The sequence below is a fragment of the Salvelinus sp. IW2-2015 genome, linkage group LG5 (assembly GCF_002910315.2).
Source record: "Salvelinus sp. IW2-2015 linkage group LG5, ASM291031v2, whole genome shotgun sequence".
In the NCBI taxonomy this organism is placed as follows: Eukaryota; Metazoa; Chordata; class Actinopteri; order Salmoniformes; family Salmonidae; genus Salvelinus; species Salvelinus sp. IW2-2015.
In genome coordinates, this window is record NC_036844.1 from 7,296,505 (window position 1) to 7,358,753 (window position 62,249).

Below are 62,249 nucleotides of genomic sequence, written 5' to 3' on the forward strand. Positions count from 1 at the left end.
GTGCTATCGTCCTCCATCAGCACCGGCCTGTACCCTACCTGCCCTAAGCTCTCTCCTGGCCCCTTACACTAAGCCTGAATGTGTCCTGCTAGGTGACCTAAATTGGGACATTCTTAAACCACCTGACCAAGTCCTAAAGCAATGGGACTCCCTAAATCTTTCTCAGATTATTACCAATCCCAACAGGCATGACTCTAAACACCCAGAAAAGGCTACTCTCCTCGATGTTATCCTCACAAATAATCCTGATATCAGTCTGGTGTTTTCTGTAATGACCTTTGTGATCACTGTTTCACAGCCTGTGTTCGTATTGGCTGCTCAGTGAAATGGCCTGTCCTGATTTGTCGTAGACGCTTGCTAAAGAACTTTAATGAGCAAGCCTTCCTTCATGAACTGGCCTCTGTAAAATGGTATAAAATCAGCTTGATCCCCTCTGTCGAAGACGCTTGGACCTTCGTTTTTGATATTTTCAGTGGTATTGTTAACAAACACGCCCCCATAAAGAAAATTAGAATTAAAACAGGTGCAGCCCCTGGTTCGACTGTAATCTTGCAGAGTTACTCCACCTCAAGAATTGCATTTGGCGAAAGGCTCGTCACACACATACTCAGGCTGACTGGCTATCGTTCAGGCAAATGAGAAATAAGTGCACTCAGGCTATCCGGAAGGCCAAAGTTAGTTACTTTAAGGAGCAGTTCTCTCTCTGTGGGTCTAACCCCAAGAAGTTCTGGAAAACGGTTAAAGACCTGGAGAATAAACTTTCCTCCTCACAGCTGCTCATGTCCCTTAATGTTGATGATGTGGTTGTTCCTGACAAGAAGCACATGGCTGAGTTCTTTAATCACCACTTCATTAAGTCAGAATTCCTATTTGACTCAGCCATGCCTCCTTGCCCGTYCAACACTTCCTCATCTCCCACCCCTTCTAATGCGACTATCCCCGATGCTTCKCCSTCTTTTTCMCCTGCCCCGCTACAAAGTTTCTCCCTACAGGCAGTCACTGAGTCCAAGGTGCTAAAGGAGCTCCTTAAACTTGACCCCCAAAAAACATCTGGGTCAGATGGTTTAGACCCTTTCTTCTTTAAGGTTGCTGCCCCTATCATCGCCAAGCCCATCTCCAACCTTTTTAACCTGTCTATCCTTTCTTGGGAGGTTCCCATTGCTTGTAAGGCAGCCACAGTTCGTCCTTTATTTAAAGGGGGAGATCAAGCTGATCCTAACTGTTATAGGCCTATTTCTACTTTGCCCTGTTAATCAAAATTGTGGGAAAAACTTGTCAATAATCAACTGACCGGGTTTCTTGATGTCTATAGTATTCTCTCGGGTATGCAATCTGGTTTCCGCTCAGGTTATGGATGTGTCACTGCAACCTTAAAAGGTCCTCAATGATGTCACCATTGTTCTCGATTCTAAGCAATATCGTGCTGCTATTTTTATTGACTTGACCAAAGCTTTTTATATACGGTAGACAATTCCATTCTTATGGGCCGGCTAAGGAGTATTGGTGTCTCTGAGGGGTCTTTGGCCTGGTTTACCAACTACCTCTCTCAAAGAGTGCAGTGTATAAAGTCAGAAAATCTGCTGTCTCAGCCACTGCCTGTCACCAAGGGAGTATCCCAAGGCTCGATCCTAGGCCCCATGCTCTTCTCAATTCACATCAACAACATAGCTCAGGCAGTAGGAAGCGCTCTCATCCATTTACATGAAGATGATACAGTCTTATACTCAGCTGGCCCCTCCCTGGATTTTGTGTTAAATGCTCTACAACCAAGCTTTTTTAGTGTCCAACAAGTTTTCTCTRCCCTTAACCTTGTTCTGAACACCTCCAAAACAAAGGTCATGTGGTTTGGTAAGAAGAATGCCCCTCTYCCCACAGGTGTTATTACTACCTCTGAGGGTTTAGAGCTTGAGGTAGTCAACTCATACAAGTACTTGGGAGTATGGYTAGACGGTGYACTGTCCTTCTCTCAGCACATATCAAAGCTGCAGGCTAAAATTACATCTAGACTTGGTTTCCTCTATCGTAATCATTCCTCTTTCACCCCAGCTGCCAAACTAACCCTGATTCAGATGACCATCCTACCCATGCTAGATTACGGAGACAAAATGTATAGATCGGCAGGTAACGGTGCTCTCGAGCRGCTTGATGTTCTTTACCATTCAGCCATCAGATTTGCCACCAATGCTCCTTATAGGACGCATCACTAAACTCTATATTCCTCTGTAAACTGCTCATCTCTGTATACCTGTCGCAAGACCCACTGACTAATGCTTATTTATAAAACCCTCTTAGGCCTCACTCCCCCCGATCTGAGATGTCTACTGCAGCCCTCATCCTCTACATACAATACCCGTTTCTGTCAGTCACATTCTGTTAAATGTCCCGAAAGCACACACATCACTGGGTCACTCCTCTTTTCAGCTCACTGCAGCTAGCGACTGGAACGACGAGCTGCAACAAACACTCAAACTGGACAGTTTTATTTCAATCTCTTCCTTAAACGACTCAATCATGGACACTCTTACTGACAGTTGTGGCTGCTTCTCATGCTGTATTGTTGTCTCTACCTTCTTGTCCTTTGTGCTGTTGTCTGTGCCCAATAATGTTTATACCATGTTTTGTGCTGCTACCATGTTGGGTTGCTACCATGGTGTTGTTATGTTGTGTTGCTCCCATGGTGTGTTGTCATGTGTTTCTTCCTTGCTGTGTTGTTGTCTTCGGTCTCTCTTTATGTAGTGTTGTGTTGTCTCTCTTGTTGTGATGTGTGTTTTGTCCTATATTATATTGTATTTTAATTTTAGTTTTTTTTTATCCCAGGCCCCCGTCCCTGCAGGAGGCCTTTTGCCTTCTGATAGGCCGTCATTGAAAATAAGAATTTGTTCTTAACTGACTTGCCTAGTTAAATGAATTAAATAAAAGTGCAATTTGTAAATAGAGGCTTTTCCTTGTTCTGCCACCAACGTACCCTCATGCTGCAATGTTTGTAAACACAGAAAGGGGTCTCAGCAAAGCACAATCAACCTGGACCAGCCTTTGACTGACTACCTGACCTCATGATAACTTTGACTGACATTATTATCAATAGGCAAACATTGCATAAAGCTGTTATGGCCATGAGAAGTAGTGAAACACCCACAGAGCTCGATGAGGAAGGTCGTAGGCAGGTCAAAGGAAAACATAGCAAAACACATGCAGCCAACCTGAACCAGTCTTTACTACTGACCTAACTACCTGATTAAGGCCTCTGAACAAATAGGTTATTGATCAGGCCAGCCTACTCGATGGCGCTACAACTAAACATCAGTACTGATTACAGGATTCATCTGATGGAGTGACAGATCATTGAGGGCAGGGGTAATAGATTACAGGAATACATGGAATGGAGGTGACAGATCATTGTTCAATATCAATCACATCCTCCAGAATGTATTTGTTGAGAGGCCTTGAACAGGTAGTCAGTTGTAAAGACTGGTTCAGGTTGGCTGCCTGTGCTTTGCTGTTTTATTCAGAAGAAAACTGCTTTGTCCGAGATGTTTTAGAGGCAATTGTGGCTCTGATCAATCATAAGGAAATGGCATTTCTTTCTACAACAGCACCTTTCTAATGAAAAACATGTAGAGGGTGGCAATGATTTACTCTTTGAATAATGTAGGATGTAGGCTTCTGTACTGTACATCCACGAGTGAAAAAACATTTGTAGCCTACCAAGTTTTACTTTATCGACTTACACTGTGTGAGTGAATACAATAGATACTGTATATTGTGTCCAAATCTAGCATATGGCACAAAAAAAAGGCCAATTAAATTTGCACTGTTACTTGTAATCAATTGATTTATTTTAGATGTACACTTTACAGGTAAGACGGATACATTCTCATTATTTACATAAACAAAGTGTTACTACATCACGTCAGTTACAGAAACAGGAATATAATTCACACTAAATAGGCTATGAGCACTGTCATGGTCTAAACAGCTGTTACCTTTCCCACTGTGGGAACCACAGCTCCACCCAATGATCCCCCACATGACCGGGGAATGAACTCAGTCCTACGAGATGAATGACTGTTACCAACACATTCATGGTCCCCTTTTTCTAGTGAAAGGTTATAACGCTCGGTGTCAGAGGGATTCTTTAAAGCGAAGTGGGCGTACAGCCTTTATTGCGATGCAGACGTCAGGGCTTTCATACTAGCGGAGCAGAGTAGAGCAAGTATGAAGTCGTCAAGGAAGTAAATTTGTATTCATACAGGTCGTACCGCTCCCACCTACTGTCAACCAATCATGTCAGTGCAGAGCTACACAAATCATTTAATGGAGCTTCATTAGGCCTCTGCATGCCTCTGGATTAAACCGCAATTGCGTCACACTCCATACGAAGCCTCCGACCACATTTTCGGATCAAGCTTAAAATTGGCCATTGCTATTAAATATATTTCTGCATCCGTTACAAGAGACATAGATGACGAAATTGTCTAAATATTATTTAATATTGTTAGGTTCGGAACGGAGTAAAAACTCACGGATGACTAGAAAAAGCTCAAACTGAGTTTAATCACCCCATTGGGTCATACATCCGCAAAGACAATATACAAGTCACACAAGCACATCTTTACACCTCACGACTAGGCGGAGTCACCTCCTTGCATGCCTAAGATAACCAATCGTTCTTTGGTGTTAGGCAGATACACAGTAGGTTCCTCTTACTGGTATTGTCATGGCCCTGCCTCGGTCCAGGACCCTCATGGGCGTGAAATGTGTGTGTGTGTGTGTGTGTGTGAGATAGGACTGTAATCCCAGCATGGTCTTCTCTCTTCATCTGTTGACTTGGAGTTGAGTTCCACATCCCTCATGGTCCAGGTTCCTTAGCAACTGGTCTGCCTTTTCCAAGAACTGATACCAGACTGTTTCCCTTCACCTCCCTCCTTAGCAACATTCATATTCGACACTAATATATTTGAACAGAATATTACTTTGCTGTACTTCCCTTTTCTCACCCAGTAACTTTCCATATCACTCAGTAACTTTCTGCACACCAAGTTCCTCTTTACCCTTCCTTGACCCCAGACACTTACATTTCTTATAGATGTAAAGTTATCACTAAGTTCTGGCACGGTAACATGAATAAGTACATTTCAAGCTAGAATCCAACAAGATTAATTGAATAAATCCAAGGAGGACACATTAATTCTCTCAGAAACCCRTCCCCTCTTTCACTGCCTCTCTGTATTAACAACAATCTGATAGGGTTTTGTATGACTAAAACAGGCTTTTATGAGTGTCCCATGAAAACAATCTTGCTATTAGAAGATGCCATTCAAATTCAATGACTGTTCAAGCTGCTAGGCTTTTCAGCATGGCCAGTCCAGGCTGACTGCACAGAGCTTTCAGCGCTAGCCTGCTGCTGGCGTTCCCGGACAAAGTTGGATTGTTTTAGCAGCTCACCCATCTCCTATGTAGGCTCACATGACACACAAATCCCAACATGGAAATATTATTTCTCTGTGGGGTTTGTTTTTCCGAGGGTTACATTTTTTTTATTAACAGATCGACTGACACAATTGACTCAAGTGAGGAGTTTTCCAAAGGGATCATTTCCGGTCATCTGACGAAGACGTTCTGAAACATCTCATAACTTGAGATAGTCTTTTTAAATAAGGGGCAGTTTCCGGACACAGGGTTAGCCTAGTCGTGGACTTAAGAGCAAGATCAATGGATAATCATCATTAAATCGATTTTTAGTCCAGGATTATGTCTAATCCGTCTGGGAAACCGACCCTGAATGTATTTGAGTTAATGGGATTGACAGACATATTCCAAACACAACAGGATGCTCTTTTCAGGAGGATTAACCAACATGAGTGACTGTTGAGCTCTCAAGTGTATAATGAGAAAACATTTATTGGGGATACACTCCAAACCAGTCTTTTAAATGCCATAGGAGTAACAAGAGAGCATTGATATAAACAACAAAGCTTAAACAGGGAACATACATTCAGGTCTAAAATGATTGGCACCCTTCATAAAGATGAGCAAAAAAGATTAGAAAATAAATAATACAAATACTGAGCTATATTGTAGGCTCAAAACAATGTGTAACGTATTATTTTATACTAACACAATTGCTCAGTTATTTCCAATGCCTTTCAATACCTCACCTTGCGTGGATAACACATTAAGCGTTTTTCAAAAATGTTTTATAGGATTGGAGAACACATTGGGAGGGATCTAAGACCATTCCTCCATACAGAATCTTTGCAAATCTTTGATATCCTTCATCTGCACCCTCAGGTTTTCAATCGGGTACAAGTCCGGARACTGAGATGTCCATTCCAAAATGTCGATTCTTTTCACCTGACCATATGTAACAGATGTTAATCGTACTCTCCTTGCGTTGTGTTTAGTTCAAATAAACCACCCCAGCCAGTGGTCCCAGTTGARCRTTATTTATTATCTGTTGTTCAATAGGAAACAGGGCAGGGCTTAATGATGTTGATGGCTGTCGATGGTAAAATCCCTTGCATCACATTTTCATACTGGGGATAAACAAAATGCAATACAAAATATAACGTGTAAATACCTGTGATTCAAATAGGAAACAGCACGTTAGTTGTGCAAGGCTTAATGATGTCGATGGTAAAATCTGTCGCAGAAAACAACTGCCAGCGGTGAGCTTCTGTGAGCATTACATCAGTGCATGCTAGCTAACACACTTATTATATACAATCATATACCAAAGCACATCCCAGAAAGCCCCTCAATCCCTAACAGGTACCATATAACCACACATGAATAAATCAAAAATGTACAGCAAACTTGTACACATTGTAAAATATAAAAATAGAATACATTCAGAACGTGACCTACCCCTTGCGTCACATTTTCATACTGGGGAGACCTGACGTTCGCGATCTCCCCCTATCTGCAAGCGGGGCCAATAACAACATGTCATCGGAATTGAACCAACCAATAAGAGTGCTTGAACATTAAATACACATTTCTTTAGGAGGCAAGTGGAACCATAACCAACCCTGTTACACATAGCACCGGATCCAATCCAAGTGTCAGTGCCTTTAGCAAACATTTGTTGGATGACATGAAAAATGAGCTCCTTGGCAACACAACCCAGTGGTGGGTTTGGCTCAAAAGAAAGATGCCTGTGCAGAACCCAATACTTACTGTAAAATATGGTGGTGGATCTTTCATCGTATGGGGCTATTTTGTTTCCACTGGTCCTGGGGCCCTTGTTAAGGCCAACTGCATCATTAAAGTTACTCAGGGCCTCATTTATACAGGTGAGTTCGCACACACACAAAATATAGACTCTAAACCCACTTTTCCCGCAAAGGAATGTATTTATCAATTTTCAACTTGATGTGATATTTGCGTGGAGACACGCACACTCTCAGACCATGCGTACGCACAACTTCTAGTTGGTCAACTGTACTGGAAGCAAACACTTATTTTGGGGTAAATGGAGGTGTTTGATGCACAGGAATTMTAATAAGTGGTAGGTTAATAAAAAAACAGATGCATTTGCTGTTGGTAAGGAGATCGCATAGCAGCATATCTCCTAATATATTTATTYTACCTTTACTAGGCCAATATWTTAGGCCTAAATCATAATCATATTGCTGGACTTGTCTCTCCTTTTCTGACAACTGGTTTATTCCCACTACACAACAAATATTAGGYTACCATTTATCCATCGCTCACTCAAAAGCCAACCATGCTCGAAAGTAAATAGACTGGTAGCCCATTTCAAATATTTGAAAGTATGGGTAGGCTACAGTATTGCTGTGGAATAGGAGAGCGACGTCATAGCCTATTTAATAGGGATGTGCATCTTTCCCTGTCAAGATGATTCGACACGTATCTAGATACATGGGCTCTGATACGATACAGGAACGAACCCTTTCAGTTTGAAACGATTCGGTGCGATTTGGTTCGATGCTATACAATTCAATGCGCTAACATTTGTTGCATAGGCATTCATTTCCATTCTGTTGGAGCTGCATCCCCCCCTCCCCATGACATAGCCAATGAATATAGTGCACAACATTGGATTTCACCCCAGTCTCATACTCAAATGGTTTAGACCGTTTGGAAGTTTTGATGGACTCTGAGTGAGCTTCKCTTCTTCTCCCRCTTCGACCATACAGTGCGGGTAGCAAAAGGGATTGCTGTCCTCGTTATGAAATTATSAACTTGACCCTGTATATATAWWAAAAAAAAGACTATATATAGTGGGGTAAGTTGAACGAAAGCGGTAAGTTGAGCCACCCTTGTTTCTAGGAAACMATACACAAAATGTATAATTTGACCAAATATTAAGGTAGAGATCATCATTTAATCGAGTCTGTGAAGGAAGRAACCACATGGAAAAAGTGGTTGGGAACGAAAGATAGACATGGTTTAAAAAGGTAGTGTTAATATTTCATTCAGTACAGAGTAAGTTGTGCCAAGAGACCCCTTTTTTTGGACAAGCTATGTCTTCAAAACTAACATTGACATGAATTCTGATTATTTCCAGGGATACACAACATCCTGAAATATATGTAGATGTCTTTGTTAGAAATAATACCATATTTCTCGTACAAAAGGGCTCAACTTACCCCACTTTCCCTACTGATTGTTTCAAGCAAAACTATCAAAACTATTGCTGATGGTGAACCTGAACAATCAAAATAAAATCTAATGTAAGACCTGATCAGCATGTACAGTGCCTTGCGGAAAGTGTTCATACCCCTTGACTTAGTCCCTATTTTATTGTGTTACAGCCTGAATTCAAAATGGATGACAGTTTTTTCTAACCCATCTACACACAATACCTCATGATGACAAAGGGAACGTTTTTTTTTTTAGAAAGTTTTGCAAATGTATTGAAAACGAAATACAGAAATAGCTCATTTACATAAGTATTCACACCCCTTTGCTAYGCCACTCCAAATTGAGCTCAGGTACATCCAATTTCCTTTGATCATCCTTAAGACGTCACCTGTGGCCAATTGTTTGGACCCGATTTAGAAAGAAACACACCTGTCTATATAAGGTCGCACAGTTGAMAGTGAATGTCAGAGCAGAAACTATACCATGAACTCTGTAGATCTCAGAGAATTGTGATGAGGCATATATCTGGGGAAGGGTATAAACCAATTACTAGAGTGTTGAAAGTTTCGAAGGGCACAGTGGTCTCCATCATCGGGAAAAATATGGAACTACCCAGACTCCCTAGAGCTGGCCGTCGAACCAAACTGAGCAACCGGGCAAGAAGGACCTTGGTCAGGGAGGTGCCCAAAAACCCAATGATCACTGACAGAACAACTGAGTTCTTTGGCTGAGACGGGAGAACCTGCCAGAAGGACAAGTCTCTACAGCACTTCACCAATCTGGACTTTATGGGCGAGGGGCCAGCCAGAAGCCACTCCTGAGAACAAGGCACATGACAGCACACTTGGAGTTTGTAAAAAGGCAAGTGAAAGACTTAAAATATTCTGTGGTCTGATGAGACCAAAATGTTACTCTTTGGCCTGAATGCAAGGCGCTACGYCTGGAGAAAACCAGGCACAGCTCATCAACCGTCTAACACCATCCCTACCGTGAAGCATGGTGGTGGCAGCATCATGCTATGGGGATGCTTTTCAGCAGCAGGGACTGGGAGACATATAAGGATAGAGGGAACAACRAATGGAGCCAAATACARGCAAATCCTTGATGAGAACCAGCTTCAAACTGCAAACGACCTTAGATTGGGGTGAAGATTTATGTCCAAACAGGACAATGACCCCAACAATACAGCCAAAGCAAAGCTGTATTGGCTTCAGAACAACAATGTGAAAGTCCTTGAGTAGCCCAGCCAAAGCCCAGACTTGAATCGCTTTGAAAATCTGTGGAAAGACTTGAAGATTGCGCTTCATCACTGCTCCCCATCTTATTTAACAGAGCTTAAGAGAATCTGCAAGGAAGAAATGGGAGAAAATCCCTAAATCCAGATGTGCAAAGCTGATACAGACATACCCAAGACGACTCAAAGCTGTGATCGCCACCAAAGGTGTTTCTACAAAGTATTGACCTAGGGGTGTGACTGCTTATGTAAATTAGATTTCTAAAAACATGTTTTCACTTTGTCATTATGGAGTATTGTGTGCAGATGGGCGCATTTTTTAAAATTATTGCATCCATTTTGAATTCAGGCAGAAACAAATAAAAGGTGGAATAAGTCAAGGGGTATGAATACTCTCTAAAGGCACTCTACATACTGCAGCTTGAACTATAACGTAGTCCTAATCAAAATATGTTGTAAACAAATTATGTATAGCCTGAAGAGTTGTCTCCAGCAGTAGCTTAGGCTACTTTTATTACGGTAAAACACAATTTCAACAGCGCATTTCATAAAAAATKAACTAATAAAGCCTAATGTTGCACAAACCATTTTACAAACAGTTGAATGTTGAAGGTGTCACACAGATGTTCCAGATCAGCGCAGTTTGACTAGGCTATTGATATTGCCTGGGGTAGTTTCCGCATGCAAAATGACTTGTAGATCAATGACTGTCGACACAATTACATGCTTAGTTCGAYACTGAAGGASAAGAGCAGTTGTCACAAAATATGASGTTTGGGGTTCCTCAGACAGACGCACTTATATCTTAAACATTTGAACCGGGAATTGATGCCTAAATCGGTGAATCGTTACATCCCTACTATTTATTCTCAGAGCCTATACCAAGGCTGGTACACAATCATGTATTGATAAACAAAATATTGAACAACAATGTGTCCGTTGCATGTCGGCTGTAGCATTTACTTGTTTGAAAGGACAATTCATCTTTGTGTGTTTGGCACTCGCTACAGGCATCATGCGTTTTTTGGGGGGTTTGAAAAAGTCACTGCAAAAGATTAAAACAATCTTCCCACACCTCTAAAGAAATGTGATCACATTTCCCATTGCACTTTCTTTTAGAAACTACCACGGCCCAGTTCCAACATCTCCAAATTGCGGAGCAAATGTGTTTGTTTTTGGTACCATAAAAAGGTGATGGAGGGCGTTTACAGGCGGGGGTTGTAACACTTGCTCACAAGCACACAAATATTGCACTGCTCTGATTTATCAATGAAAACATGTGCATATGTTCCAGCGACAGTTTGATCAATCCCACTAATTTGATGCGCACGCAAATTCTAGAATCTCCACACACGCCAGAATTTAGTGAGAAATGTACACATGGTTGATAAATGAGGCCCCAGGACATTTTAGACAAAGACCCGGTTGCCTCTGCCAGGGCAGTCTTTTTTTAAATATACAGTGTATTATGCTAATCTTTATCAAGGGTGCCAATCATCTTGAACCTGACTGTATACATAATACACTAAAACAAACATTATTGACTTGATTAAATCTACTGCCRCCACCCACAGTCTCTTGTATACTACAACAAAACATAATAACGACAGGCACAAGACTACAGATGGAAAACTCGATAAAAACAAAACAAAAAACCCATTTCATGAGACACATTTCAGCCCTTAAGTTCTTAGAAACATCTCATAGCCCCCGTGCTTTGACCAACTGATACTGTGATGACGAGGGTGTGACCCCCGAACCCTCCTCCTCAGCGGTTACCTCCCTTGCGTTCCCCTCAGCGYCGACCACCACCGCCGTCCTCTTCAGATCCTCATAGCGTCGTTGTCTCTCGGCCGTGGCGGCACAGGCCGCCGCCACCTCATCGGACTCAAAGTCATAGYCCCGTTGGAGCTCTGGAGCGTTCAGGACCTCCCGCTGGGCCGTCTCCTCCCGCTGGGTCCGGTCCCGAGCCGCCAGTCTTTGCTGCTGCAGCCTCCGTGCCCACGCCAGGTCCTCCGACCAGAGGGGGCGCTCTGACGGACACAGGTGGAGCCCCACCTGGAAAGACCTCACCGCCTGTGGATAGGACGAAGACTTCCTTTCTGTTAACATCATTTTAAGTCAATAAAAGTAACACAACACAAATGACTGGTAATGACAGAAACATTTCATGGGGAAGATGAATGGCTTTGAAAGCAAATGTTTCAAGTAGGGTTGGGCAATGCCAACCTTTGTCTTATCGTGATTATTTACCCATAAAACATCATGATATACGATGCTATCGACCTTATTGGCCACCCTCCAAAATAAGTAATACATAATTGCTAAAATGACAGTTGGGCTATAGCGCGGATGAATCATGACGAAAGATGTTGAAAGCCTGGGCCGAGGCTAAGTGCAGGCAACGGACAATATTCCTTTCTGGTGGAGGAGCAGAACAGTTTTTTGTTGTGCCTGTGTCGGTCTGTGTGTGGAGCACATGATGGAGCAGTGACTGTCTGAGGAGGAACGCGCTGTCTTAGTGAGCTAGGATATAGGCCTACTTCATGAGCTGGATAGAAGCAGTCTACCGTCTTCAGAACTGGATAATAAATGCTTAATTTGCCTCAAAATAATAGAAAAATAAATAATATTGTTTCTCTCTCTCATAAAGCTGTGATTGAGAAAAACCTATGCCTAAACTTAGACTATAGACCTTCATTCTTGTTATTTCTGAAAGCCACCACGACAACACCTTCGTAGGATAGAATATTTGCGAAATAAGCTACTGTTAATAACTTTAGCTCGTCTTAAAGCTTTTATGATTGGCCTAGTGGAGGATAGGTTATTGGCCATTTGGTTTTCAACCTCGCATGGAGGGATTTTCTCAACTCGCACGGATCACGTCTTTCTTAATAAGCTTAAACTTGATTAAACTTGTCATGTGATTTTTCTATAAGCCTACACTCTTGATAGGCCAAATGTTTCTCTCCCATTATGGAGAGAAGGGAATATAGGCCATGTTTGTTTTTAAACAGCTAGACGAGATAGTGTCCGTTATATATATATATATATATATATATATATATATATATATATATATATATAAAAACATTGCTTATAATTTTTAGGATATAGCCTAATGCCCATGCATCTGACAAAAAGAGAGAGAGAGAGATCAACAATACTTTGACTGGATATTGTTCACTGCTTTGGTGGAATTCTCAGCTGTGTCTGGTCTACATTCCTCCGTTGCATTCTCTAGGCTATATAACATATTATTGAAATAGGCTATAGCAATTATGAACAGGCAAATTACTCGTAATGTCACGTGTGTGCTGCCCTGCGAGACGTCGCAAGACATGCCTGGTGCCAGTCATGTTCAATTAAGCTAAACCATCGTCTGTCACATTACGATGTCGTCACCATCGACAATGGCTGTCGAGCATCGCCGATAGACGATACGATCGTAAAAATCGGTCAACTCTAGAGGTCAAGCATTGACGTGACAATTGAAGAATCTTAATGAGTAAAAAAAAAAAAAAAAAGCTTTGGTTGTCACTAGGGGTCCTGTTTCTATGTACATTGCTGGTGAATGGCCATCTGTCCCTTTCACTGGGAATGGGGTGCAGGTGTCTTGAAATAGGAATCAAGGATATTTTTTTAAGGGAAAGTCTCTAACATACCTTTATATTTTCAAAAGGGCTGGGAAAGATTCAGGGCTTTGAAATCTAATACCTATTTATTCAACTGTTAGAGCAGACCTAAATCAACTGATTTTAGAGTTAAAGGAGCATTGGGTGTGGTTGATCACAATGCCTGCTGAGAGGCAGCTCCACTACTATAGGGAAAGACATACGACGTTGCCGGTTCATATTGCAAATCAAAGATCACTCTACCAGACGGTRTACAGTAAATAACCGTTGTACCACATCCTGTCAAAAATGGTGCACAACTAAAAGTCAAAGGAATCACATGATTTGTGATGACGGAACTGTTAAAGTGATCCGTATGCAAGTCTGGCGTACAGTATATGCATTTCCTCTCTATCATTTCCTCTAATTTGATGATGCGACGAAGCATGAGTATGTCAACAATGTAGCTGTAGTCTATCAGTATGTCAGCTACGTCAAGCACAACACTTCTCCCCGTCACATTCGTTTCAGTATAGAGATTTACTGCGTCGTTATTCCAGTCTCCATCATTCATCTGACCAGGCAGAAGTACATCGATTTACACATTATCGTCTAACAGAGGAGAAGAAATCCTACTTCGCACAGTAACGGGGCTTAATAAGTCAAACAATCTATCACTAAGTGATGATATCTATGAGTTCGAAAATTACAGCTGATCGTGAATGAAACGAGTTGAATAGCCTACCATTAGAAATGCATTGCTGAATCCCTTTTAGCTATCTCCGACCAAACTCATTAACAACAAACTTTTTGTTATGGTGATGAATTCCAAGATGGGGGCTGGGCACCTCCTCCTCCAAGCCTAAAAGCTTTTCACAGCAGTAGATTAATGAGACAAGATATATACAACTTTATTTAATTTGATAATTAGGTAACTGTCCCATGGGTATTTCCACCAGGGAAAACCCTAGGCCCTAGTTATAGATTCCTGTTCCCATATGTTGTGAAGCCAATCTGTCATGCACTCTTCCCTTTCTCTCCTGCTCTCTCCTACTCTCTCTCTGTCTCAGTCTCCTGCTCCCTTTCTCGCTACCACTTCCCCAGTACCTTTCCTGGGCTCCATGATGAAGGCAGCATGCCACTCACACTGAGCCCCAGGATCACGTTCCATCCATGGGAAAGAAGACCTTTGCCAGTGCCTGGCCAACATAGACTCAAACGGGGAAGCATTTAATGAAAAGTAAAAAGGGAGTAAAAAAAGAAAGAAAGGAGCATAGATCATTTCCCCTCTTATATTCCTGAGGGTCCAAACAAGACCACGATGTGATTCACAGTGGTGAAGTGATTTTACAAGCCACCATTACAGGGCTGCACAACCACACCCTGACTTTTATGGTCTGTATCCGTATGTTAAATGGATGGGACTTGCAACTTTCTGCCACTCTCTAATAAAGGAAACCTCAGCTCTTTTTAGGCCAACATTCCTGAAAGAGACTGGTTTGGTTTCCCCAACTGGCACAGGTATGCAAACAAAAATACCATAAAGGCCAAGTCAAGTGAAACTGCCAAGAAGAACCAGAGTTTTGACAAATTAACTCAGGCAAGTCAAGACTCGTATGATAAATGGTTTGTATTTGAACAACTCTTTCAAAAGCATAGTTCCGTCAAGGGTGGAATTAGGTCCTCTGTGCTCCTTAGTTTATTACCACAATAATTCCSCAACCAAATGACAAAACCGTCCCTTAGTTCTAAGGGCCTGCTTTTGTTATAACCCTCTAAGAATTGGATGATTTATTATTACAGCACTATTATAGCATTATTAGAGTTAGGGGTGCAACAGTAGATGTGTTCATACTGAACCGTTCAGTATGGGGATCTAGGTTCGGTCTGCTCTGTGAACCCGAATGAATACATAAAATAACAATTCAAAAACACTAGGCCCATAGGCTATGCCTACGCTGTATTGTATGACTTGAGTAAATCTGAGCTGGGGGAAAAAAAATGTAATGCTATTCCGTTAAAACAACTAGAGCCTATGCGCACGTTGTATTCGAAATTCAAGTCTCAATTGCCACATTTCAAACATGTCCTTTTTGAGGCGCGGCCAGGAACAAGTTCTGTACGATGGCGAGTGGTGGGGTCGATAAACCAAGAGGATTTCTCCATCATCGTTTAAAATCTCCAGTTTGGGAATATGTTTGTTTCCCAGCGGATTAGAGAGAGTACGTCGCCACTGCTGGTTTAGTGAACCGTTAGACACCTAATTATAGCACGCATGCCGTTAAGAGTCAATTCCGGGCACTAGGTAAAGAGAGAGAAAAGGAAGGATAAATGGCAGAAAAAAAMCAGAGGGAAACAGACTAAGAGAACACTGAAAGGTAGATAGAAAAGCAAACATGAAAAAACAAACAGGAGACTTGAATATGTGATGCAGGAGATCACTGCGCCAGTCCATGTGCAAACATGGCACTACTCAAACAAGTYGATGCACACAATGTCCTGAAACTCGACTGAACAAGCCCCTCTTAAAATAGACAGGCACTTTCTCCTCTCCTCCTAATACCTATCCATTTTATGTATTGGAAGTGTGTATATATATTTGGCGAGCTTCAGCTCAGGCAATTTTCAACACTTCCCATTGTTGTTTTGGGTACACTTCTGACAGTTCTGTTGCCCTGGGACATTAGAGACAGAGAGATGTACACAGTGCCATTAGCCATAGGGTTTCTGAGTTGAGCAAGGTGTTTTTTTCCTCTCCTCTCTAAACAGCAGAGGAGTAGTCTAACTGTGATCCAACCAGTTTTCATACAGATACAGGGGCAATTTTAGCATGTAAATCTTGATGGGGCAAACTAAACATATATATATTTTTTAGATGCATTCCAGAAAAGCCACTACACAACACTAAACTATAGATTAATTACACTATACATGGTGACAAATGGTGCCCACAAACTGTTAGGGCCTACATAAAGCATTCCCAACAGCAGAGTCCCAACAGCAGTACCAACACCTTACCACTGCTACACCTGACTATCAGCGCAGCTTTGTCTGGCAGCAAAATGGTTCATTCAGCCTGATGTATTTCCTTTTACAAACACATAGCTGATATGGCTGTCTTGTTTAAACAAATGTTGTTTCTACTGACAATTGACATGTACAAACTACGGCATAAGGGAACGGCGAGCGGATAAGAGGCAATCCGTAATTCCGATTGAGACATTAATGAGCGAGGTAGGACAGATGTAGTCAATATAACTATATGTTCGGCACTTTTGAAATGTACAGCGACAGAATTTAGAACATGGGCCGTTCTTACAGTATTCTCCCTGCACACCAAGTTAGAATCGTATGATAAATACAGGGGGCATATAAGCAGACAATGAAAGCATTTACAATATTCAATGATTACATTTCTCTAAAACAGGCTATAGGCTACATGTGCACCACCAAGTCAGAACACTAGGTGAAATTAATAGGGGAAAGGGACCACATTATTAGGGTGAGGGACATAGGCTACTAACAGCTTAGTACACAACATACACTTAGTATTACTTTCTTAGCTACAGTGTACATATCTCCCTGGCATCTTACATCATTTATGCAGCAGCATACAATACATTTTTGGACTCACCTTGTTGTGCTGTGCTCATTTGAACAGGAAGGTGGCGCGGCGGTCCTTCAATTGTCAGTAGAAACCACATTTGTTTAACCAAGTCAGCCACATCAATGTTTTTTAATTTKAAAGGCAAGTAAGAAAGACCCAGAGTTACCTCTGCTGCAGAGGATAAGTTCACGAGAGTTACCAGCTTCAGAAAATGCAGCCCAAATAAATGCTTCAGAGTTCAAGTAACAGACACATCTACATCAACTGCGTGAATCAGGCCTTCATGGTCGAATTGATGCAAAGAAACCACTACTAAAAGGACACCAATAATAAGAAGAGACTTGCTTGGTCCAAGAAACACAAGCAATGGACATTAGACTGGTGGAAATCTGTCCTATGGTCTGATGAGTCTAAATTTGACATTTTTGGTTTCAAGTGCCATGTCTTTGTGAGACGCATGTGTTGTTCCCACCGTGAAGTATGGAGGAAGAGGTGTGATGGTGTGGGTGCTTTGCTGGTGACACTGTCAGTGATATATTTAGAATTCAAGGCACACTTAACTAGCATAGCTACCACAGAATTCTGCAGTGATACGCCATCCCATCTGGTTTGCGCTTAGTGGGACTATCATTTGTTTTTCAACATGACAATGACCCAACACACCTCCAGACTGTGTAAGGGCTATTTGACCAAGAAGGAGAGTGATGGAGTGCTGCAGCAGATGGCCTGGCCTCTACAATCACCTGACCTCAACCCAATTGAGATGGTTTGGGATGAGTTGGACCGCAGAGTGAAAGAAAAGCAGCCAACAAGTGCTCAGCATATGTGGGAACTTAAAGACTGTTGGAAAAGCATTCCATGTGAAGCTGGTTGTGAGAATGCCAAGAGTGTACAAAGCTGTCATCAAGGCAAAGGGTTGCTACTTTGAAGAATCTCAAATCTCAAATATATTTTAATTGTTTAACACTTTTTTGGTTACTACATGATTCCATGTGTGTTATTTCATAGTTTTGATGTCTTCACTATTATTCTAATGTAGAAAATAGTACAAATAAAGAAATACCCTTGAATAAGGTGTGTCCAAACTTTGACTGGTACTGTATATATATATACACATATATACACACACACACACACACACACATTTGTTTAAGCTAAAAAGGTGCCCCACCTGCCCTGAATGACGGGTCGCCACTGAGTGGAAATCATAAATTTTCACCCCCTTTGGATTTTGTTCACATTTTGTTGTATTACAAAGTGGGATTAAAAAATATTTAGTTGTGATTTTTTGTATTGATCTACACAAAATACCCCATAATGTCAAACTAAAAAGAAAATTCAATATCTCAAATATCCTCTTTGCATTAGTATTCACTCCCTTTTTTTTCAGGAAAGCGTCTTAATTCTAGAGTCAAATTTGGTTGAACAAATTACATAATAAATTACAATAGGGATTGAGATTATTTTTGAATGACTGACTACCCCTTTCTCTGGCCACCATACACACAACATCAGTCAASTACTGAATTTCAAGCACATATTCAACTATAAAGAAGAGGTTGCTTGTTGAAAGCCTCAAAGAAGGGCAATGATTGGTAGATGAGTAACAATAACAAAATCAGGCATTTAATATATCTTTAAGCATGGTCAAGTTAATAATTATGCTGTGGATGATGTATTAAACCAACTAGACACATCAAAGATACAGTCGCCCTTCTGAAATGAGCTGCAGGACAAGAAGGAAAGTGCTTAGGGATGTCACCATGAGGCCATTGGTGATTTTAAAACAGCTACAGAGTTCAATAGCTGTGATGGGAGAAAACTGAGGATGGATCAACAACATTGTAGTGACTCCACAATTGACAGAGTGAGAAAAAAAATATATACAGAATAAAAAAAATATTCCAAAACATTAATCCTGTATGCAACAACACATTAAAGTAATACTGCAAAAGGAATAAACCGTTTGGCATAAATGCAAAGCCTTATATTTTAGGGGAAATCCAACAATACATCAATGAGTAACTGCCTCCTTATTTTCAAGCATGGTGGTGGTTGCTTCATGGTATGGGTATGCTTGACATCAGCAAATACTGGGGAGTTTTTCAGGATAAAAATAAATGGTCTGGAACTAAGCACAGGCAAAATCCCACAGGAAAACCTACTTCAGTCTACTTTACACCAGACACTGGGAGACGAATGTACCTTTCAGCAGGACAATAACCTACAACACAAGGCCAAATCAACATTGGAATTGATTACCAGGAAGACAGTTGATGTTCCTGAGTGGCCAAGTTACAGTTCTGACTTAAATCTGCATGGCAAGACTTGAAAATTGCTGTCTTGCCATTATCGCCAACACCTTGACAGAGCTTGAATCATTTTGAAAAGAAGAAATGGGCAAATATTGCACAATCCAGGTGTGCAAAGCTCCTAAAGACTTACCCATGAAGACTCACAGCTGTAATCACTGCCAAAGGTGATTCTAACATGTATTAACTCAGGGGTGTGAATACATTTTCATTTTTCATTCATCTTTAAAAATTGTTATAACCGTTCTTCCACTTTGACATTAGACTATGGTGTTTAGATTACTGACAAAAAAATGATAATTAAATCCATTTTAATCCCATTTTGTAACAATAAAATGTGAAGAAATCCAAGGGGGTGAATACTTATGATACCCACTGTACAGAGAGGTTCAGGTGAGCACTGTTGGGCACTTTAAGTAATCTTCCATGCCCTGGGCACTTGGATGTGATTTAAAAGAAGAGCCACTTTATTACACAGAGAACAGTTATAAATAGGAGCTCGGGGTAATGACTGGCACATCGGTGTATGTGGGGATGACAGACGAGCTAGGGCCACTTCTCTGCAGACTCACCTCCCTACAGTGGACTGATACCTAACATGATATACAGATGCATTACACACAGTTGTTCACTTAAACCTTGCATTGATGTCAAAGGGAGAAGTGCATTATGCACTAATATATTTTGTTTTTATGCGCTTGGATCTGAAGTTAGGCTACCTAGTTGTGCATAAAACACAACTTGAATGCTTGTCACACTACAGCGCAAAACCTACCCGGGACAACCAAGCTGGCCTGGTTACACATCCTCCATAGTTGCTCAAAAGGACCATGTGAAAAGAAAATATCCAAGACAGCACAGTTTGTTTAGGGCTGGCACAATAGTATGACAAGCGTGCGGTAATACTGACCAGGTCCACCTCTCCCAGACCAAGCTGGCCACGGCCCAGTGTCTGCCAGCCCTCCCACCACAGGGGGCGCAGCTTCACAGCCATCTCTGCTGCCTGCACCGCCGGGAACACCGCTTGCAGGACGGTCAGCACCTGCAGGTCAAGGTTCAGAGTGCAATGGTCAAACAAACTGCATAAAGGCTCATAATATGTCGCACCAACATGAAAATAAATAGTGTGTGTGTGTTGTCTTGGGGTTGCGGGATTTAAAACAATTATATTTAAGAGTCATATTGGGAATATGACTGATTGGAAATGTGTCAGTCATTACCCTGAGCTGTTATTTATAACTTTTCACTGTTCCCCGTTCAATAATGCACCATTCTATACATTTTTCATAAAATTGAAATAACGACCATGACATGACATTATTGAACAGGGGACACTGAAAAGTTATAAACAAGAGCTCAGAGTAATCGCTCAGTCAGGATTGTGAAGATGGATTGTTTTTTAATAAAATGCATTTTCAGACAGTGAGACGCACACCTCCACAATCAGTGACAGAGATATCCGAGGGCTGTTTGTCAGTACAGCAGAGTCAGCAGGAAATGAGATCACAGCACTCGGCACCAAAGGATTGATCGCTATGCTTGCCTGGCCTGCGTATGTACATCCTTCTGCGTGTGTGATAGAGGAGCCAGTCCTAGTGATGTGCCTGTGGGTGATTCCTCACAAAACCAGGACAAAAAAAGACCATAATTTGGTGGATTTTCACAAGATTTCATCCAAAGCATGGTCATTTTGAGGAAGGATTTTTGACATATATTTGACATTTTTATCTAAAGGCATAATTGAGAAAWAAWTTTTTGAAGTTGAAATATTGTTGACATTTCGGCCTTACCCAGGATTCCTTTAACTCCATAATGTTTCATCTGTAAGTGCTACAAAGCAAGAATCGGTGTCATATGAAGCTTTGCTCTGTAATGAGTAGTACTTTAATTTCAACAAATAAATTACATGAATTAGTAAATATTGAAAAATATATACAGTAATTTTGAAAATCTACCATTGTTGATTAGCCAAATGCTTTATTATATTGAGCATAATATACTCTACGGGCATTTCAAAGTTTGAGAGTAGGATCTCTGCTAATTTTAAAGTTATGGCCCATTTTATACAGATTGACATAGTAGGCAATGTAATCTTGCATAGCCATACCTCCAAATCATGCTGTTGTCACGCCTCCTTTGGAGGTCCGGAGTATTTTGAATTTGTCGAAACGGCTCGCATGGCAAAATTTGATTTGATGTTACATTTGAACAACCCTCTCCCATATGGCCGTAGAAGGCGTATTGTATTGCGTGTTTGTCACCGGGTAGGACACAGAGTTGTTGCTTATGTTAGTTTGCAACATTGCAGAACACGGAAGAAAACCTGGAGGAAAAACTGAATCTTGTTTTGCCGAGCCACAAACAGGCAAGTAACGGTGCAGTATAACAGTGGTGTGCAGAACGGAACAACTTGTCACGGATGGGCTATTGCAACAGACGACCACACCTGGTTCCACTCCTATCAGCTAAAAACAAGAAGTGGCGGCTTCAGTGGGTACATGATCACTCAGCCTGGTCTCAGAGAATTTCGTATTATTCTTTACGTAAATCCAGGACACTCCATTTAGTATATGTTACGTTTCGTATGGTACGCATTAATTTGTGGATGTCCATCATCCATTTTGCACAATATGTTACAAATTACAATTTGTATCATATGTTAAGAATTTGCTAAATGTACAATATGTTGCAAATTTGCAAAACGTACAATATGTTTCCAATGTGCAACATTTTATTAATTCCAATTTGTTGTGGCTAACGTTAGCTAGCTGGCTAACATTAGTTAGGCTAAGGGTTAGGTTAGGATAGGATTAAGGTTAGGAGTTAGGTTAAAGGAATACTTTGGGATTTTGGCAATGAGGTATTTACTAGAAGATACCCATAGACACAAGTTCATCTGACTCCAGGGAAGTAGATAAAGGGCCTCACTGCCAAAATCCCACAGTATCCATTAAAAGGGTTAAGATTAGGGGAAGGGTTCGATAACACGCTAAGTAGTTGCAAAGTGGCTAAAAAGTAAACATGCAACAATTTCAAAATGTTTACTAAATCACAGTTCATATAAGGAAATCAGTCAATTGAAATTAATTCATTAGGCCATAATCTATGGATTTCTCCATTCGCTATTTAAGTGCATAGATGACATGTATTTTTCCCCCAGCCACTGTTTCGAGAAAGGTGCATGATAATTGTTCACTCAAAATCAAAAATAATATTATTTAGAATACATAAACATATATTATTATATTTAAACATATATTATTTAGAATACATAAAGAAAAGATTAAATCAAGAATAGTCTGATGGGTAACAATATTAGCCTACCACTTGTGAATTATATATTTTCTTATGAATGATGCCCAGCATAAGACAAGAAATAATGATTTTTTTTGGTGACTTTTTCTAATTATAGTCACACACCTCATGTAGCCTAACCCATACAGTGCATTCGGAAAGTATTCAGACCACTTCTCTTTTTAAACATTTTGTTACGTTACAGTCTTATTCTAAAATGGATCACATAGATTTTTTTCTCATCAATCTGCGCACAATACCCCATAACGACAAAGCGAAAAAGGTTTTTAGAAATGTTTGCACATTAAAAAATATAAAACAGAAATAACGTATATACATAAGTCTTCAAAACCTCGAAATTCAGCTCATGTGCATCCTGTTTCCATTGATCATCCTTGAGATGCTCCTACAACTTGATTGGAGTCCACCTGTGGTAAATTCAATTCATTGGACATGATTTGGAAAGGCACACACCTGTTGATATTAGGTCCCACAGTTGACAGTGCATATCAGAGCAAAAACCAAGACATGATGTTAAATGAAATGTTCATAGAGTTCCGAAACAGGATTGTGTCAAAGGAACAGATCTGGGGAAGGGTACCAAAARAAATTCTGCAGCATTGAAGGTCCCTAAGAACACAGTGGCCTCCATCATTATTAAATTGAAAAAGTTTGGAAACGCCAAGACTCTTTCTAAAGCTGGACGCCCGGCCAAACTGAGCAATCGGGGGAGAAGGGCCTTGATCAGGGAGGTGACTAAAAAACTGATGGTCACTCTGACAGAGCTCCTCTGTGGAGATGGGAAAACCTTACAGAAGAATAACCAGCTCTGCAGCACTCCACCAATCAGGTCTTTATGGTAGAATGGCCAGACGGAAGCCACTCCTCAGTAAAAGGCACGACAGCCTGCTTGGAGTTTGCCAAAAGGCACCTAAAGACTCTCAGACCATGAGAAACAAGATTATCTGGTCTAAAGAAACCTGGCACCATCCTTACAGTGAAGCTAGGTTGGAAGCATCATGGTGTGGAGATGTTTTTCAGCGGCAGGGACTGGGAAAGTAGTCTGGATTGAGGGAAAGAGGAACGGAGCAAAGAACAGAGAGATCCTTTATGAAAACCTACTCCAGAGTGCTCAGGACCTCAGACTAGGGGCGTAGGTTCACCTTCCATCAGGACAACGATCCTAAGCACACAGCCAAGACAACGCTGGAGTGGCTTCAGGACTAGTTTCTGAATGTCCTTGATTGGCCCAGCCAGAGCCCAGACTTGAACCCAATCTAACATCTCTGGAGAGACGTGCAAAATAGCTGTGCAGCAACGCTCCCCATCCAACTTGACAGAGCTTGAGAGGATCTGCAGAGAAGAATGGGAGACACTCTCCAAATACAGGTGTGCCACGCTTGTAGCATCATACACACAAGAAGACTCAAGACTGTAATTGCTGCCAAAGGTGCTTCAACAAAGTACTGACTTAAAGGTCTGAATACTTATGTAAATGTGATTTTTTTTAAATGTTTAATACATTTGCTAAAATTTCAAAAAAACTTTGGGTTTTGTCATTATGGGGTATTGTGCAGGTTGATGAGGGTAATTTAAAAAAACTTTAGAATAAGGCTGTAACGTAACAAAATGTGGAAAAAGTCAAGGRGGCTGAATAATTTCCGAATGCACTGTAGGCCTATATGTTTTGTATCACAACTAAAGTGGCCAAATAACTTCTTAAAATTAAGCACATTAATCCGCTTTACAAGGGATGTAGAGCCTAACTGGCATACATAAACAGCGAGTGAGTTTCAAGTTTGGGGAAAATAATATTCACAATAAAAATGCACCTTTGTAATAAAAACATTACATGCATAATCACTTTTGCGGTCACTTTTGACAATGTTGTTTTCCCGCTAATGGAATATTCACGCTTATAGCCTGTGTGCATTGCTGCGCTTATGTGAGGAAATAGCTTAATAGTTGATCAACATTTTAAGCTAAACTTTCTGATCTGTTGCGTCAGCCTCATTGCGTAAAACAAGTGTTTTTATGCTAGTGGATGTATTAATTTGAGATCAATCGCATCCCACAACTGTCCCAAACTATGTTTGGAATATTTATTTCTCGCACAGAATAGGTCAACTTTTGTAGTATTGGAGATAGTAGATGGACATAGGCTCATGCTTTTGCTGTTCGTTAGGCCTACTCATCTTGTTGGCTGACGAAAAGTAATTGTGGACAGTTCTTCCGATATCTTCAATACGCAACTCGGAATTGGATGAGGACTCGCGCAGTTGCGTCCCGGATGTGTCTGTCTTCACTTGTAGCCTGTGAGAAAGACCCGATCACGTGATGGAGAGCCATGTGAGTGAGAGGTGCTTCAGAGCAAGCAGCATTCTAGGAGAAGGGAATTATCATTATTATATTCAGCCAAGGGCACAATGGCCACTGGCCGCAAAAGGCATGGATTTTTTTTTTTGGGGGGGGGGGGCATTACGGCCAAACAAAGGTGATGTCGCCGGGAAATTCAAGGCATTATCAAGTGCTTGTCAAATTTTGAATGAGAGACTGATGAAGTGTGTACAGCCTGTGAAGAAAAACAAAGCAGAGCTCATGCCTTTCATGCAACTTTTTTTCAAATAATCATTAGAGTCCCATCATGGAACCTTACAATGTATTACAAATCAAAACATATAGCCCAATGTTTGTAGAACAACTAAAGTTACATTAATAACTCTGAATTAAGCATATAGGAGTACCTATTTTTTTGTTAACCGCTCAACACAGAATGTCCCTCAAATCGTTTGGAGAACATATGCTTTCTATTTTATTCAGCTTTGTTCAACTTTATTCTTCATACTATAAAATAATGTAAAATGTCACAGAATTCTAAGCAAATCTTGTCTGCTAAATGAACTAGTGTAGCCCACAGCCATATGGCACAGCCAGATGAGGACCTAACATAAGGACAACTCAGAGTATGCTATTCTGTTCTTCTAAAATAGACAACATTTTCTTAATTTCATGTTTCTTTAGACTCGTCTAAGATATATCATGGATTTATTGTGAAGGTGTAGGCTATATTGCATGGATTTAGACTTTTTCAAATGTAGATGTTCCAAAGGTCTGCATCAGTGGCTTGTAGGGAAGCCAGGAGATGCTAAATGTGTTTATGTTAATTAAGTCAATTACCATGACATCGGCAGTTATTTGCTTGATGAAATGTTATGACCGCCACAGCCCTTGTCACATATCTTTAAAAAAAAAAAGTATGGACGTGGATCAGAAAACCAATCAGTATCTGGTGTGACCACCATTTTCCTCATGCAGTGCGACATCTCCTTCGCATAGAGTTGATCAGGCTTGTGACCTGTGGAATGTTGTCCCACTCCTCTTCAATGGCTGTGCGAAGTTCCTGGATAGATAGGTGGGAACTGGAACACGCTGTCGTACACGTCAATCCAGAACATCCCAAACATGCTCAATGGGTGACATGTCTGAGTATGCAGGCCATGGAAGAACTGGAACATTTTCAGCTTCCAGGAATTGTGTTATGTCTAGTCTATGAGGGGCGGTAGGCTGCCTAGTGGATAGAGCATTGGGCCATTAACCCGAAAGGTTGCTAGAACGAATCCCCGAGCTGACAATTTAAAAATCTGTTGTTCTGCCCCTGAACAAGCCAGTTAACCCACTGTTCCTAGGCCGTCATTGTAAATAACAATTTGTTCTTAACTGACTTGCCTAGTTAAATAAAAAGGATAAATAAAAAATAAAACAATACAAATATGAGACCAGGCTGGATCACCAACACTGGACCATTGAGGAGTGGAAAAACATTGCCTGTTCCGACGAATCCCAGTTCCTGTTGGGTCATGCTGATGACACAGTCACGATTTGGCATAAGCAGCACGAGTCCATGGCCCCATCCTGCCTGGTGTGGGGAATATTTTCCTGGCATACGTTAGGCACCCTGGTACTAATTGAGCAACGTTTCCATGACCCAAATAATTCAGGCTGTTCTGGAGGCAATTGGCAGTCCGACCCGGTTCTAGATGGGTGTACCCAATAAACTGGCCATTGAGTGTATAGCTCTATTATGCGTGGCAATACTTTGATACAGAGTTCCAAAATAGAAATGGACTTGGAGCTGATTTCCTGGTGTTTTACAGTCTTACGTCCAACAACAACAAAAAAGCGTCATGACACCAATTTTTGCTTTGTAGCACCTACAAATTAAACAATATTGGGACTTAAAGGAGGCCTGGGTAAGGCCAAAATGTCACAAATATTCCAACTTCAATAAAAAAATTCTCAATTATGCTTTAAGATCAAAATGTCAAATATATGCTAACAATCCTTCCTCCAAGGCCGTCATTGAAAATAAGAATTTGTTCTTAACTGACTTGCCTAGTTAAATAAAAGGTCAAATAAAAAAGGAATATTTTAAGGATTACATTTCGTAAAAATCATGGTATTTTTTAGTCCTGGTTTAGTGAGGAATCACCCCTCTGGAAAACGTATTGGTCCTGACATTATAGTGCAGTCCTACGGTCTATGTTATGTATTAATTTCAGCAATGGCAGGCGAGCAACGGCAGGATCCTGGTAAATGTCCTGTTATTACATTACAAATGAGGGTTAGAGTACTGACCACAATACACAGTAACCTCCAGTGATGCACTGCTAATGACTCCATCTGTCTCTGGACTGCAGACCACAGGAGCTACCAGTGTTGTAATGTACTGAGGTAGAAAGGGCGGGCCCAGAGAGGACGTTCCCAGGAAGAGAATAGTGACTCCATAAGTGATTGTCTAAGACATAAAAAAAAATATATGTTGTGTATTAAGGTTAGAGACTGAGGAAATAACAAATGGTGGATGAGTCTTCGTAACAAAACGCCAATATCTTGGGTTCAGATTTTGTTCGTTCTGCAATTTATGTTTTTGACTGTTTTCTCTAAGGCAAACGTTATATTCAATGGACAATAAAGTCTGTCCTCATCATTCATGCTCTCATGCAGCCAGCCAGCCAGCCAGCCAGCCAGCCAGCCAGCCAGCCAGCCAGCCAGACAGACAGACAGACAGACAGACAGAGGACTGTGAGCATCACAGAGAAACTGAGGGAGTTAAAGGGAGGAACGTGATGAGAGGAAGTGAATGGCAAATGTCAGAATTGTGTCTCCATCCCAGTCTTCTGGCTCTGAGAGAGCCATCTAACCTCTGAGACAGACTGATAGCTGGTCTTGCAGCAAGTGCAGAATGTCCAAAAGACAGAGACTGGACTAATGGGGACATATATTTTTATTCCACCGACCAGTCAGACTATTCCATGTGTAATGAAACACATCAGAATATAACTTGATGAGGGAAGGAAATGTCTCCTCTGCTACACAGCATACAAGTAGACTTCTGTGTGTTTGTGACCCTTGTTTATGTGTCCCTTCTGAAGCATGACTAATAAATGTATGTAGCAGCCAAAAATACAGTCGATGACATGAGGACTGAGTTATAAAACTTTTTTTTTTTTTAAACACACACTTCATGAGTAAAAGAACATGATATTACATTTCCCTAAAGAAGGTAATAACGGAAGCTTTCATTATTTGCCACATAGGTCACGTAATGAATTTCTACTCAGATTTCATATCATGGTTAATAATGTCAGCCATTAAAAGCCTGGAGGAAGAATGTTGATTGGAAAGGTTAAGGCTATAAGGAGAATGTTAATTGTGTTACAGATACTATTGGAGTAAGTCAGGGGACATGTGGTGTGACTACATCACAGTCGGGTTTAGATAGAGCAGAGAAGCTGATTACACCGCCCCCCCCCCCCCTCGCACAACACACACACACACCTCTGTTGGCTAGCTAGCCGAATCTCTACTCTCAATGACACCTAGGAGAGAGGGGAGGGAGGGTGAAGAGTGAAATGGTCAAATAGGCCATTTGAAATGAAATTGTATCCTCCACTTTCTGTCCTCATATAAAGAGATTCACTTTCAAGTAGTTTCTCTCTTCACAGCGGGTCATTATGAAAGACCGTTCCCCGTGTCCAATGGCTGTGCTTTCCATGGCAAAGCTCAAGTACACAAATGGTCCTAGAACTAACTTATCTCCTGACAGCCTAAAGCATGGATGGGAAACTTTGATGGGGGTGGGTGACAAAAAAAAATCTGAACTCATCATGAGGGGCCGCAGTGGCTTGGGGGTCTGTGTACCCACATCCATACCCACACATGCAGTCAGAGCCGGTCCTAGCCTTATGGGGGCCCTAAGTGAAATTTAGTTTTAGAGTTAATTTCCTGCAATTCTACACATTTTGCCATGGGCAGAGAGAAGATTTTGTAATTTTCAACAAATGTCATGAAATTCAACAACAAATGACATGAAGCGTAGTGAAAGATTAGCAGTTTTACAGTTAATTTCCTACAAGTATACACATTTGCCATAGGGTGGAGAGAAATGTTTGCAGTTTTTAATATGATATCTGAGTGAGAGTGACTAACAAATTCAATGGGGGCCTTCCGGTCAGTAATTAGATAGCTGGCTAGACTAATTTACCAAACAACATATTTTTTTGCTGACGTGGGCTTATTGAGTGAATGTCAGTGACTGACGTGAGAGAAACTGCTGATGCACAGCCACATTTCGAAATTGCACCTTGTGTATTCTACTACTGTAACTCTCAACAGCAAGTTGAGACCCCGACGGAGTCCCCCCAAAATATATATACAGTGCCTTCAGAAAGTATACAGACCCCTCAACTTTTTCCACATTTTGTTACGGTACAGCCTTATTGTAAAATGTATTCAATTGTTTTTGTTCCCCCTCACCAATCTACACACAATACCCCATAATGACAAAGGAAAAACAGGTTTTCAGAAATGTTTCCTAATAATTATTCAGACCCTTTACTCAGTACTTCGTTGAAGCACCTTTGGCAGCGATTACAGCATCGAGTCTTCTTAGGTATGACGCTACAAGCGTGGCACACCTGAATTTGGAGAGTTTCTCCCATTCTTCTCTGCAGATCCTCTCAACCTCTGTAAGGTTGGATGGGGAGCGTTGCTACACAGCTATTTTCAGGTCTCTCCAGAGATGTTTGATCGGGTTCAAGTCAGGGCATTGGCTGGGTCACTCGAGGACACTCAGAGACTTGTCCAGAAGCCACTCCTGCGTTGTCTTGGCTGTGTGCTTAGGGTTGTTGTCCTGTTGGAAGGTGAAACTTCGCCCCAGTCTGAGGTCCTGAGCACTCTGGAGTAGATTTTCATCAAGGATCTCTGTACTTTGCCCAGTTCATCTTTTCCTCAATCCTGACTAGTCTCCAAGTCCCTGCCACAGAAAAACGTGACTCTTGGCATTCAGGCCAAAGAGTTCAATCTTGGTTTCATCAGACCAGAGAATCTTGCTTCTCATGGTCTGAGAGTCCTTTAGGTGCCTTTTGGCAAMCTCCAAGCGGGCTGTCATGTGCCTTGTACTGAGGAGTGGCTTCTGTCTGGCCACTCTACCGTAAAGGCCTGATTGCTGGAGTGCTGCAGAGATGGTTGTCTTTCTAGAAGTTTCTCCCATCTCACAGAGGAACTGGAGCTCTGTCAGAGTGACCATCAGTTTCTTGGTAACCTCAATGACCAAGGCCCTTCTCCCCCGATTGTTCAGTTTGGCAGGGCGGCCAGCTCTAGGATGAGTCTCGGTGGTTCCAAACATCTTCCATTTAAGAATGATGAAGGCCACTGTGTTCTTGGGGACCTTGAATGCTGCAGCACTGTTTTGGTACCCTTCCCCAGATCTCTGCCTCGACACAATCCTGTCTCAGAGCGCTAAGGACAATTCCTTAACATTGTTAACTGTGGGACCTCATTTAGATGGGTGTGTGCTGTTTAAAGAAAAATGCTATTGCAACCTCTTTGCAATAAGGAATTGAGACCAAAAGCTCACGAGAAGTTTCAAGTGTTTAATACCAAGGATGACATCAGCTGAGTGCATACATTTTAGAAAGCTCACAACACATTTTATACTCTTCCTTTGTAGGCGTCACCTCCCCAGCTATACATTTTATGAACCCAATGAGTGTTCCTCCTTTCCCTGTGGAATGTCCATTGCCCTCTCTTTGTTTAGCTATCCATCTTCTGGGCCTGACCCTGCTCTCTGATCCTAGGCAATTTCCTCTTATCTGATTAGGTCCACCTTTCTAAATTAGTATACACACAGTTTCATGGCCTAAACTCCATTAATACTCACAATAATCACTCGCTACAAAGGATACAAACTATAGTTTATATTGAAAAAAATTTACATTTTAACCGAATCCATCAGTGACTTTCCAAATCATGTCCAATCAATTGAATTTACCACAGGTGCACTCCAATCAAGTTGTAGAAACATCTCAAGGACGATCAATCGAAACAGGATGCACCTGAGCTCAATTTCGAGTCTCATAGCAAAGGCAATTAATACTTATGTAAATAAGGTATTTCTGTATTTTCTAAAAACCTGTTTTCACTTTGTCTTTATGGGGTATTGTGTGTAGATTGCTGAGGATTTGTATTTATTGAATCAATTTTAGAATAAGACTAACTTAACAAAACGTGGAAAAAGTCAAGTGGTCTGAATACTTTCCGCAGGCACTATATATATATATATATATATATATATATATATATATACATACAGTACCAGTCAAACGTTTGGACAACTACTCATTCAAAAGGTTTTTCTTTATTTTTACTATTTTCTACATTGTAGAATAATAGTGAAGACATCAAAACTATGAAATAACACATATGGAATCATGTAGAAACCAAAAAAGTGTAAACCAAATCTTCAAAGTAGCAACCCTTTGCCTTGATGACAGCTTTGCACACTCTTGGCATTCTCTCAACCAGCTTCATGTGGAATTATTTTCCAACAGTCTTGAAGGTTTCCCACATAGCACTTGTTGGATGCTTTTCCTTCACTCTGCCGTCCAACTCATCCCAAAACATCTCAATTGGGTTGAGGTCAGGTGATTGTGTAGGCCAGGTCATCTGATGCAGCACTCCATCACTCTCCTTCTTGGTCAAATGGCCCTTTCACAGCCTGGAGGTGTGTTGGGTCATTGTCCTGTTGAAAAACAAATGATTGCCCCACTAAGCGCAAACCAGATGAGATGGTGTATCGCTGCACAATGCTGTGGTAGCCATGCTGGTTAAGTGTGCCTTGAAACCGAAAGAAATCACAGACTGTGTCACCAGCAAAGCACCCACATACCATCACACCTCCTCCTCCATGCTTCACGGTGGGACCCACACATGCGGAGATCATCCGTTCACCTACTCTGCGTCTCACAAAGACACGGCGGTTGGAACCAAAAATCTCAAATTTGGACTCAGACCAACGGACATATTTCCACTGGTCTAATGTCCATTGCTCGTGTTTCTTGGACCAAGCAAGTCTCTTCTTCTCATTGGTGTCCTTTAGTAGTGGTTTCTTTGCAGCAATTCGACCATGAAGGCCTGATTCACGCAGTCTCCTCTGAACAGTTGATGTTGAGATGTGTCTGTAAATTGAACTCTGAAACATATATTTGGGCTGCAATCTGAGGTGCAGTTAACTCTATCCTCTGCAGCAGAGGTAACTGAGGCTTCCTTTCCTGTGGTGGTCCTCATAACAGCCAGTTTCATTGAAGAGCTTGATGTTTTTTGCGATTGCACTTGAGGAAACTTTCAAAGTTCTTGAAATGTTCCGTATTGACTGACCTTCATGTCTTAAAGTAATGGACTGTCGTTTATCTTTGCTTATTTGAGCTGTTCTTGCCATAATAGCGACTTGGTCTTTTCCCAAACTAGGCTATCTTCTGTATACCACCCCTAACTTGTCACAACACAACTGATTGGCTCAAACGCAGTAAGGAAATAATTCCACAAATATACTTTTAACAAGGCACACCTGTTAATTGAATGCATTCCAGGTGACTACCTCATGAAGCTGGTTCAGAGAATGCCAAGAGTGTGCAAAGTTGTCATATAGAAAATAGTAAAAATAAAGAAAAACCCTTGAATGAGTAGGTGTGTCCAAACTTTTGACTGGTACTGTATAGCGGGCCGTCAATTGCCCATCCGTGGCCTAAAGGGAGCTTCCAGGAGAAACTTACCTCTGACAGTGAAATTGTATCTGGAGGTAAATTCGACACACTGCGATTGTATTGTACCAGCACAGAGAACAAGGGAGAAAAAAGGTTCATACAAAACAAAATGTTCTGTTTGTAGCAAAGACAAACCGAGGAAGTTCTTATCTGGCCCTATTTGGCTGGCTGTCGTCTGATGGCTGGAGAATTAGAGAACTAGAGAGACAGCAGGACGAGAGGAGGATAAGTAGCTGAGAGCTGTAGTACTGTAATGCTGTAATGTACCTGGGATTTCATCTCGTACAGTAGAGGGTTTTCTGGAGTCATCTGGATGGCTTCATCCCACCTCTTTAACGGCCTCCCAGTGCCTGAGACGAACACAAACACAAAATCAGGGTTACATACTGTACACCAGGGATTGGCAACAAAAAATCCGAACTCATCATGAGGGATCGCAGTGGATCGAGGATCTGCGTACCCTACCCACAGTCCAAGACATACAGTTAACTGATTTRTTCAATCAATCTATTTGTGCAGTTAAACTACTTAACTCTCTTAAATAAGTGCATTATATTTACATTTAAGTCATTTAGCAGACGCTCTTATCCAGAGCGACTTACAAATTAATCACTAGCCAGGGCTGGCCCTAGCCTTTAGAGGGCCCTAAACGAGACTTGGTTGATGGTCTCCCCCACCTTGCGGGCCACAGTGGCTTGGGGGTCTGCCTACAAACATCCATACCCCACATGCAGTCAGAGCCAACCCTAGTCTTCTAGGGGACCCTAAGTACAAATGTGTTGGATTTTGTCCTCCCCCCACAAACAGTAGAGAGATGTTTTAGACTTAATTTTCCTTCTATATTTTGCCATGGGACATAGTTAAAATAAGGCCGTTTTAAAGCAAGTTTTGCCGCAATTCTACACATTTTGCCATGGGTGGAGAGAAGATTTAGAAACTTCAAAAGAAATGTCATGAAATACATTTCAAAAATGCCATGAGGCATAGAGAAAGAAGGTGCAATTTGCCATGGGGTGGATTTTTTTTTACTGTTTGAAAGCTAATCTCATGCAATTCTACTAATTCCCTGCAATTCTACACATTTTGCCATGACCATGTTAATATGATATCTGAGTGAGAGTGACTAACAACCAAATGTCTAAATTTCACCTTGTGTATTGTTCTATTTTAACTCTCAACAGTAAGTTCAAACCCCCGACTGATTTACAAAAATAATTCAAATTGATTTACAGGCCAACATCTCTTGCCCATCCCTGCAATCTGGCAATATGTCGACTACTTTGGCTATACCAAGCTTACAGAAGACCAGGGACTACCAGGAAAAGAACAAACAAAGCACTATGTGTACTAGATTACGCATTGGGTTTCTAAAAGATAAACTTTAAATTGCGATGTGGTCTCCCGATTAAATGKGCGGATGGTAAAGTTGATGTGCTTGGTGCACATATCTCGGAAAAGTTTAGCAATCTTCCAACTACTAACTTTGATAGAAAAATTTGCTAAATAAATATGATCTTGAAACCGTGGAGACGGAAACACCTGTCCATCTAAGGGAAAATGAACCTGATTAAGTCTCTAGTGATATCGCAGTTTACATATTTATTCATGGCTCTACTGACTACAGGAAAATCCTTTCTCAAATAATGTGAGAAAAAAACCTTAGGAATGCCAAACCAGATAAAGTTCAATGGGATATTTATATAATGAACATGCCTTGAGGGTTAAAACATATTAAAGGGATACTTTGGGATTTTGGCAGAGGCCCTTTAACTACCATGTCAGCAGATACCCATAGACTTCCAGTCATTGCGCTAACGCCAGTTAGGATCGGCTTGCTAAATTACCTCTAACTTCCTTCATGCTAGACAGAGACATAAAAGTGGTATCCACAAGTTCATCTGACTCTGGGGAAGTAGTATGGCCTCATTGCAAAAATCCCAAAGTATCCCTTTAAAGGATAGAAAACATTCATTATTAATCACCAATATAACAACATGGTATCATCAAAGACTTAGTTGTATTCACGATAGTTGTATTCACGATCTGGTTATCTATAGGTACAAACGGTTATGTATTTGGGTTATTACAACGCACTAATTCTCAACGTCATATGGAGGATCTACTCTGTGCTACAGAGTTCATATGCTAGCTCGGTAGCTAGCTCAAGCTGGCTAACGTTAGCCACTAGCCATGCTCGCATGTAATTACATTCCAGACCAAGTGTTGGCTGTGGTGAGCTACAAAGATCCAATCACAGGAATTGTGATGTAAACAAGAACCAGATCTGGCTCGTGCGGCCATGCAGCATGCTCTTCACGGACATTGTGGCTGTGTTATTTAGTGGGAACCTGTTAGCACGGCAGGCTCTGGTGCCTTCTTCCCATGGGCTCAAAATGAAAGAAAGTCATACCTGCTTGCTATTATTTTGTAGTACCACGTCTGTTCACCTTTTTGTTTGACAACTTCTCCGCATGTTCTCTGTGAAGTAGGCTACTGGTGTTTTGTAACTTTTTCCGCCTTGCCTTAGTGCTTGTGCGTTAGCTGAAGGACAACTGGACTCTATCCATTTGGGATTTCTCTGACTCTCCATCTGCCAGTGAAGCACCTGCCTCCCCCTGGCTTTGGTTGCCAACTTAGTCTGCATGCTTTTAAAAGTTTTACTATCAGATGGGCCCCAGTCATTAATCTGTAAATCTCTGCTCTCTCTTTGCTTTGATCTGTGGTTATGTTTTAGTTGTGTTGGGTTCGTTGTTTTCTAGCTAGTCCCCAATAGTTGGGCTGTAGCTTGCCAACCATAACCCTGGTGTTTGGCTAGGCTAATAGCTAGTTGGCTAAATAGCTAACGTTAGCTGGCTGGCTTGCTTGCTGGGTAAGATAACTTCAAGTAGCTAATATTCTTTAATAACTGGCTAGATGGCGTTATGTATTTCCACAACTTTGGTTTACTTTAATGTAGCTGTAAACTAGGTGATGACAGCAATTGGCTGACATATAGTGCTAACATAATGTTAATGTTAGCAGGCTGGTAGAGCTAAGTTGATTTGTAACAAATACATAAAGTATTTGCTTGTAAGTTTGCTGAAAATGTAATTGTAGCAGTATTAATTAGTGCAAACGATTTCGTTCAATTTGAAGTTATTTCTGTTGGAGTTTACTTTATAGGAAATAGGCTGGCTTGCCAGGTCCTCCATATTACATCACTCCACGGAAAAACAAATTCTGCCATGACTTCTGCATTCTGATTGGCTTATGTAATAACTTGAAAAATAGAAAAGTAAGGTGTAACTGCATTGGGACATTTTATACGTATACTAATGCAAATTCGCACTTTACATGTAGTTACATTTATGCTACCTACCGTTGAAATATTAAGGCATTAAACCTTATATCTAAATCCAAACTGTTTTTCCAGCAGGCTACTAATAGAGGCTCATCCTGTGTTTAAGAGTGGGTTTTGCGGATTAAAACCGCATATTTTCAGTGGATTGTCAAAAAAAAACTGTTTTTGCTTAGTCATAATGTGGTATTGTTTGTATTTTGATGAGGAGAAAAAAAATTATTAAATCAATTTTAGAAGAAAGCTGTAACAAAACGTGGAAAAAATTTGAGGGGTCTGAATACTTTCCGAATGCAGTGTATATAAAACAATTGACAATCTAAGCTACAGTATTATATAAAATACTTGCTTCAAAAAGAATCCTCAATATATGGGGCAGACTCTGCCACGAAGAAAAACAGAATCAATAGAGCATATTTTCTGACACTGTCCATTGGTCGCTCGTTTTTGGAGTCAGGTCCATGTGTGGTTGTTTTAATATCAGGGTTCAAACTGTAAACTGTACTGTTAGGGCACCTGGAAAAACCACGATCATCAGTCAATGGGAAATATCATTACCCTCTTGGGTAAAGTATTTATTTTTAGGGAAATACTGGTAGAAATGTTACAAATAGGGAGGTTCAAGACCCTTGTAAGACATCACAGTAAAATGGAGGGATGTATTGCAAAAGGAAATAGCAAAATTATATTATACTGGGAAAGGTTTGTTAACCTGTGGACATTGTCATGACGTTGCCCTCTTTGGGTACAGCGAGCACCATCTTACGACCTCAGAGAGGTCGTAAATTCCTGGAGGTGATCATCTCCTCATGGTCACAGTATAGAGAGAGTGTGAGTTTTCATAGAGAGAACAAAGGAATTTCTTCCACCTCACAGAACTTGAGGTCCGAACAACATTTATGTTCTGAAGAAGGTATAAAAGATCAGTGAAGAATCCAGCTACAAACTGGTCTGTTTGGTACAATTTTGTGAAACTCATGGGAGACAATACGGCCACATTACCATAACGCTGTTTATACAATAGCCTCAGATATGAGGCTTACATCTAATTGTTGTATAAGATGAATGAGTGAGGATGACACTGTTTGTGAAATTGTGTAATGTGATTTTGGACTGTTTCATGAAGGAAACTCCAATTCCCTTTGGAGTTTAACTAAATCATAGGACCGCCCATGAGCACAGTTATGGTCTTGCGTCCTGGGACAGGCCCTTTTCTGCTCTTCCAAATAAAACCCCCACCCGGGTTTTCTATCACCAGACCAGCTTACCTCGATAACGAGAGGGCCCAGGTTTGAGAGGAGACCAGCTTACCTCGATAACGAGAGGGCCAAGGTTTGAGAGGAGACCATAAACCTAAGGTTTGAGTAGATAGCGGAATATTTTAACGCTACCACATGGTTAAACTCTTAGACTATCGATACCGACAGAATAAGAACAAGTCTTTGATATTAATTACTAGTCTGCAGCTAGGAATTCGGTATCACTGAATGCGAAGACCGACAACCGCCGAAACATCTATCTATAACGACATGAATGAATGTCACTCTGAACTATCCATTCTAACCACGGCAGACAGAGAGAGAGAGAGGGCGGACAAACTCTCCAACAGAAAACAACTTTTCAACAGAGATCCCGACGACACACTGAGCGTAAATATATATTGATTGCAATTGTTCCCGAATGAGTGAGCGTTCATGTGCAAAGAATTAGCAACTCTGTAGTGACTTCAGCTGACCCCTACTCCCCTTTTGTCTAACAAGCCGCCAGGCCGTTTTAGCCCACTAGGGCACATCCGCTATAATTTCTTTGTAACCATCTACTTTGTTTGTTTGTGTTATGCATTTCTGTGAATTACTTAGTTAGTAAATAAATGATTTTAAGACAATTGATGTATRGATGACTCAGTGAAGACTGGGTTCGTGCAGATAACCAACAATTTACGACGTTTGGAATGAGACTAACGTGAGGTAAATCATAATTCATTAATTCGAAGACTAATTGAGCAGATATTAAAATAATCTGAAAGTTATATTAGGAAAATTATAACTTTGTAATCTGAATATGTTCCTTAGTGCCCCGACTTCCTAGTTAATTACAGTTAYATGATTAATCATTTTAATCACGTAATAATAATTACAGAGAGTTATTTGATAAATAAGTCTTCAGATTTGAATGATGCCAAAGACACGACAACATCGAAGGGTTGGAATTAAGATAAGAATGAATGCTGGTTTGGCCGATGTGGGTGAAAATCCAGCACTTGCAGAAAGAGGAAAATAGGAATATGTATAATTATTTAACTACATATACCGTACATGTGAGCGAAAATAGCAATAGAAGTATTTCCTCCAATCAGGGGAGGGGGCGTAGTGCTGATTTGTATTTATACAAAGGGGATTAGAAATTATGCAAACAATTAAATTGACCGAACCCAAAATATATCTGAAATATAAAAAATAAAAAATAAATAAAATAAAGGCCACAAAGAATAGAACCACCCCGTTTTTGTTGTGTTGATCTCTCCATGTGCCTCACCGGTTTGATACCCCACTAGTGTGAACAGGCTGAGCTATACTGAGTTTCAGAGTTGTGGACTCGGGTCACACATTTGATGATTTGAGAATGGAAAATAAAGTTACTTCAAAATTGACTTGGAGCCTCAAAACTCAGGGCTCAACTTTGATTTGAGACTGATGACTTGAAATGATCTTGCCATGTTGTGTCACTCATTTTGTGGCACAGAGTTTATGTGGATTATGCAACACGCAGCCAGAGACCGTAGCCGCAGCATCGCCCTTGTAAAAAATAAAAACTGCAACAGATTGTTTCGCGAAACAAACTCAGCACTCTAATTGGACCAGCAAACTGTCAATAAACACAGGTCGGGTGAGCTAGCGAACATATTTATGATTTGCTGTAGAGGTATAGGATCCGGTGCAGCGCAAACAAAAGCTGTAGGGAGAGAGGATTGGCTGAAATAAATATGCAGCTCCAAAAATGTTTGATGCTCATGAATATGAACTGTTTACTTCGCAAGCTCACCAGCAATGGGGCAACAATTACTAGCATAGGCCTACTGGTCTTTTGGTATGTTACACTTGCTTGACATATATAATTTACTTATGAAGCTTGCACTTAGAATTTGTTGTTAAAATGAATATTTACTGTGGCGAAGACGCACCATAGGCGCTGCTCTCCAAACACCCGCCAGTGGAGTGTTTTTTTCCTCTTGTTGAAACGTTTGCTGTTGCTTTCACACATTTAAATGCATAGGCCCTATGTGGTAAATCTATATGACATCTAATACTACAATAATTACTAGCGTTTCATCATTCAATCCCTGTACCGTTTATTGCAACATGTAGACATCTGTTTCATGTTTGATAGGTCTACGATACAGTTTCAATTTATAGCCAACTATTTCTTACCCCTGCCCTGAGTAGGCGCGATGTTTATAGTGCACGTGACCGTTCGCAATACTCTTGGTAGAAGTTCTGTTTGTTATTCAAGGTATTTTTTCCTTTGTTCATATTTCACGGTTTATGTCAGAGTTCCATGTGTCTGTGTCCTACGTCTATGTCATTTTTGTTGTGCGCATAGAAATAGACTGTGTCCTGCGCTCCGGGCTTTGGAGTCAGAAGAACGTTGAATACGATAAAACGAGTTCCATGTTTGCATGGTATTGAAATATCATTAATAATAATCATTACGTCTGATTAAGACGAATGTACCAATGTAACAATGGATGTGGAAATTGCCTTTTACATTGTAGAACCAGTTTATTGGTTATTTCCAATTGGGTAATTGCATGGTCCTGGGGGGCAAATGCTTATATTGTGTAGGCCTACCAGTTTGAGCTCCTGTAAGACGATTCAATTTGGTTTCTCAGGGGGAGGGTATACAGTCTGGCCCTCTACCGGTTTCCGTTCAGATTTCTTTTGTGCTATTGAGCCTGATACAGAGGCTATTTCTTTGGGGCTATTGCCCGTGTATATGTGGTAAATCTACTTGGTGTATTTTGCATGATATGGCACTTTCACCATTGGATCACCCGAGACCTGTAAATAAATATACACTATGAGCATGTCAACCTGCCTTGCCTTCTGCTGATTTCATGCCCTTACCACAGCTACAAGGTCCTTGTTTTACAATTACATAGGCTAATAAAAATGTTGTAGACAAAATAATGAAGAGGTGTCTGGTAGCCTCAATAAAAAGACAAAGATTTGTAGTTGAAAAAGTCGTTGCATGTATAGATTTTTTATTTAATTTTTTTAACTTGACTTGTGACTCGATTCGACTTGCTCTTAGAATGCACGACTTGGACTTGACTCTAGTCTTGGCCCATTCTACTTGGGGCTCGACTTGAGACTCGGACCTAGTGACTTGAGACTTGCTTGTGACTTGGTCCCACCTCTGTTGAGCTGTGACAAACAGCATAACTTCCGACTCATTGTTGTGTTAAAGTGTTAAGATGCGGATGGGCTGCAACATCATGAGAAGCATTGTTAAGCCCTTGATACAACTACGAGTTAATTTAGCTCTAGACAAGACCACAGTCTGATGTCTGTCTGGCAGTCAGGCAGAATGACGCACTCTACAGACAGACAGACAGACAGACATAGATCAGCCAATAGACTGATGCTGTAATACAACACCAATGCCCACAGATAGCCTTCCGCTTGACTAACCTTCAATATGGAACGCAAACACACGCTCACACTGATAAAGAAAACCAATTAAAGTTTTGAAATCAGATACGCCCTTGTGTGATTGTCCCTCATCTGAGGAGGATATGATATCTATTATCCTGAAGAATGTGAGCTTATTAAATGCCATATGATATCAGTGGTAATCTATGGTTCAAGAGGAGTCACTTCAGCTATATCTATTGTCTGGTGTAGTTGATGTGACCTGTCAACTATGTGACTGACTCAGAAAGGAAATGGTTCATGGAAATTTATGATGACTAGCATCCGCCCGTTTTCCCCACCAGTATTCAAGTCTATTCTGTATTTGACTCGTGTTTCTAGGTTATCTTTTGCACCTGCTTAGAAAGTACATATGAAACCAAGCCGGCAGCACCCGAGTCCCTTCTCTACTCTAGACACACCCAGCACCAAACATACCCAGAAGTAGTATACAGGACTGAAATAAACCTGGGAGGTAGCTATGACTTCACCCACTTCACAGAAGGTCCAGTAGATGTACACACAGACTGCAGTCTGCCTGGCCTTCTTGAGGAATAAGGACATCGGTCTGTCTGTTTGTGTCTTGTCTGAGAGCAGTAGAAGCAATTGGGTTGCTTACCAGCTTCACTCAGCATGCAACAAAAACGTTTTTTTGTAAAAGTAAAAAAGTAACTTTGTATCCATTACGGTTTGATAATTGGTATTTGAGTGTATAATGGAAAAGCCAACCTTAATGTCTCAGTTTAAGAGCTTCAGTAGTGTTTGTGTCGCGCTGACTAAGAACACACCATAATGTCTTGTAAGGTGATAGGCTCTCCCGGTCTCACCTCAACGACCTTCTCTCACATATGTCAATATTGGCTGAAAAGTTACTCAGTTAAAGTGGAACTGACAGCGTTTGAACTACTTTGCAGATATGAAACAAATATACACTGCTCAAAAAAATAAAGGGAACACTAAAATAACACATCCTAGATCTGAATGAATGAAATATTCTTATTAAATACTTTTTTCTTTACATAGTTGAATGTGCTGACAACAAAATCACACAAAAATTATCAATGGAAATCAAATTTATCAACCCATGGAGGTCTGGATTTGGAGTCACACTCAAAATTAAAGTGGAAAACCACACTACAGGCTGATCCAACTTTGATGTAATGTCTTAAAACAAGTAAAAATGAGGCTCAGTAGTGTGTGTGGCCTCACGTGCCTGTATGACCTCCCTACAAGGCCTGGGCATGCTCCTGATGAGGTGGAGGATGGTCTCCTGAGGGATCTCCTCCCAGACCTGGACTAAAGCATCCGCCAACTCCTGGACAGTTCGTGGTGCAACGTGGCGTTGGTGGATGGAGCGAGACATGATGTCCCAGATGTGCTCAATTGGATTCAGGTCTGGGAACGGGGCCAGTTCATAGCATCAATGCCTTCCTCTTGCAGGAACTGCTGACACACTCCAGCCACATAAGGGTCTAGCATTGTCTTGCATTAGGAGGAACCCAGGGCCAACCGCACCAGTCTCACAAGGGGTCTGAGGATCTCATCTCGGTACCTAATGGCAGTCAGGCTACCTCTGGCGAGCACATGGAGGGCTGTGCAGCCCCAAAGAAATGCCACCCCACACCATGACTGACCCACCGCAAACCGGTCATGCTGGAGGATGTTGCAGGCAGCAGAACGTTCTCCACGGCGTCTCCAGACTCTGTCACGTCTGTCACATGTGCATGTGAACCTGCTTTCATCTGTGAAAGAGCACAGGGCGCCAGTGGCGAATTTGCCAATCTTGGTGTTCTCTGGCAAATGCCACCCCCACCTGTGGACGTCGGGCCCTCATACCACCCTCATGGAGTCTGTTTCTGACCCTTTGAGCAGACACATGCACATTTGTGGCCTGCTGGAGGTCATTTTGCAGGGCTCTGGCAGTGCTTCTCCTTGCACAAAGGCGGAGGTAGCGGTCCTGCTGCTGGGTTGTCCCTCCTACGGCCTCCTCCACGTCTCCTGATGTACTGGCCTGTCTCCTGGTAGCGTCTCCATGCTCTGGACACTACGCTGACAGACACAGCAAACCTTCTTGCCACAGCTCGCATTGATGTGCCATCCTGGATGAGCTGCACTACCTGAGCCACTTGTGTGGGTTGTAGGACATCCTTTCTCATGCTACCACTAGAGTGAAAGCACCGCCAGCATTCAAAAGTGACCAAAACATCAGCCAGGAAGCATAGGAACTGAGAAGTRGTCTGTGGTCACCACCTGCAGAACCACTCCTTTATTGGGGGTGTCTTGCTAATTGCCTATAATTTCCACCTTTTGTCTATTCCATTTGCACAACAGCATGTGAAATTTATTGTCAATCAGTGTTGCTTCCTAAGTGGACACTTTGATTTCACAGAAGTGTGATTGACTTGGAGTTACATTGTGTTGTTTAATATGAGTCAAATATCAAATTCCCAGTTTATGCTACAAAACCAACTTTGTAAGAGGTTTTAAAATAGGTTCCATTTTACTCAACATTCCATTCTAAGACATTGTTGGCAGAATAGATGGATGCAGTTCAATGCATGATTCATATAATTCAGCAATACATTTCTTGGTAGTCTAAAGAAATATTGCTGTCAAGTTGTAAATCACAGCTGGCCTGGTACATTGTTTGCTGCCTCCAAAAACAGACGAATGTAACCAAGACTGAGAATGTCAATACAATCAAACTAGCAAGGGCAATGATCACAAATCAGTCATGGGAAAAAAAGTCAGTCACTCACCCACTCCTCCAATGGCATGACATCCTCCTAGCAAGCTAAAAACACGGAGCCTAATGTTAGCTAGATAGCAGCTAGCAAGCTAGCTAGGAGGATGTCATGCCATTGGAGGAGTGGGTGAGTGACTGACTTAACTTAATATCATTTTTCGGTGGCTATACACAGCTAGAGATACAGGTGTTATTTGGTTAGCTAGTAAGAAATGTGAATTGTTTTGCTAGCTAGCTAGGCTGAACTTTAACGACTTATCTAGTTAGCATATCTCATTCGTTCGAAAATTCACTCTGGCTATATAACGTTACACTTCGATTTCAAAGCACTCGTCGGAGTGTGCCAGAGACACAGAAAAACTGATTAATTTACGAACGCGCAACACCCATTGCATATGACCAGTGTCAGTAAACGTAGGCGATAACAGTAAGTTAGTCACGAACGCTCTAGATAACATGCCTAACCAGCTCTGCAAGGGCAAATAAAATGGTCAAAGTGAGGTGTTCTCTCATTTGTGTCTGGAAGTAGCTAGCTAGCCATCTTTAGCCAGTTAACTTGGGTGTTGATTGGGACAAGCTACAATTCCCCATTGTTTACCAGTGCAATTTTGACGGCCAACTAGCTGAAAAAGAGGGTTTATCTGACGTTGCTTCATTAGATTTTAGCTCATCTTGCTCTGGCTAGCATTAGTTATTTATCTTGTTGTTGATGTGCATAAGATAGCCTACTTTTTCATCGTTTGATCAATAGGACTGTAAAGTTCCCAAATGTAAGAGGACTCCCATGGTATTTACATATTTGCCGAAATCCATTCAGGTGGCTTTTAGCAAATGTGTTCTAATGATCGAAAGTCGCGATGAACTTGCTAGTGCCTGTAAACTGTAATCACACTGTCCAGTTCAAAGTGAATGATGGCAAGCCCGTGTGGCAAATGGCTTATTTGCATAAAGGCCTACTGAAGCTCTGATTGGCTTTGGCACACCGGTCTCCGTAGACTCCGGTCCTGGATGAGGCCGATGTTTTTATTGGGTTTTATTTACTGCAGTGTCTAATAATTGTCAAACACGTAGCCTTTTTCCCCACTCTATATTACTATATTATTTTCACAAATGCTTCACTATACGTAAATCCCAAACGTTCTAAGAATGTATAAAAATGACTATATCTATGTCCTCTCACTGGGGCTGTATATGAAGATAATTCTAATAAGATTTAATGTTGCTAAAATGCTGTTCCACTAATACCATAAGCATGCATCCACAAAAAGAACACAAAGCATTATCAAACATCTTTAACCATACGACTGCCCTGAGTCATTCAGGTTATGGACTAGAATGACAAACACGGACATTGACCTGCTATCCAACTACCTTAGATCACCAACTTGTTTCATCATCTGTAGAAAAGAAAGCAATAAGCTAATCAAACTAGGCCAGTTTGTGGAAATGTCATATTTGACCCGATGCAATTAGCATGTGGTAATTGAGTTAGCTATGTGTATATATAGGTAGGGGTAAAGTGACTAGGCAACAGAATAGATAAGACTGAGCAATAGCAGCAGTGTATGTGGTGAGTGTGAATGTGTGTGGTGTCAGTATACATGTGTGTGGGTGTGTGTTGGGGTGTCAGTGTAAGTATGTGTGAGCGTGTGGGTAGAGTCCAGTGTGTGTGTGTGCATAGAGTCAGTGCAAGAAAGTTCGTACAAAAAAGGGTCAATGCAGGTAGCCATTTGATTAGCTATTTAGCAGTCTTGTTTAGCAGTCTTATGGCTTGGGGGTAGAAGCTGTTCAGGCTCCTGTTGGTTCCAAACTTGGTGCACTGGTACCACTTGCTATGCGGCAGCAGAGAGAACAGTCTATTGCTCGGATGTCTGGAGTCTGACAATGTTTGGGCCTTCCTTTGACACTGCCTGGRTATAGAGGTTCTGGATGGTAGGGAGCTTAGACCCAGTGATGTACTGGGCCGTATGCACAACTCAGTTGCCGTACCAAGGGGTGATGCAGCCAGTCAAGATGCTCTCAATGGTGCAGCTGTCAAACTTTGAGTATCTGAGAGCCCATGCCAAATCTTTTCAGCCTTCTGAGGGGGAAGAAGCCCTCTTCACAACAGTGTGGATATGTGTGGACCATGTTTATTCCTTAGTGATATGGACACAGAGGAACTGGAAGCTCTCGACCCGCTCCACTACAGCCCCATCGATGTGGATGGGGGCATGCTCGAAACTCCGTTTCCTGTAGTCCATGATCAGCTCCTTTGTCTTGCTGACGTTGAAGGCGAGGTTGTTGTCCTGGTAGGAATAGGTTGAAAATGTCATTTAAGACACTTGCCAGCTGGTCAGCACATGCTCCGCGTACACGTCCTGGTATTCAGTCTTGTCCCCGCAGCCTTGCAAATGTAAACCTGTTTAAAGGATTTTCGCACATCGGCTACGGACAGCGAGATCCACACAGTTGTCCAGAAAAGCACGTGCTCGGTTCAGTGTTGCTTGCCTCAAAGTGAGCATAGAAGGCATTTATTTAGTTTGTCTGGTACGCTCGCATCACTGGGCATCTCACGGCTGGGTTTCCCTTTGTAATCTGTGATAGTTCGCAAGCCTTGCCACATTCATCGAGCATCAGAGCCCACTCCTTGAAAGCGGCAGCTCTAGCCTTTAGCTCAGTGCGGATGTTGCCCGTAATCCATGACTTCTGGTTAGTACGGTTACTATGGATCCAACGTCGTCGATGCACTTATCAGTGAAGCCAGTGACTGATGTGGTAAACTCCATGAATCACAGAACATTTTCCAGTCTGTACTAGTGAAACAGTCCTGTAGCTTAGCATCCGCTTCATCATACCACTTCCGTGTTGAGTGCAACACTGGTACTTCCTGTTTGAGTTCTTGCATGTAAGCAGAAGGATAGAATTATGGCAGGGTTTCCCAAACTCGGTCCTCGGGACCAGAAGGGGTGCACGTTTTGGTTTTTGCCTTCGCACTACACAGCTGATTCAAATAATCAACTAATCATCACGCTTTGATCATTTGAATCAGCTGTGTGGCGTCAAGGCAAAAACCAAAATACGCACCCCTTGGGGTCCAGAGGACAGAGTTTGGTTAATGCTAAATTATGATCTGATTTGCCAAAGGGAGGGCCTTGAATGTGTTTCTGTGTGTGGAGTAAAAGTGATCTAGAGCTGTGTCGCCTCTAGTTGCACTGGTGACATTGCATGAAGCCGGAAGTAAATCCTTATACTTTAATTTTATTATCTAGGCCATCTTTATTTATTTTTCCAGGTGCGTTGATAAGGGAACACATTCTCATTTACAACAACGGTGTGGGAGACATGCAGTGGAGAGGATGGGGTCAAATGAAGAATTTAGTAGTTCACACTGAAATCAACCGCCATACACTTGAGATCAATAAGTGTCAGGACCCCAGCTTGCTCAAACCTCTCATGAAGTGAAAAATAGGACACTATTGTTCAAGTTCAAAAGAGGGAGGCACAAGTGTGAAGAGAGGTGTTAAAACAACAACACAAACCCGTGATGTCAGTGGGTGTTCTTTGCAAAAATGTAACTGGAAAGTTAGAACATGATGTACACGAGTGTGAGTGAGAAATTTAGATGTGAAAGAGGAAGTTGAGCCCATAGGATAAGTATGTAGGATTTTAATCGTATAAATATTCTTCTGGCTGACGCACCGAGATGTCCCCCCCACCCACGCACCCCATATGGGAATGACAGACCAACAGATTATAATAGCCGAATAACCTCACAAAACACTGTCTGGCGTCAATAAAAACTAAACTAACTAAGAACAAGTGACAGAAATAAAACCCTCCTTGCCAAGTTTAGCCAGATAAACTGTAAAAAGGCCTACAAAACAAGTAGCTAGCTAATAAAGGGTGTTGGAGATTAATGAACTACATGTATTTCACCTAGTAATTTAACTACATTTTGCAGCAGCTTGTTGGTAGTTTAACTAAATTCTAATCTTTGTAGTGTTTTTCAGTAGTTAATTACTTGTTGCCATGTAGTGGTGTAGATGACTACTGGAACTACACTATTTTTATGAAAATAAAATATGGGTTGAGTAGGCAATTTATTTTTCGGCATCAGATCTGCCTAATTTTCTCTTTAAACATTGTTTGTGTTTAATAGGCTAAATTACACATTCTATTAACAAATTATTCCAGAGTGATCTGTCATTGCAATTTGCAGTCTATGACATTTCAGATGTACAGTCGTGGCCAAAAGTTTTGAGAATGACACAAATATTAATTTTCTGCTGCCTCAGTTTGTATGATGGCAATTTGCATATACTCCAGAATGTTATGAAGAGTGATCAGAAGAATTGCAATTAATTGCAAAGTTCCTCTTTGCCATGCAAATKAACTGAATCCCCCAAAAACATTTCCACTGCATTTCAGCCCTGCCACAAAAGGACCAGCTGACATTATGTCAGTGATTCTCTCGATAACACAGGTGTGTGTTGACGAGGACAAGGCTGGAGATCACTCTGTCATGCTGATTGAGTTCGAATAACAGACTGGAAGCTTCAAAAAGAGGGTGGTGCTTGGAATCATTGTTCTTCACGCAGATGTAGGCASRTGTGAGTGCATCTGCACGGACAGTGAGGCGAAGACTTTTGGAGGATAGCCTGGTGTCAAGAAGGGCAGCAAATAAGCCACTTCTCTCCAGGAAAAACATCAGGGACAGACTGATATTCTGCAAAAGTTACAGGGATTGGACTGCTGAGGACTGGGGTAGTCGTTTTCTCTGATGAAACCCCTTTCCGATTGTTTGGGGAACCCGGAAAAACCACAAATTCTGACAAACTCCAAGCATTGATTATGCAAGAATGGGCGGCCATCAGTCAGGATGTGGCCCAGAAGGTAATTGACAGCATGCCAGGGTGGATTGCAGAGGTCTTGAAAAAGACGGGTCAACGCTGCAAATATTGACTCTTTGCATCAACTTCATGTAATTGTCAATAAAAGCCTTTGACACTTATGAAATGCTTGTAATTATACTTCACTATTCCATAGTAACATCTGACAAAAATATCTAAAGACACTGAGGCAGCAGACTTTGTGAAAATTCATATTTGTGTCATTCTCAACTTTTGGCCACGACTGTACGTATGATAATTTATCAAAAGTAGTTTGGATGCGGTGAACTACTTTTTCAAAGTAACTTTAGTTAAGTACACTATGTTTTTCTTCAGGAGCTTTAGTGTAGCTTAACTTTTTCCAGTGTGAAGTAACTGGTAGCTTGGCAAACTGTATTTTCAGAGTAGGTTCCCAAAAAACTGATAACGGGAAGATGCTTTATTACATCAGGGGTATCTAACCCTCAGTAATCTGCCTGGTCTATCCAGATAACAAACTTGAAAAGGCCTCAGGGGGATCTAACCCTCAGTAAAGCAGGCTGACATCAGGGTCAATGTGGTTACAGGAGGGAAACACCGCAAACGACATCCCTTCCCCAACCGTCAGGATGCAGGGTTCTGTTCATTAGGCACCAAACAGAAGAAAAGTGAGAAAAAACAGAGAAGGACTATATGGACTTACTGGTTCAATGAGAAACATGAATTCCCATTTCCTTTGCAAAACGTTTTAAAATGGTTTCACGCATGCCCTAATGAACACCACCCAGCCCTAAAAACCCCAGGCCAGCCATACTGTTCCAGAGAGACAATTTCCTCAGCAGAATCTAGTTACTTCTCTGACTAACCTAATTACACTTGGTCACCACTGGCAACATGCGTCTGGTAAAGTAGGGTGAGCAACAGGATCTAATGTCTGGGGTTTGAGCATTCATTGGCTGAAAGGTCAGTTGCAAAGGTCACATACTGTACAAGGATAATGACATGAGGATATTCCATATCTAGCTAAATGTATGTGTTTATGTGAGTGTGTGTGATGCATGTTCACATCACTGCGTAGTTTGTTCCACGAGAAACTCCCACTTTTAGCTTGATAATTATATTTCAGCTGAACACATCTCGATTGATTCAACTGATTATTAGGAATATTTTCCCCTATTCAATTTTAGTGATAGTAATGACTGAGTGAGCCAAATTGGTCTTTATTATGTCATCAAAAACAAATTAAAATGACGAGTAATTCCATGGTAACAGAATTATGCTGATTTGACAAAAACACATTTACAGGAAGAACTGTGCAGATACAAAGTTTGGTAACAGAATACAACTGAGGGAGACTTTACTGTAAGTCTGTTACCAAACTTAACATCTGCACAGTTTTTACAGTAAATGTTGTTTATATTTTTTGACTTACTATTTAAAATTGTTCAAAGTAGTCATTGTGCATAGTTGTATAGTTTGTTAAATGACCAGTGCAGTCAAAATTCTGTTCTTTCCTCTGTCTCCCCTATATCCATTTGCGCCACTGCTAAAATGTGGACGCCACTGAAAACGTTTTCAGTGTAAACGTAAATGACTAAAACCAGATAAAGTATGTAGAAAAGATAATGGAGCAACATTTTTCAATAAGATCATCTTTGAGAACAAACAATCAATCACTACTAGACACTCATGCAGAATCTGAAATTCCAAAAATGTCATTGATTTTGTTGATAATTGATCATGTTTGAGTCACTCAGATAGCATCAGAAAAAGGCATAAGGCATAAGCCATGGTAAAATGTGTACAATTACAGGGAATTAGCTTTGAAACCTCTGGCAAACTTTGCCGCCGCTGCTGAAAAACATCTTAGGGGAAACACTGCCTGTGTTTCATATCATATTGTACAACAGCTGATGAAACACACTAAAGAAATCTGTGTTATTTTCTGATAGTTGCTGGTTGAAAATACAATCTACACAGGACCATGGGCAGGTGTTTCGAATTTCCATGGTGACATCACCATGCGGTAAATTAGTTAAGACCAATAAACAGGGTTCCAAACCTCTCTGCCAATAACAGCTACTTTTCCCCTCCCCACTCAGACCACTTCCAGACAGTCCTAGCAAAATTCCAGAAATGATTCGATATTGATATAAAATGGCTGCATTGGGCCTTAACTTTGAAATCAATGGTCTTTGTTTGGCATACATTTTAAAGTGAAAAAAGTCTCAGCATAATACTGTTACCCTAGAATTGCCCCTCATTAAACATTTGTAATGAACAAAAACATGACGTACACATGGCTGCAGGACTACAATACAGGGTAATTATGTATGCTGTCCGTCACCAGATGTACACAAGATCACAGAGGTTGATTATAGCTCTGACTCAGCATGGCATATACCAACATCTTTTCAATATCTTATTAAAATTCAATCAAACAACTTTGGGGAAGGCTGCATTTTATAATAGCGACATCCCACCTAAGGACAAATGTGGAACAGAGAAACAAACGATCACGCTGACATAGCAGTCAGGTAATTACTGTGTGTCTGCGTCCCAGATGGCACCCTATGGGCCCTGGTCAAAAGTAGTGCACTATATAGGGAATATGTTGCCATTTGGGACACATGACTGTCAGCTCCTTCAAGCTAAACACTTGTGGTTAGTGACAAAGAATGATTGATCATATTCATTCTACTGGTAGGGATAAAAATATTATGATGAAAGACAACAGAGAGAGAGAGGAGGGTTGGAGAGTTTGAATATGACTGAGTAGCTGGGCCATGGGCAGGACTGGATTGTTGATATGAAGAGTCTTAAATATAAATATATAACAGAATAGTATGGATTAGGCTACTAATAACCTTCAAAAACTCATAAAATACACTGAGTGTACAAAACATTACAAACAGTTTCCTAATATTGAGTTGCACCCCCTTTTGCCCTTGTTGGGGCATGGCATCTACAAGGTGTTGAAAGTGTTCCATGGGATGATGGCCCATGTTGACTCCAATGCTTCCCACAGTTGTGTCAAATTGGCTGGATGTCCTTTGGGTGGTGGACCATTCTTGATACACATGGGAAACTGTTGAGCGTAAAAACCCCAGCAGCTTTGCAGTTCTTGACACACTCAAACCGGTGCCCCTGGTATCTACTATACCTCCCATATACCTCCCGTTCAAAGAGACTTAAATCTTTGTCTTGCCCATTCACCCTCTGATTGGCACAAAAACACAATCCATGTCTCAAGACTTAAAATAAATATTTAACCTGTCTCCTCTTCATCTACACTGATTGAAGTGGATTTAAGAGGAGACATCAATAAGGCCTGGTCATTCTATCATGGCGTTCCTAATGTTTTGTACACTCAGTGTAATGAGCAGAAAGTTTTTTTTATCCCCCATTTTCATTATATCCAATAGCGATCTTGTCTCATTGCTGCAACTCCCCATCGGTCTCGGGAGAGGCGAAGGTCGAGTCATGCGTCCTCTGAAACATGACCCCTCCAAGCCGCGCTGCTTCTTAACACTTGCTTGCTTAACTAGGAAGCTATCTGCACCAATGTGTCGGAGGAAACACCGTTCAACTGACGATCAGTTAGCTTGCAGGTGGCCGGCCCACCACAAGGAGTCGCTAGAGCGCAATGAGCCAAGGAAAGCCCCCTGGCCAAACCCGGATGACACTGGGCCAATTGTGCACCGCCCTATAGGACTCCTGGTCACGGCCTGGGATCAAACCCCAGGCTGTAGTGAGACCTCAACACTGTGATGCAGAGCCTTGGAGCGCTGCGCCACTCGAGAGCCATAGTTAATGGTTTATCCCTTATCAAACATCCTGGTTTCAAATAATGCATTACTAGCGTTAAATTACTTCCTTCAAGGGGTCAGAAAAGACGTCATTGCTGCTATTGACAGTAAAATCGGTCAAGTGTCCCTAGGTGGGATTAATATCCCACTCATAAACACCTGTCCCAAAGGGCAAATGGATTACAGACACAAAAGGCTCACCTCAGCCATTGAAATTGGTGAGTGCATCACTGCTGGTCTTTGTAAGAAGTATGGACATGCTGAAAGAACCGAATCGTCAGTTAACACACAGCTCACAAACCCAGACGTACCCCACAAGACACGCAATCAGTGTCTACTTGACGAAGCATTTGAATGTTTGAGAATAGTATTATTTATTTATTTTCTATTCTTATTTTTTTTTTTATATCACAGTTGTGTGTCACCTTTGGAAACTCGCCTCAACTTGACTTTTGTAATCTTGTTCTTTACTCGTAGTGTTCTTCGTTACAATGTGTGTCGCTGTTCTTGTCCATTAGTGTTCTGTATTTTGTCATGTTCTATGGTTTTGTGTGTACCCCAGGAAGAATAGCTGCTGCTTCAACAGTTTACTCCAATGTTTACTTGAGTCTATTACAAATCAGTCTGACGTTACTTTAGACACACGTTTGACAGTCTTTCAAAGGAAGTATAGACTGCTGTTGGGGAAAAAATAGGAAGTAAAACTCGAGTCATCTCATCTCATCTAGGAACTTTTTCATATCATTCTTTACAGTTCAGATTCATCTGTAGCCTACATATATGATGGACATTATATTCCCCTTGAGTCATTTCAGAGAAAACAGGGCTGATAATCTTCTGCTCCACGTTGGGCAGTCAACAGCAGACAGGCATAACACCATTAGCTCCAGCTCCCCCGGCGCTCATTAGAAGTGATCAAACATTGAAATGCATCAGAAAGGTATCATCATTGGTGGTTATTTTCCCCCCAGTCCAATTTAGTCTTGTCCACTCGTTTCTAATGAGTCATACGTGGCTTGCAGAGGGAAACGTAAGACATATACATGTTCCTGACAGTCTTATATTTCAGTGATGGGGGTCATAATATTGTGTAGCTTAAACGGTTCAAAAGATAGAGCCACATTTGTATTTATTTTGGATCCCCATTCCTGGGGTCCAGCAAAATGTATTTAAAAAGTTTATACAATTTTAAAACATTACAATACATTCACAGATTTCACAACACACTGTGTGCCCTCAGGCTCCTACTCCACCACTACCACATATCTACAGTACTAAATCCATGTGTATGTATAGTGCGTATGTTATCGTGTGTGTGTGTGCGCCAATGTTTGTGTTGCTTCACAGTCCCCGCTGTTCCATAAGGTGTTTTTTAAATATTTTTTAAATCAAATTTTACTGCTTGCGTCAGTTACTTGATGTGGAATAGAGTTCCATGTAGTACTGTGAGCCTCCCATAGTCTGTTCTGGACTTGGGGACTGTGAAGAGACCTCATGTGGCATGTCTTGTGGGGTATGCATGGGTGTTCGAGCTGTGTACCAGTTGGTTCTATGAACCAAGCGCAGTTTTTTTCTCTCGCGACCCCATTTTCAAATCAGGTTGACCCCACGTTTGGGAAATGCTGCACTACAAAGTAGCCTAGCTGATACAGAGCCTTCCCAATTCAATGGCTCCCTCTTCTGGCCACATTTCACAACGCAATCCTAAAGGACCATAGATATCACCTGGATTAATCTGGTCAGCCTATAGCCCTAATCGGATAGGGTCGGCAAACTCCAAGGTCCTCTGATAATACTTATCCCATGCGAATAGTCATCCCTGTGTTTTGAGGGATATTAGAGTTTCACCCAGTTTGGGTAAGGACATGGGAACAAATGCTTAAAACAAAGTTCTATGCACTTAGCCTACAGATGAATTATCCGTTATGTCATATCAACTTTCCTCGTGCCATACTTCTCTTTTGAATGATGAAGTGGATGATATTGTGCCAATTAATTGATGAATTTCCAAATCCGTCGGGTAATTAGATGTCTGCATAGGTTACAGTTCATGGTTCTTATTGATATACACTATTATTTTGACTTTCTCCAAACTGAAGGTCATCAGGTCAATATCAGCCTATCCTTAGACATTTGAATAATCTTCACGCCTAGAAGAGCCTCCAGGCTCCCGTCATAACGGTCAATTGTGAATGAGGATATTTTTTTTATTACAGGGGCAGTTTGGTAAAACTAATCCCGTCCGAATCATCCACTGGAAAAACGAACATTGTGGGGTAATAATTGCATAACCAACGTTCTATAGTAATACTAGTACAGTGAGAATAGGGCTTTAGTCATGGAAAGAGCAGGTGTTCCTATTGTTTTGTACACTCACTGTATATTTTATATTGTATTAGAATTGATTACTTCCAGAATCTACTTCCAGAAGGCCAGCATTGATTATTCCCAGAAGCTGCTGCTCTCTGTTAATTCTGAGTAAAATCCTGTCATGTAAACAGAAGGCAGGGGGATCAAATTTTACTGAAAAAAATAATAAACGCAACATGCAACAATTAATGATTTAACGAGTTACAGTTCATATAAGGATATCAATCAATTGAAATGAATTCATTAGGCTCTAATCTATGGATTTCACATGAATGGGCAGGGGCGCAGCCATGGGGAGCCAGGCCCAGCCAATCAGAATGAGTTTTTCCCCACAAAAGTGTTTTATTAGAGACAGAAATGCTCCTCAGTTTCATCACCTGTCCGGGTGACTGGTCTTAGACGATCCCTGGCCCATGTAAGTGCTATAAAAACAAAACAAACAACAAAATAAGTATGGAGATTTGTGTTGATGCTAGAATTAATCAAGGCCTTTAAACACTTGTTGGACAATAATTGTAAAAATGAAATGCCTTTTATGGTGTCTGATGGAGTTACATAATTCCAGAAAGTTGCATTTTATGAGAAAAAATATTTATAATTAGGAGGTTGTTCATTTATGGTGTGACAGCTGATACTTTGGTCTATCAAAATATACAGCACCAGTCAAAAGTTTGGACACCTACTCATTCAAGGGTTTTTCTTTATTTTTACTATTTTCTACATTGTAGAATAATAGTGTAGACATCAAAACTATGAAATAACACATTTTGAATCATGTAGTAACCAAAAAAGTGTTAAACAAATCAAATTATATTTTACATTTGAGATTCTTCAAAGTAGCCACCCTTTGCCTTGATGACAGCTTTGCACACTCTTGGCATTCTCTCAACCAGCTTCATGAGGTAGTCAACATACATGCATTTCAACTAACAGGTGTGCCTTATTAAAAGTTAATTTGTGGAATTTCTTTCCTTCTTAATGCATTTGAACCAATCAGTTGTGTTGCGACAAGGTAGGGGTGGTATACGGAAGATAGCCCTATTTGGTAAAAGACCAAGTCCATATTATGACAAGATCAGCTCAAATAAGCAAAGAGAAAGGACAGTCCATTTTATTAATTTTTTWAACATTTATTTCACCTTTATTTAACCAGGTAGGCCAGTTGAGAACAAGTTCTTATTTACAACTGCGACCTGGCCAAGATAAAGCAAAGCAGTGCGACAAAACAACAGAGTTACACATKGGATAAACAAACGTAGTCAATAACACAATAGAAAAATCTGTATACAGTGTGTGCAAATGAAGTAAGAAGGTAAGGAAATAAATAGGCCATAGTGGCGAAGTAATTACAATTTAGCAATTAACACTGGAGTGATAGATGTGCAGATGAGGATGTGCAAGTAGAAATATGGTGTGCAAAAGAGCAGAAAAACAAATATGGGGATGAGGTAGGTATTTGGTTGGATGGATGGGCTATTTACAGATGGGCTGTGTACAGCTGCAGCAATCGGTAAGCTGCTCTGACAGCTGATGCTTAAAGTTAGTGAGGGAGATATAAGTCTCCAACTTCAATGATTTTTGCAATTCGTTCCAGTCATTGGCAGCAGAGAACTGGAAGGAAAGGCGGCCAAAGGAGGTGTTGGCTTTGGGGATGACCAGTGAAATATACCTGCTGGAGCGCGGGCTACGGGTGGGTGTTGCTATGGTGACCAGTGAGCTGAGATAAAGCGGCGCTTTAACTAGCAAAGACTAGATGTCCTTGGAGCCAGTGGGTTTGGCGATTAATATGTAGCGAGAACCAGCCAACGAGAGCATACAGGTCGCAGTGGTGGGTAGGAAATGGGGCTTTAGTGACAAAATGGATGGCACTGTGATAGACTACATCCAATTTGCTGAGTAGTGTGTTGGGAGGCTATTTTACAGTTTACAGTCTAGCCAGACACCTAGATATTTATAGTTGCCCACATATTCTAAGTCAGAACCGTCCAGAGTAGTGATGCTAGTCGGGCGGGCGGGTGTGGCAGCGATCGATTGAAGAGCATGCATTTCTTTTTACTAGCATTTAAGAGCAGTTGGAGGCCACAGAAAGAGTGTTGTATGGCATTGAACCCATAACTTTAAGACATGGTCAGTCAATCCTGAAAATGTCAAACTTTGAAAGTTTCTTCAAGTGCAGTCACAAAAACCATCATGCGCTATGATGAAACTGGCTCTCATGAGGACTGCCAGAGTTAACTCTGCTGCAGAGGATACATTGATCTGAGGTTACCAGCCTCAGAAATTGCAGCCCAAATAAATGTTTCACAGAGTTCAAGTAACAGACACATCTCAACATCAACTGTTCAGAGAAGACTGCGTGAATCAGGCCTTCATGGCCGAATTGCTGTAAAGAAACCACAATAAGAAGAAGAGACTTGCTTGGGCCAAGAAACACAAGCAATGGACAATAGAGCAGTGGAAATCTGTCCTTTGGTCTGATGAGTTCAAATTTGAGATTTTTGGTTCCAACCACCGTGTCTGTGTGAGACGCAGAGACGAGTGTGAGACGAGTAGGTGAACAGATAATCTCTGCATGTGTGGTTCCCACCGTGAAGCATGTGGGAGGTGGTGTGATGGTGCTTTGCTGGTGACACTGTCTGTGATTTATTTAGAATTCAAGGCACACTTAACCAGAATGGCTACCAAAGAATTTTGCAGCGATACACCATCACATCATTTGTTTTTCAACAGGACAATGACCCAACACACCTCCAGACTGTGTAAGGGCTATTTGACCAATAAGGAGAGTGATGGAGTGCTGCATCAGATGACTTGGCCTCCACAATCACCCGACCTCAACCCAATTGAGATGGTTTGGGATGAGTAGGACCGCAGAATGAAAGAAATGCAGCCAACAAGTGCTCAGCATATGTGGGAACTCTTTCAAGATGGTTGGAAAAGCATTCCAGCTGAAGCTGGTTGAGAGAATGCCAAGAGTGTGCAAAGCTGTCATCAAGGCAGTTGACTACAATAAAATGGTGGAAGCCCTGTGTTGCTGCCCATGCTAATCCAGCCTTTTGGCCACTAGAGGCCTGTATCATTCTCTATGGGCATGGGCCCTTAAACCCTCAAAGTTCTGAAGCTGCACAATTGAGAGCATCTTGACTGGCTACATCACTGCTTGGTATGTCAACTGCACCACCCTCGATCGCATGCTTCTACAGAGGATGGTGCGGACAGCCTAGTATATCACTACATAACAGCCTACTACATCACTTCTTCTCCATCTAGTGCAGGGCTCTACAACCCTGTTCCTGGAGAAATACAGTCCTGTAGGTTTTCACTTTAATAACCCTAAACAAGCTCACCTGACTCTAATAATTACCTGGTTGATAAGCTAAATCAGGTTAGTTACAACTGGGGTTGGAGCGAAAACCTACAGGAGGGTAGCTCGCCAGGAACAGGGTTGGAGAACCCTGATCTAGTGGATACAAAAAGCAGAGGCCCCATAAAATGGGCTCAGTGCTGCCACCAATGGTTGGGGAAAGAAAACCTTATTGGCTTCAAGCAGTACATTGACAGTGCTTAGTCGTTGATTCCAATTATAAAAAATTTAAAAAATCAACCATCGGCGGCAGAACTGAGCCCATGCTACGGGGTCTCTGCTTTTTGCAGCCACTAAAATGTAGAAGAAGCGAGTGTTTCCGGTGGAAAATGTCAATACTAATCGTAGGAATGGTACACACCCTGGAACCATTAATTAACATAACCATGTTAAGCATCTTCAGGCCTCCACACATAGAAGACATTTGGAACATCTCTACTTCAATAAATCAATTTTATATACACCATCACAATAAATCAATCATTTATTTTAGGCAGCTCTGAAGAAATATTATGATATGAAGAAAATTTATTTTTTAGAAGAACCAAATAGGCTATGAGTCAGCCTACTGTATGTTATCTGGCTGTGCCATGCCATAGCCTGTAGGCTAATTCATTTAGCTGACAAGATGTGCTTATAAGTCCCATGCCATTATTTTATATTACATGCTTTTATGTAATAATATCATTGAACTTAGCTGAATAAAATAGAAAGGGTTTTTTCCCCCCATTCCGGAGCGAGTGCGCATATGAAGAGCTTGCAAGCGCATATGAAGAGCTTGCAAGAAAGGCATTTCACTGTACCTGTGCAAAAGTAATCATTTGAAACAGGTCCTATATGGTAGATTTAGAATTATTTGGCAAATTTTGTTGTGAATGATAAACTTTGTCTTACAAATTAAAACATATGAAACATCATATCATGTTTCTTTAKACCTGTATGCATAAGTGTATGGGTGTTCTGCATGCAATGTCTTAAATGCTTTGAATTAATAGTCGCCTTAGAAAGCACTGTCCATTTCGTTGTGTTTGGCTTCATAACAACATCCACAACGACTATGGTTTTCCACTCAGTTTCAACCTGTTGTTGACCTTCTTTCTTCAAATTGATCACCACGGTGATGTAAAAAATTGTAGCCTAATGGTTGAGTTTTAAAAACATGATATGGGTTTGATAAGTGTTTGATGCGATTTTAGATTGCATTTGCAATGATGTCAGAATGGTTAGAGGGACAATAAGAGCACTGACTATTAGCGTCCTGATGCTCGTTAGCGAGTTGGGTACTACCAACATGTCCAGAGCGCATAAAAAGGAGATTACCGTCAACAGTCATGTGGAATTTGACTATGGTCATGACTAATGGCTGCAGGAGTGGCAGTAATATGGTCACCGCAACAGCCCAACCACTCCAGTATCCTTGCACATTGTAAATATGGTATTGGCACTGACCCTGTATATAGCTTACTTACTTTCTCATGTATTTCTTATTTCTATTCCTCATGTGTTTCTGTTCCTACTTTTTTTTTWAAATAGTACTACAGATATTGATTACTGCATTGTTGGGAAAGAGCTTGCAAGAAAGGCATTTCACTGTACCTGTGCACGTGACAATACAACTTAACTTGAAGGCAGAGAGCCATTTTCCACGGGCCCTGGCACCAGTCTGTCACTTACAGGCACTTCTGCAGCATTTTGTGGTGGTTCCAAAATGGTACACAGCCATAGGGGATATCCGTGGAGTCTGATTGACTGTGTGTGTGGCCTGCATGCTGAGGAATACCCCAAAACAACAACAAAAACTGATTAGTAAATGTCCYGGTCACATGGAACATTTCCTGGACACACACAATCTGTCCATCCCTCTCTGGGTCCTATTATATGGTCCCTCCCTAGGTTTTGTTGTACAGTTAAGATGGCATGCAGCCCATGGGTGACAGACAACTGTATTCAATTTGACATTGCCACAAAGTTTGCTCTTATAACTACCTAGCCTGAGTTTGCACTCCTGCCAAAAAGTAAGAACATCAGGACCATGAACAAGGCTGTCACTCTCACCTGCCCTCTTGTGCCAGCACCACCCCTTCCTCCTTTAGTCTCTTGCTTTTTGCAGAGCAGTCCTCCAGCAGGACCTCCCGGCGCCGCTTGATTGCATAAAGCCAGTCCAMCTCGTCCTCTTTGCCTACTCCATCTTCCTCCGGCTTCTCCACTGCGGCTTCAAACTGCTGCACCGCTGCCTTGGACACCCGCTCGCCCACTTTCCTTTTCCAGCCGAACGAAGCCAYCCTTTACAGAAATGAGTCAATTATCTGTAACGTTACTGTAGAATTGTGAAACTTCTCTGCGTGCAAATAGCTCGCTACCGCTGACAAGACACTTGAGACTTCTAACCTTAAGTTTGTAATGTCAAACAGGCAGTTTTGTTCACATTGAATTGGCTAGCGTGGAAAGTGAGTTACTATAGCTAGCTAGCAGGCTAATGTCTGAATGTTAGCTAGCTAGTAACTGGCTAGCATATAGCTAACGTTTAACCGTTAACCTCGATAACTGTTAATCATTCTTCATCGAATGCTTTTGATGTAATATGTGGCTGGATATATTGAGTGTTCAACACTCACAAAACGCGGTTACCGCTGCTTTCTATTGAACCCGGAAGCTCCTGTTTGTTTAACCACAACATTTAAAGGGACAGTACAGATATTTTTGAAGTAATTTGTGGGTGCACGAAAGGAACAGCACAACTATTTTGAAAAGTCTCTAGCTATCTGTGTGGGTCAGTCTTCCTCTTGTCAGATCATGTGTAATTATCAGGAACATGTGCTGACAGCTGATTGTAGTTACATTGTAACAGAATGTCGTTGTTGCGACATGTTTTCAATATTCCCACATTAACATGTTCCAGAGCATCCATCTTTGCCCCTGTTGTCTTCTGAGTTCAAAGTCAATCAGTGATTCATTGAYAAGTACTGAAGTTGAACAGCTAAACCCCKGCATTTGTGGTTGAAAGATGGCGCCGACAGATATAGCAGYTCTGCTTCTAGCTCCTACAAGCATTTCTCTACAYCCACAATACCATCTGCTAAATATGTGTATATGACCAATAAMATTTGATTTGATTTTAATTCTATGACATTTGATGATCAACCTATATCTGTAAAGTGACTATGAAAGTGACCCTCATTAGAAATGTATTGTGGTTCCAATTAAGATTCAAAACATGTTCAAATGAAATGCAAAAAAAGTTTACTGAAGAAAAAAATGGATATGTAGGGTTGATATTGGAGGTGGGGGAGTGGGTGGGGGTTTAAGGGTTGGAATGAGAGGAAGAATGGAAGAAAAGAGATTAGGAGAAACAGAAGCATCATTGCATGTGCCTTCAGCAGTGAGTCAGTGTCCTCAGTGGATGACTTCAGCTGTGAGGCTCTCAACCATCTGGATGTGTCATCTTTCTTGGAAGCCACTTTAGCTATTCACTGGCACAAGTGGGGACCCTTCARGCTGAGGAGTAAGYTTCACTCATCCCCATGTGCTACACTTGCACCAGACTGGATAACGTCGTTCTCCACGATGGTGACACTGGTGGACAGAACCGAAGGAGTCTGCAGGAGACCTTACCATGAAATGCTTAATTACAAGCCCTTATCTAACAATGTAGTTTTAAGAAAATAGAGTTAAGATAACATTTACTAAATAAACTAATAACAATAATGAGGCTATATACAGGGGGTACCGGTACAGAGTCAATGTGCAGGGGTACAGGTTAGTCAAGGTAATTTGTACATGTAGGTAGAGGTAAAGTGACTATGCATAGATATTAAACAGCGAGTAGCAGCAGTGTAAAAACGGGGGGGGGTCAATGCAAATAGTCTGGGTGGTAAATATAGCAAGATGGCACTGACAGACATGGCAACTATGCTTCTAGCTCCTAAGCTAGTGTGTTATTTCTTGCGTTATTAGCCCAGAACATTTTTTTTGTGTTATTACATGCAGCCAGAAAAAAACTTTGGGATATCAGAGTGACGGTAAATCACCAGCATTACAACCAGGAATACGATTTTCCCGAATTGGATCCTTTGTTCATACCCCCCAGGGCAATTTAACTTATCATAGAGGCTGCTCCAAGATGCCGTCAGTGTAGAAGATGTATTCGGAGTGGCCTTCTAGTCCGTGCACGCCATCCACCGCTTCCGAGTATATTACTCGCTAATGTTCAGTCTCTGGACATTAAAGTAGATGAGCTCAAGGCGAGGATCTCCTTCCAGAGAGACATCAGGGACTGTAAAATACTCTGTTTCACAGAATCATGGCTCT

General features: G+C 41.3%; 1 protein-coding gene across 1 annotated transcript; it reads right to left on the bottom strand.

The window, feature by feature from the left end:
* Window positions 1-10,169: 10,169 nt before the first annotated feature.
* LOC111963853 (tetratricopeptide repeat protein 33) lies at window positions 10,170-60,618 on the bottom strand. Its single transcript, XM_070443743.1, is given in 6 exon segments — window positions 10,170-11,920; window positions 20,288-20,419; window positions 33,042-33,107; window positions 33,109-33,124; window positions 59,997-60,224; window positions 60,557-60,618. Coding segments are annotated over 6 exon segments (879 nt in total). The 3' UTR covers window positions 10,170-11,545.
* Between the last annotated feature and the right edge of the window lie 1,631 nt (window positions 60,619-62,249).